At 40.2% G+C, this 72,089-nt stretch overlaps 1 protein-coding gene across 1 annotated transcript; it reads right to left on the bottom strand.

Annotated features, from left to right (window-relative positions):
* Positions 1–39,380: 39,380 nt before the first annotated feature.
* On the bottom strand, positions 39,381–50,818 carry slitrk6 (SLIT and NTRK-like family, member 6). The gene is made up of 2 exons (XM_010886676.3): positions 50,333–50,818; positions 39,381–42,926 (listed from the first exon to the last, which is right to left on the bottom strand). Exon 2 carries the CDS (start codon positions 42,908–42,910, stop codon positions 40,397–40,399), a length of 2,514 nt encoding a protein of 837 aa, XP_010884978.2. The 5' UTR covers positions 42,911–42,926; positions 50,333–50,818; the 3' UTR covers positions 39,381–40,396.
* Between the last annotated feature and the right edge of the window lie 21,271 nt (positions 50,819–72,089).

Here is a 72,089-nt window from a genome sequence, read left to right as displayed (position 1 = left end):
TTTAGAATTTCCACTATAACAAAATTCACTGGAAAAATAAACCCTACGAGCAATGGGGATGACGTGTCTCATCTATTGTACAAGACCGTGGAACACAAACAGGACGTCAGCATGTCTTTTAGAGTACATGCATTTCGTGGGTTGGTGCACACTTTATCCAACACGGACAATGCAAAAAACATGTCAGCCCAGCTAGTTGAGAGACAATGGACTGGCTCATGTGAATTGGAGGCAAAATTATATATTCTCAGTAAATAAATATTTTAACGGTTCCACATTTGGAAATTCAAGTGCCATTTTGTATATACCATATGCAGCTTTTTCATGCATTGTATACCTACATTGTACTCTGGAAATGAATAGCTTACAGATCTTTCCTTTGCAAAGACTGATTATACCTTTATACATTCCCAATTAAATCATACTACGCCATTTACACTGGGCTACGCTCAAAAGTAGTTTATGTTACAGTTACATTTTCGTACAAACAGATGCTTTTTTTGCAAAGATGTTAAATAAACATGTATAATGTTACATGGGACCATGTCACAGCTTTACATTATCCCTTTGTCTCATAGTGTTCGGTGGGCCTTGTTACTGTTGTTTGTACCAGGTCCAAGTCTATTTCAATCATCGGTTTTAAATGGTTACAACAATGGCATTACCTGTGAAGAAGCCCTAGTCTCTCACAGACGCCTGATCCTGCGAGCTTGCATTTATAAGGTACATGGATATCAGTATGGTCGGGGCTGGGATTCAAATCGTTTGGGCATGGGGGCGTTTCCAATGGGCGTAGAGAAGAGTTAAACTCAAATGTGATGGGACCTTCAACTTATCAAACCAACAATGCACATGATCTAGTACCAAGACACAATAACAAACAGCAACAGACCGCGCTCTACATTGAGCAACAGCAATCGAACAAACAGTTCAGTGTAGCTGATCAACATTTCTGAAAACGGTTGCTGCCATCTTTGTCACAAACTTCATCACCCAGACCACACCTATAATTCATGAAAGTGTGCCGATTGGCCCAGTTAAAACGGTAGCCGGCTCCAAACTCAAGCCAACTCTGCCGAAACTGACTGTGGTCCATGCAGGATCAGCTGGCTGATCGAGGCTAGAGTGGCACATCTAGTTTCATAAAAAAAAAAAAAAACTGTGGTTTCAGTTAATAATGTGCTACTTTCAGTTGTGTAAGGAATGATTCTGCAAAAGCCACATTCAGTAAGCCTTAAACGATGACAGCCAGGCCTTCGGCCTCACCCGCCCTCACCCGCCCTCACACCTCTGATGTGTGTGGTTATTCACTGGCAATCAGTCTGGAGTTTTGTTTTTGAAATGACAATTTTAAAGATTGCGTGAAAAATGACCATGACAGCCTCTGTCTGCTTTAGTAAGGCCATGACCGTACCCTATGAATACCCTTTGTTAGCCAGCTGAAGGCAGTGGCTAAGTAGTCAAACATATTTTTAGGAATAAGCCATTCGTTGTTCCATTCCATGCATGAAATATATATATATATATATATATATACAGCTCCGTAAAAAATTAAGAGACCACTGCAACTTTTTCTTTCCTTTCCAAAAAAGTAAAAAAGGAAGATTTTGAGTGAGGAACAGGAGGGTTAAAATGAAGAGACCACTGGCCTTCAGCTGCCGTGTTTCCTGTTTTGGTCAGGCTGCTCAGAGTTGTTGTAATGACACTGTAATGTCACCTTACTACTTCTGAAAGTTTGGATAACAGAGAATTTCTCAAAGCCTTCTAACCCAATTCAAGCCAATCAGATGGCAGATATCTTTGAACCGGTTTTATCCCTTGTAATTACACAGTAATATCTATATGCACATTCCATGTTGTTACTTCATTTATTACTGTGTCAGTTACCATGTCATTAGGGCAGTATTATATAAAATAATCAATCTAACATGACCAAAATGCCCCTAGACAAGTCTTAAATTAGGGTTTAGATGGTAAATAACAGTGTGGGAATACATTATCCTTAAAAGTATATTACAGTGTGTTCTGGCTTAAAATGCTATTAAATATTGATTTTTCAAAATATTCTGCACCTGAAAGACACAGCTAAGTCCAGCGAGATGACAGAATGAGGAAGAAATTAAATCTTAAAAACATTTCTACAAGCATTATATGACTTCAAGCACGCAAAGAAGTTGACAGCTAAAAAGCTTACATAATAATTGACCAAAGAGGGGTAATGTACTATCCATGCAATTGTAAGCAATAACAATGAAAGGATTACATTAATTCATCACTCATACATCATGCTCTACATGTAGGAGACATGCCCTCCTCCAGCTCAACTGTGTACTGTAAAAAATGTAATACCTTTAAAAAAATAGTAATAACCAGAAATACAGTTTTGCTTATCATTAACATATTAGAGTATTTGAGTAAAGACCTCTGTAAATATTTTGGATACTGCATTTTATCAACTAAATCCCCATATACAGTAAGAACTGAGTGTGCACAGGAGGAAAGTATTTCATAAAACCCCTGCATTGGTGTTTCTAGCAGGTTTCAAAGCACCAAACACACTGCTGTGACACAGCTGGATCCATCACCAAAATGCTAAACTTTAGTCACAAAACTAAATTTTCTAAATGAAAAGATACCGCTCCCTGTTTCACACTGGGCACTTGTCTGCGTGGCAATCCTGGAGAAGAATACTGAGAATGCAACAATTAACCTCGTACCGTAGTCAGGCTACCTTTTCATTCTAAACTAAAAATGAACCCTGGTGCAGGGAATCTTCCTTTCAGTCTTGTCAGGACCAATAAGACAAACTAGGAAATCTCTCTGGAGTTTAGTTTCTGCAGATGGACAATCTTGGTTTATTCGAACATCCAACAAAAAATGGCTGCAATGACAACTATATGGAAGCTCTACAAATAGCTCAAGGCAGCTTCGGTTGACTTTTGGAAACGCGACGTTATTAAGATGCTTATTTCCCCTGCTCATCCCTATTTCTGTCTCACAGAAGTGTTCTGAATTCACAGTATGAAGCCTCTCTTAAAATCTCTTGTTTTCGTATTTAGGGCGTGAATTAGGGCGACCTTTAAAACTGTGGGGTCAGCATCTTCATTGATACAGTCATGAATGCATGGGGTACGGATCTGGCAACACTTCAGAAGGAAGTAAAGCCAGAGCCTGTGGCCATGCATGTTACAAGTTGGCATGAATAGCCTAGATTAAATTCAAAGGGCACTCGTCCTATGTCTTCTCATGGCGTCCCAGACCACAAAATAATCATCTTCAAGCAGTTTTCGTAGCTTGATAAATGTAAATCCTGTCCCTTTCGCACTTGATCTGACTGATAAGTGAATGATAAACATCTTATTTTGGGACACTGACTCCACTGATAAGTGAATAATAAGTTATTAGGCGACTGCATGCAAATGATCAGATTCGTGTTCTAACGTGCGACACATTACAACCATGTGAGGTGGCTCTTGTAAGTGCCCGATCGTTTCACAATGCAAGCCGTGTCACAGGTCTGCGTAAACATCACTCAGCTCTGGAATATTCTCTCTGGCAGCCGAGTCACATCGTAATTACGCTACGGGATGACAAACATCAAGTCACCCCCGATCTTGACACTGCCTGACATTTCTGACATTGATATTCATTGAGGGCACAGGTCATTTAGCACCGTCCCAGGGGAATTCTTAAAACAAAACTGTCGATCGACACAGTTGTCATGCTAGTGTCCATAGATTCCCCTGGAGAGCCTCTTCCGGCGGACACTAGTCCGTTGACAGGTGTCAGCTTTAGGAAAATGGCTGCCCTTGTCATCCTGTCACTGTCTAAATATGTTAACAGGTCACCACAGCTGAAAATTAGCCTACATGTCATAAACAGCTGTTACCTTGTATTGGTGAATGACATGATTAAATTAATCGTGATTATCGCCAAAGGCAATTGAATTAGATCACACGAATAAGATCCCGGTTTCTGACAGTTAATATTAATTGTATTACTAATATGAGTGGATTATTTAATTGCTGCAAAATGCGGTACTCTGTTTTATAAATGAAAACACATCAATAGAAAGCTATCCTGAATATGCTCAATGTCATCAAAGTGTTTGCAATTCCGTTTGTATGTACAGGAAACTCCCCTTCTTTTAATGTGGTAGGAATCTGGGGCTTTTTCATGAAGTCATTCAGATCCTTGTTGATTTCAAACACATGGATGAATGGACATCACTGTTCTCGGCAAATGCCAAAGTGATGCTTAAGCCTCTGTTCCAGAATCCACCATAGACAAGAGGACCAGGCCATGGCAAATTGACAGTGACATCCTCAGCTGTTTTTTTTTAGATGACAATTGAACTCAAAATTGAAGACAAATTAAATTACATCCAGGCCAGCATTCTGCAAAAAAAAAAAATATATATTTACATCCAGGCCAACATTCTGCCAACAGTTTGTGTCCCTGCTCCCAAAAATATGTTCTAAACACATCGGACTAGTTTTTCTTTTATACTTTACCCTTCCACAAAGGTTGAAACATTATAATTGTTAGTGAGTGCAGGTCAAATTCATTACACACAAGCATTTCACTGAGTAGGAGTTCACGCTAAAATGCTCCCGTGTTGCCCAATATGATCTGACTAGTGCTTGCTTGGCTCTGTCCACCTTCTTTCCTATGTTCTGCCCATTCAGCTTTACAAGCGTCCAGCTGGAAATGAAAGCTTCTGGGCATCCTTTGTTTAGATTGACAAATCTTTGGTTCTGACCTGGCTTCCTACAATTTTTTTTCAGTGCCATCCAATAATAAGACTGGAACTGTTAGAGCTTCACAGATCAGATCAGGCTGTTACCATATATAATGAGTCTCCACCTCATTCTGTTTCATGTCAACCGTTAGCGGTTCTAAAACGGTCGATGTTTACGCTCTGATGGTGGGCTGCTGTGGTCACATGGAGTGGTGTGGTCTGGTTTCAGTCACAGTCAGGAGACCGATCTGTTTCTGCTTTGCCACCTCAAAAATGAGTTATGGTTTACTCCTGCCCCAGGTTTACATGACCAGGAAGTTCCCATGATGGACTAGGTACCTGGCTTTTATCCAGAGTATGCTCACCAGGCTACACTAGGCTACAAACAGGGATAGTTTGATAGATTACCAGTCGAAAAGTAGAGATGGCTTGTTGTCACAGCGTTTGAAGTAATGGCCGATGCTAAGCAATAGGTGAAATATCAGTTTTTACAATAGTTTATTTTCCGGTGTAATTCTACAAGGAAGTGCTTTGACATTGTTGATGTTATACCAAGAAATGTGATACAATACCAAGAAATGTGTTACAACAAGTCATAACAGATAGGTTGCGATAAAATAACCGAATAGCCTTTTGATTTTCGACAGCCCTACCATCAGTTGATCAAAGATATTATAAATGAACAAATTGCAACATAAAAAAGCCCTAATTTACACTCAAATAGCATATACGGTCTAAAGGGATCAACCAGTGAATAATACAGCCAATCACAGCATTGGAGACGTAATGGAGAACAACACCATTTTTCAACTCACATTGTTGGTATATTTTTTCAAGTGTGATGCAAGAAAACAAGTGTACACCTTTAAATAAACATGATTTGGTGCGACTCATGCATTAGTCATATAGTGGACTGTCACTTGGTGGCATCTCTTCCGATGATCTGGGCCTACATGCAAAATCCTCTCTGAAAAGCCCATAGAATCTATTTATGAAATTACTTTACGCAACTTTGAGGAATGAATAGCCTTCAAGCAGTCCATTGAGACGTTTCTGGTCCTGTATGTGGTTCTTAGTAGGGATTTCAAATAAAGGATGAATATGATCTACTGTAAGGCCCGTACTACATGTTCCACTGCCTAGATTATATAGCCCAGATCATATTACGAGGTCTATTTAAAGGCCTATATTATTTATTATGACCTAGGAAGGTTCTAGAATGGCATGTTAGGAATGGTTTCCATGAGATTTCTAATCACTTCCATGGCATACAGTAGGCCATGTGTCATTCTTTGAAACAGTGTCCTGCACTTGGGATTTACTATAGAAATGCTTTAGGCACTTTGCCCTTGGCCTTTCACATCCCCTACTTCCTGCCACTGTTCGGGGTCGAAGGTCAGTGTGTTGCATGACAGACTGGAGAGCCTCCCTATCAGATTTCAGGAGTTAGACACTTGGGCCATGGCCCAAAAGTCTTAACCAGCTCAGTTTCTTCATCCTCTTTCCTCTTTGGCCATTGCTGTAGGAGGAGTTGATGGGTTTAATGGAATTGGATTGACAGCTTGACAGCTCTATGTATATTTTTGAACAGACAGTCATTAATCACTTTTTAAGCCTTTTTCAAGCACAGTATACACAATAAATCAGACTCATCATATTATGGTATTACACGTATATGACAAACTTTAAATATTCCATAATGAATCAATCTCTCGAATGGTTCAATATATACGCCTCTTATGAACATCAATGAAATGTGTTCACTGTGGTATATTATGCTGGTTGTCTTGTTGCCAGGATGAGAAAGATATTACTCTACATTCTGTTATGTATTATAGATGTGGCTTGCACTCTGAGACACAAGTCAATGTGTTTGAAATGAACGCTGAGGACATATGGCCGAAAAACTTCCTAAAGTATGTGTGTATAAACGTTCCGTTCCATTTTTATTAAAGTCATCAGGAAATGTAGGGTCAATACGCTTGTAGATGAAGACACCAATGTTCCACGCTGAAGTTACGAGCTAATTTATCATTGTGGAAATCACAAACTCTGACTGGTGTTTATCAACTCAGGGGTACTGTGCTCCTCAAATGGAATGTTCCCTGTCCTACAACCATAAACTGTTCAAAGAGTAAACTCGAGTATGAACTACACATTACCTCATACTGGTGATAGCTGGGGACTGACACGATTTCATCCATAAACAACTTGAGTCAATGAAACGTTTCCAAGCTAACATTAACCTAAATACATGCTAGCTCAAGGAGGCTTTTTCTCTGTGATTTTCTTAGATTCTAGTGACTGCTACCTGTGCTATCTGGGCCATGGCAAACTTTCCTGGGATAGGTTCACTCTCGTAGCGCCTACAACCATCACTAGGAGAGGTAACCTCCTGTGACTGAGAAATAATTTCTTCTTCTCTTTGCAAAGGCACAAACAGGACATACTTGCTTCAAGCATCTTTATTTTTAGTCCAAATCCCCCCTACTTAAGCATATTTGTGTAACAGAGACAGAGATTTCCCCTTAAGTATTTTTCCGCTATTTGGTTTGGTGTTCGTCCATGCTCAGATACCAGTGTTTTTGTAACCCTGTCCAAAAAAATCAATGCTGGAGTATACATACATAATGAAATCTGTCAGTGGTTAATCTTACAGAATGTTCTAATGATTGTGACAAAATAGATAATTGTAAATTGTTTTTACTTTGTTTAACTGCATAACGTGAAACCAGCATATCATATATTAAACAAGATTGTTTATGTGAATCATTTGAACTATTTTATGTGATCAGAATGATACAATGTTTTTATAATATTATATAGGGACACAGTAAATATGAACTGATATCCATCGCCATGCAATGCAGCTTAATATGGATACATCAAAATCATCCTGTCGAACATAAACTTAATTTTGATAGCTGAGTAGCTATATTATTCCCATTATTCCCACTAAGTGATAAGGCATGAGCCCACATACTGGAAATGAGAGCAGTACATCTGTGAAAGCTGGGGGGATAGAAGAAAGAGAGAAAAGTAAACCCAGATGAAAGAAGGGAGGCACAGACAGAGGGGGAGGTGGGCTAATACGGGCCGCAGATGTCCAAAGGTAATTGTGCATAGGGATTACACAGAAGACATCTGGAAAGCTGAGTGCTTAATACCCCCTCACATGGATCTGAGGGCACTTCCTTAATCTCCTTGAATGTTTCCCCTCTCATGCGGGTTCAATCATGTTAAGTTTACATTTGTTTATACAATACAACACCCGAGTGCATTCTTCATACGACTAAATAGAAATAATGGGTTTCGGGGTTAATTACAAAATTGCATGCATGCATGGCCCGAGAGACAATAAAAAAAATGGACTCTTATGTAAATGTAAAAAAAAAAAAAGACAAACTTTGGTCTGGGTTATAATGCAGTTATTACTTGATTATGGTCAGGTTGGCATTTCTTTTCTCATAATGCTTACAGATCAAGAGTACCGGCAGCAAATGAGAAACTCACCTCAGGCCTGCTGTATAGGGCAGCTGGTTTCTGAAGCCAAAATGCTGCAGCAGAAATTATACAGGCGCTAGCTAACAACATGCATACTGTCTGGGCCTACATTGATGTAGTGTACTCACAATCACACACTGTGTAATTACCTGATATATTTAGAAATGTAATCTGATGGTTAGGCTGGTTCAGACACAGGAACGGTGGTCAAACCTTTTGAGTGTCTATGGCTGAGTACGATTTAACTCTAGATCTGTGTAAACTGCAGCGAAAATGTTATTTGAATAATGGTGCAATAAGCAAAAACTGTACTTGAGCGTTTCATTACATTAATTCGATCTGGACTAGTTCTCTGGTCCGCTTGGATAAGATGAATGGCAGTGAAGCAGGCTGTGTTTTCAGTTCTAATGCTGATGTTCTATCTGTTGTGGGTCGTTCTCCCATGCTGTTCTTCTGAATACATTGGGGCCAGGTAAGCTTTTGCTCCCAGCAAGCCGTTGTTCATGAAAGCTTAACACAAATTATAGCCCCAATCAGATCTGAGTTGCCCAATTCTTCAAACTAGACCAAAGATTTGACATTTAAACTATAATATATATATATATATATATATATTATGCATTTAGGGGTGTGGTCCTGGTCAATTACAATCTCCTGAACTCCAAACTGAATGTCAGAATGGGAAAGAAAGGTGATTTAAGCAATTTTGAGCGTGGCATGGTTGTTGGTGCCAGACGGGCCGGTCTGAGTATTTCAAAGTCTGCTCAGTTACTGGGATTTTCACGCACAACCATTTCTAGGGTTTACAAAGAATGGTGTGAAAAGGGGAAAACATCCAGTATGCGGCAGTTCTGTGGGCGAAAATGCCTTGTTGATGCTAGAGGTCAGAGGAGAATGGGCCGACTGATTCAAGCTGATAGAAGAGCAACTTTGACTGAAATAACCATTCGTTACAGCCAAGGTATGCAGCAAAGCATTTGTGAAGCCACAACACACACAACCTTGAGGCGGATGTGCTACAACAGCAGAAGACCCCACCGGGTACCACTCATCTCCACTACAAATAGGAAAAAGAGGCTACAATTTGCACAAACTCACCAAAATTGGACAGTTGAAGACTGGAAGAATGTTGCCTGGTCTGATGAGTCTCGATATCTGTTGAGACATTCAGATGGTAGAGTCAGAATCTGGCATAAACAGAATGAGAACATGGATCCATCATGCCTTGTTACCACTGTGCAGGCTGGTGGTGGTGGTGTAATGGTGTGGGGGATGTTTTTTTGGCACACTTTAGGCCCCTTAGTGCCAATTGGGCATCGTTTAAATGCCACGGCCTACCTGAGCATTGTTTCTGACCATCTCCATCCCTTTATGACCACCATGTACTCATCCTCTGATGGCTACTTCCAGCAGGATAATGCACCATGTCACAAAGCTCGAATCATTTCAAATTGGTTTCTTGAACATGACAATGAGTTTACTGTACTGAAATGGCCCCCACAGTCACCAGATCTCAACCCAATAGAGCATATTTGGGATGTGGTGGAACGGGAGCTTCGTGCCCTGGATGTGCATCCCACAAATCTCCATCAACTGCAAGATGCTGTCCTATCAATATGGGCCAACGTTTCTAAAGAATGCTTTCAGCACCTTGTTGAATCAATGCCATGTAGAATTAAGGCAGTTCTGAAGGCGAAAGGGGGTCAAACACAGTATTAGTATGGTATTCCTAATAACCCTTTAGGTGAGTGTGTATATATATATATATATATATATATATATATAGAAATGTTTTTTTTTTATGTGTGAACAAAGTGAGATGTTTAAATCTTCTTAAAACATAGTTCAACATTCTTATTCAGGTTCCATGTGCACATTTGCCTGTTTCACCTTGCTGCAATTCCCGAATTAAAACTGTGCAGTGGACATTTGATGCATGGAATGAGACATTTACAATATTTAGCAGACACCCTCCCCCAGAGCGACTAATATGGCGTGCTAAAGTACTACAGTATTGCGTGCATGCATTTTTATACTGGTCCCCAAGAGAAACAAACCTAAGCTATGGCGATGCTAGTTAGTTCCACCTACTGAGTTACAGAGAAACAAACCTATATGACAAAAAACAGAAATATTCATTACACTCTAAGTTTGTAAGGCCAAGCATTTGTTATGATCAAAAGGTAGAGAGGGATGTGTTTTCTGGTTGTCTAAACTGACATTCTCATTAGGCTATGGGACTATCAATATACAAAAATGATTTGTCTTTTGACATAAGAAATACATTATCGATGTTAATCATTTGCAGTTTGGGAAAGCTTCCAATTCACAGAAAGATTTCTGTACGCATTCATCATCTAGATTTGGCTGTCTCATTACCTGGCTTATCAGTTTCTTAGATTTACCAGAAGTTATGTCTATTTTATCCCATCAGGAAGCAGTTTGTTTTGGATCTTGCTGTGATTTCACTCCTTTAAAGCTTTTCTCAACTCATGGTCTGTGCCAAAAGAGGCAAACATAAACTGCAGAGATTGGCAAACATTACAAAAAGTATGAAAAGAAAATGCAAGTACATTTGGCGCAGTACTGTGTCAACATATTAACCCTCTTAACCTCTAAAACATTTCCAGTAATGCTACGTTTTTGTTATTGACGTTTTTTCCCAATATTACTGATCTGTGTTGTATATCTACATTGGTATTTTTGTGTCAGTAACTAAAATCCACAAGACAACAACTACAAATATAAAAACGTACAGTATTATGTTGGTGTACAGTATAGTATGTCTGTTTGAGAAAGGCATCCAAGCCTAATGGATATGACCATTTGCTTTATGATTAAAGTAGAGATGCACTGCCTGTGAGTTACTCTGTTCACTAAATGATCAACATGTTAAAATAAATAAACATTGTAATTTATAGTAACAACCTGGGGAGCAATTAGATTTAACTGCCTTACAGGGACAGAATGACAGATTGATGCTAGGCTCTAATGCTAAGCTATCTGCCTCCCCACTCGAAATTAATTTTTGTGTAATTATAATTAGCTAAATCTGAAACCAGATTGCATTTCTGTCACGACTGTTAAAAATTATTTTAGAAAATACAATATTCTGTTATCTTGCAAAATACATTGGATTGTAATTCAGGCCAGTGAACTTTATTGTAAGTGAATGAATATTCTACATTTAATATATACAGCTCTGGAAAACATTAAGAGACCACTGCATCTTCTTTCTTTTCCAAAAAAGTCAAAAAGGAATGTTTTGAGTGAGGAACAGAAGGGTTTAAATTAAGAGACCACTGCAAATTGAACGCTTCTTTTCCTCACTCAAAACTTTCCTTTTCAACTTGTTTGGAAAGGAAAGAAAAACGTGCAGTGGTCTCTTAATTTTTTCCGGAGTTGTATATAAAAACTAAATACTTCTACAAATGAACCTTCTGATAACATGAATACAGGCATAAAAATCCCAAGATGATGCTGTTTTAAAATGAATAGCATGCCTGATTAGACCGAATTACGCCTTGTTCCACGTTTTACCATGGCTTACAGAGGAGAGGAAAGATGAATGTAACATAATGTGAAGTGTATACATTTGAATTGGGATGATTTATGACTACCATAAGGACAATTACATCGAATTTGAAACACAGGCTCGGGATTCAACAGTCAACTACATGAAATTGTATATGACCCAGTCTCAGATAATCAGATCGTGGACCTATCCCTCAAGACCTCTAACGAAGTATTGCCGTCATGCCTCAAACTTTAGACGTCAGTGGTTTTGATGACACCTAACACGTCGGTACACGATTTTTCGGGGACCTGTTTTCTCTCAACAGCGTCACCTTTTTGGCAGGTTTTCCCCTCGTTGTATTTGGAAACTTTGCAAGATCTGTTTAATTACAGCAGCCACAACAACAATCGGCAGTTTGGTAGTCACTGAGCGTGCCTCGCCAACTGTTAGGACTAGTTCTACAAGCACTCATGACATCAGAATAAAGCCCTCCACAGTGTATACAAATCAAATTAACTACTGATTCTCTGTCGCCAAATTATGCTCTCTGGTGTTAAAGGCCAGTGAAGGGGCAAAATGATCCATTAGGTGATTGTGGAGAAGACGCGCCATGGACGCACTATGGACTCTCCACTGTTGCATTGACTTGTTTTGGTAGGTTGTAATTCGTTTTATTTTCAGTTATACTATGGTTGCTAAATGAGGAGGCTTCATTCGAGAGTGCTATTTCCCACCTATGTCTGGTGTCGTTAATTACCAGTTGTTGCCAGCCCTGGCAACAAGGTCCCTAGAGATGAGTCCAGATGAGGGTGTTCACAGTATCTCACATTTCCTAGGCTGACCTATTCCCAATTTCACCATGCAAGCCATGTGACAGAACATCTGCAGCATTGACTTTGGAACTCACAAACCTCCACCTATCCTCTAATATGAAGTATTCTACTGACATGCATCAGCTAATGTAAAATAAATATATTAAACAGATCTCCTGAAGACATTGCATAGCCTAAATCTGCCCAGGGCTAAACCCAAAATAGGCAGTCTATCTTCCTCCACTCCTCCACTAGAATAAAACATGGTGTATACTTTTGGGTTCACAATCTCTTTCGTAACGAGCCGTCTTAAACCAAATGCATAACTGTCAAGTTAGTTTTAAGAAAATCATAGGCAACGTCTGAACAAGCTTGTTAATTATCAGAGAAATTGGCCACAGTCTGTGAGTAGCACTGTTTGAAAACCACATGCAGCATAGTTTGTTATTGTTTGCCTCACATTTGTAGATAACAGTTGATGACATAGCCCTATTTCTGAAGGATCTTTTGAAGCTCAAGGTAAGTATTCAAGGTTTCTATGAGAAAATTAGGCACAATTATAGCTTACAGATGTTATTTGCTGGGTCCAGTGGTCATCTGCGTTGAGATCCCAGCCAAGGAGATATACATGTATATTAAAAATGACATTAATGTAACACTAAACATTCCAAACACTGGGTGTTGTTAAGTCTGTACAATTATTTTAGGTATTATGTTTTTACAGGTTGAAACTACGGTTTTATTCTGTAGGGTCCAATACAGTACATGACATGTTATTGTGCTGTACTACACTTCACTATAGATGTCGTCCAGTTAGAATGTCCATTGGCTGTGAAATCAATCAGATCAAATCTGAGTCAGACCTTCAATCCTATGACTCATCTGTGAACGTCTTTGTTTGCGTCCGATTTTTCCAAAACCACTGTCCAGGACATCTGCCAAAAGGTCTGGGCCAATCAACTGAGCCCATTCACCTACTTAGTACTGCTGGTTTGCGCCTCGGGCAGTCAGAGGAGGCAGAAATACTCTTACAATGACATGTATGTGAACATGCCAAAACTTCTTTTTTTCCAGGGACATTTTTAGGCCGAGGAGCTGTAATGGCTTCATTGACAATTTTTTTTTAAATAGAGCACAATTTGCCCCAAAAATAGTATAAATGTTCCTTAATTGTTACTCCTATTTTGTGCTAGTGAGGTTGTCCGATGTTGCAAACCTGGAATGAACATCTGTCTGAAAATATTTTCTATCCTGTTGGAAAACAGTGATGAACCCCACTGACCATTCGTTCAATCAGTGTTTAGAGGAGGTTTCTTGACATCTAACACTTCAAAGAAATCTTAGAGCTTGGAGCCAGTGCTCCAGTTTTGGAATTACAACATTTGCGTGAAAAGATTTGGAAGCATGAACAGATTTGGAGTTTTGGCCTTGTGAGACAACTCTCTTCAGCTTAGACTAGGTAGCAATTATTTGATGGAATGATTTCACTAAAGGCGTTTACCTCTGCGAACGCATTTATCTGCATTCTGTTTCTGTTTGCTGCCATTTGATACTGAAGGGTTTATAAGATTGTATTTTTTTTCATTTTATTCTCTCTGAATAAATAGCCAAGACTAAGACAACCATTTCATTCGATTAAATGCCTTGATTAGCCTTCAGATGTTAAAGTTGGAGGTCAATTGCAAATGTAAATAGCCGAGAATTTGATGTTTTTTTCCCCGCACTAATGCTTGTCACTATGATTTCATTTGTTGAAATTTGTCACATTTGGTTTTACTAATGCAAGGTTCTGGATTATTATAGGCAAATAGTTATTTCCTCTTTCTATATGTCATTATTTATTATCTTTGAACACCAGCATCTATGTAAAAATGCACAGATAAAGTGGGGCAAAAAATAATTTAGTCAGCCACCAATTGTGCAAGTTCTCCCACTTAAAAAGATGAGAGAGGCCTGTAATTTATCATAGGTACACTTCAACTATGAGAGACAAAATGAGAAAAAGAAATCCAGAAAATCACATTGTAGGATTTTTTATTAATTTATTGGTAAATGATGGTGGAAAATAAGTATTTGGTCAATAACAAAAGTTAATCTCAATACTTTGTTATATACCCTTTGTTGGCAATGACCGGGGGACAAACGTTTTCTGTAAGTCTTCACAAGGTTTGCACACACTGTTGCTGGTATTTTGGCCCATTCCTCCCTGCAGATTTCCTCTAGAGCAGTGATGTTTTGGGGCTGTCGCTGGGCAACACAGACTTTCAACTCCCTCCAAAGATTTTCTATGGGGTTGAGATCCGGTGACTGGCTAGGCCACTCCAGGATCTTGAACTGCTTCTTACGAAGCCACTCCTTCGTTGCCTGGGCGGTGTGTTTGGAATCATTGTCATTCTGAAAGACCCAGCCACGTTTCATCTTCAATGCCCTTGCTGATTGTAGGAGGTTTTCACTCAAAATCTCACGATACATGGCCCCAGTCATTCTTTCCTTTACACAGATCAGTCGTCATGGTCCCTTTGCAGAAAAACAGCCCCAAAGCATGATGTTTCCACCCCCATGCTTCACAGTAGGTATGGTGTTCTTTGGATGCAACTCAGCATTCTTTCTCCTCCAAACACGACGAGTTTCATCTGACCATATGACCATATTTCCCAATCCTCTTCTGGATCATCCAAATGCTCTCTAGCAAACCTCAGACGGGCCTAGTGTGTTACTGATGGTAGCCTTTTTTACTTTGGTCCCAGCCCTCTGCAGGTCATTCATTAGGTCCCCCCATGTGGTTCTGGGATTTTGGCTCACCGTTCTTGTGATAATTTTGACCCCACGGGGTGAGATCTTGCGTTGAGCCCTGGATCGAGGGATATTATCAGTAGTCTTGTATGTCTTCCATTTTCTTATAATTGCTCCCACAGTTGATTTCTTCACACCAAACTGCTTACCTATTGCAGATTCAGTCTTCCCAGCCTGGTGCAGGTCTACAATTTTGTTTCTGGTGTCCTTCGACAGCTCTTTGGTCTTGGCCATAGTGGAGTTTGTAGTGTGACTGTTTGAGGTTGTGGACAGGTGTCTTTTACACTGATAACAAGTTCAAACAGGTGCCATTAATACAGGTAACGAGTGGAGGACAGAAGAGCCTCTTAAAGAAGCAGGTCTGTGAGAGCCAGAAATCTTGCTTGTTTGTAGGTGACCAAATACATATTTTACCGAGGAATTTACCAATAAATTCATTAAAAATCATACAACGGGATTTTCTGGATACCTTTTTTCTCATTTTGTCTCTCATAGTTGAAGTGTACCTATGATGAAAATTACAGGCGTCTCTCATCTTTTTAAGTGGGTGAACCTGCACAATTGGTGGCTGACTGAAATTCAACACTACTCCTTGGGGTTTAAGGCCAGGTGTCTCTGTAAAGCACTTTGTGACAACTGCTGTTGTAAAAAGGGTTTTATAAATAAATGTGATTGATTGACTAAATACTTTTTTGCCCCACAGTATTTATTGTTTCCATTTGTGGCTACAACATTCTTTCAAAACAATTCTGTCAGCAAATGCTAATATCAGCAGCACTCACAGATTGTGTCTTCACTGCAAATCATACTGCGAATATTAACTTTATCCACTGAAGAGTGAATCATTTTGTTTACAATCAAAATAGTTTATTAGAGAGAGCTGTCTACTTTTTACTGTTTCTGCTACTAGGAAAACTAAATTCATTAATGATTTAACATTTGTTGTCAGTTGTGGCCTAGTGCACAAGCACCTGACCCTGACAGAGATTTTAGAGTTGGAATTGGTTTTGAATTCAGTGTGACTCACTCACCTCCTATATTTCCTATCTATCTAAAAATATTATATATACATCCATATATATATATATATATATATATATATATATATATATATATATATATATATATATATATATATATATATACATCCATCATCAATATACACTTAAGCATTTTTTCATTGTTCTTACACCAATAAACATAATCATACATTTAAATAACAATAAAAATACAGATTCAACTAACATTGAATATGTTAACACGACAACATATTCATCAACAAAACACAGTGTACCGTATTCTTTCTTTAAAATGTTTGTTGAAGAAACAAGGCATATTATAAAAGTAATTGAAAAGGACAAACACTTTCCACAGTAAACTGTCAATTTCATTGATCATATAGCAAAATGGTTGAATTGTTTTCTTTAATTAACAATAATTTAAAGAAGTTTGAAATACGACGTCATTCTGATGTAGATATTACTGAGTTAGACGACCCATTAAACAATTGCCTTCTAATAAATTTCCTGGACCAGATGGCCTGAATACATTTCATTGACATTGAGTGGACTGAAATTAGAGAGTTATTGCTTCCAGTCTTCAAGGAGTGTATGAACAGTGTTCTTTTTTTTAATTTATTTTGGTCTTTGGGACATGGACAAATAATTCTTTACATAAATCAAAGGACCCCATTTACTTGAATAATTCTAGACCAGTCACAATGTAGGCATCTGACTAAGTAATTAGCCTGTGTTTGTGCTAACAGGGAAACAACCTATTTGTGGTGCTATATCATACTGCATCATTATTAGTCTCATTAATGAAAAACATTTTTGTTTTTCTGATCTTGAAACTCTGAAACTATTCGTACATTGTTCTACTTTTCTTTTTTTTAATGGAAAACCTTAAAGCACATCAATTCTGCACACAGGCCATTTTGAATCTGTATGTATTTAGGTGATAGAAACCTGTGGTTTGATTAGTGTGTAACTTTTGAATGTGATTTGATTAGTTTGTTGAAATGGTTCATGTGGATAAATCAAAAACCATAGGAGAAGAAATGCTTTTTACAAGAGCGGTGTGAAAACTGGGTAGATGTCATATCTAGCAGCAAACCACCCAGACATGGTAGATACATTGGGTCCAGCAACACTAATACCACATTAAATTTTTCAGGAAGTTACACGGAAGGACACCGTCTTAAAATATTAAATTCTGTTCTCTTCAGGAGAGGATGAGCTAGTAGTGTGCCGACCTCCATCCGTTTTGGGCTGTATTCATGAGATGTCATTGCATTGTACTGACACATAGGAAGGAAGCCTTCTGTCAGTGTTTAACCTAAGCAAGTCCAATGCAAAAACATCTATAACTTTAGTGCTAAATAAATAAAGACCGAAGCAAATGCTTCAACCAGATCTTAGATGAGAATCCATCTTCAAACTCTGTCATGTCAACCATGTGCTTAAATTGTAAATCATTTGATTCCGTACATAAACTTTCACAGAGTGGGATCCTGGTAAAAATGAATGCACACCTTAAAATATTCCAGACTAACTACTTCCAAACACCATTCTTTATAATGTCTCTTCAGTGGTTTTTATATGTATATCCAATGTCCCAAAAATCAAGGTTTTTTTGTTGCTAGAAAGATCATAATTCAGACAAGGTATGTGTTTCAAAATGCCTGGATGTGTTATACGTAGTTTAGAAAGTACAGCAGTACAGAAGTACAGAACCCTGTCATTTGTAAAGAGCAATTCCAAACCTAAGAATCCAAAATGCAAGTGCATACTAAGTGTGCTGTAAGTTCTATTTTGTACGTGGGAGGTCTTAGTACATGTTTTCTTTGTTCCCAGTATTCTTATACATTTTGTCAACTGCTTTCTCATCGAATTAGCAGAGTTGGTCAGTTGTTGTCATGGCACAGCACACAAAACACTAGCCAGTCTAAACTAGACATGCATTATTCTGAACTTTAAATGATATCTGTTTATCTAAGTAGTAAATGTTTACTTGTTCAGAAAACACACTAGATTGGTTGAAGTAAACACAAAGAAAAATTAATATGCTATAAGTACCATAAACTGATGAATGAACTTCTGTTTATATTCCTCAGCATTCATAATTCCATCCATTTAGACCAGAACCTAAACTCTCTTGGCTAAAAGGCACCCCCAGACCATTGCTGAGCCATCACTATGCTTCATAGAAAGCTCCAGACAGGCAATGATGTACTAACCACAGCATCAGACAATGTACTTACCACTTTGTTAAATCAAACCTTCCTGTAAGTTTTCTTCTCAAGGTTCCTTTGGTGCCAAAAAAAGCACTGTGAGATGCTGAGCAAGCACTTTACTGCACTTCTTTATGTCAAGTTACCATTATATACTATTCATCAGATGCTGACAGCTTTTTGGATCTTCGACTGAGTTTATGTCTTCAAGTTCCAGTTTCTTTAAATGACTTGATATCATTTAGTCGAGCCATCTCACAAGAAATTAGTACATTTTTTAGACAACCCAATTAATTATTGTAGTAAGACTTGTTTGTATTTATCCTTTGTCCAATTCAGTTTAACTATATGTATGTCAATGTAAAATTATGTATTATGCAAAAAAAAATCTACAAGACAGGTAGTTTGGCAACTGTGACAACCTACTTAAATGTTTACATAGGCTATGCCTTCATGCCATTTAAATAACCAAAGTAGAAAGTCAGAATAAGATGCACAAATTGCCTGAATCTCCAGACAAATGTGTAGATTAAAACTGCATCAGATAACAAGAAACCTGTTCTTAGTAAGACATGTTTGTATTATTCTATTGTGTTTATTTCGCTTGTGGATGCTGAATTCTGTGTATGACAGGTTGGTCAAATGAGAGTCAGGAGTGACTGAATGATGGAGCCGCAGGTGCAGACCAGACCCTCTGCAAAATGGGTGGAAATCGAGGGTAGGGGGGTGCCTTCAGTGTGAGAGGATATTTCGACAGGTACCTTGTCCCACCAGGGGCCCTGGCTGGACCACATTGTTTAACACCTGAGGTCTGATGAACCTTGCTCTTTCTAACCACCTGCCTGTCCCACGTTTTGCTACAAGAACATTTTAGTGGGTGAGTGTTGTTCTGTGTATTTTTCTGAGTGTGTATTTTTGTGTTAATGGTTAAAGTTTTGAGATGAAATGTACTGCAGTTAAATATTTATACGTTTTCACTTGCTGATGGTTCTTTGTGCATGTCTATGCACATGTCAAATGTAACTGAATATTGAGATATCTGCCATTTTGGATTATTCTTTGTGCAGTAGCGTGCATTACTTGACCACCATGAGTTAACCTGTGCATGAATGTGGTAAAAACTCAAAATGAATAAATGAACACTGAAGTAGGTGTACACTTAACTACACTTTCCATACGCTGTACATTTGATTGTATAATTTATCTGCTTATCTACAGCATACTGTATTGCAAGACTAGACCCACATTGCAACAATGTGGGGTCAAGCGACCACAATATAGGAGAACCAGGCTTGCTGACTGACAAAACACAAGTTCTCTTATAAAACAGCAACGAAACACAACCAGGATTTTATGATGGTCTGCATTCCAAGTAACTTTTTTCTTTGACACACTTTCACCGAAATAAATCTCTGTATATATTCCAACCTATGCTGTATACCTCAAAATAAACCTACATTTATACTGCTAACACAGTTTTTGAATGTTCACACTCAGTTGTCTTCAAATAATTTACACAGTCTTTCTCTAAAGTTGAACCCTAAGTTCAGTGGAGAGCACGTCATTTCGGTCCACTTTCCATGTGTGCAGCTAAAGACACGGCGTTATGGTACGCAACAATACAAAAAATTTGGCATAACGGCAGCCATAAAAAACATGTTTAAAGAGCAACAGAGGGCACTGATTTGAACTCCCCTTAAGCCTTGTTTGGTAAAACATGTCCGATGATGACAGATTTCAAAAGGGAGCTGGTGTCCATGTGGGTTGTGGGTGTGTTCTATTCAATCACAACAAATAATGGAAGGGGTGATCAGGTGGCTAAGAGTGCTTTTTGTTACAGACGTTTTGACCTCAGCCTTGCCTAGGCTCCTCCCACTTTGACCTTGCCTAGGCTCCTCCCACTCCCAAGGCAGACAATGTGGTTGGCAGCTTTTGGCCCCTGCAGACAACCCCAACATGGCTGGTGAGTACGGGATGAGCACAGTTGGAAGCACCTGTTTGCTAATAACTGAGCTTGTATAAATCCAGGCCCAGCAGTGTATTGGTAGAGGATGCTGGTAGCATTGACTGAGCCGCTCACCTGCAAGAACACACAGAGATTCAGATTCCCAGGGGTGTGTCATGCCAACCCATATTTGCCTTGCTCTGGTAGACGCTACATATTGTTAGCTTCTGATTGAATATGTTAGGGTTAGTGCTCTGTATGTAATTATTCTCTCTGCAAGCTCCTGTATCTTGCTGTGGTGTAAACCTTTATGCTTTTGGTCTCAGGCATAGCGGTTTAAGCCTCTGGGGTATTTTCCTTAGTCATTGAAATTCTTGTATGGACTTATGTTGGACCATTCTGTTTTGAAAGTTTTGACTTAACTGAGACAAAGAAACCAGAAATGTTTCCTTTACGTAACCTAGTTTATTTCCCACCAGTCACATATAGATTTTTTTTGGGTTGCCCCCTAACTATTCTCACTAAGTTATTTTCACATCATATGCTACAAATGAAATGTACTGACATCCATTCACTCAGCCTCTTGGATGGACTAGTCCCTCACACACCATTAATCACTTTTAACCCACTCGTTCAAGATGAAATTGTAGAAATAGTGAACTAGTCGTAGAACTAGTCTGGTCACCTATCTCCTTCAACCTGATCCCCTCCTCCCTTCTCCAAAGCTTCTCTGGAGACCTTCTCCCATCCTCATTGCCCTCATCAACTCACTCCCGACCATGGGCTTTGGAGAAGCCCTCACTGATGCCATGATAGTGGTTCCCAGCTTCAAGAAACCAATCTCTTGGATGTTAATAACCCCAGACAGGTTTCACTTGATTATTTTCTATCCAAAACACTTGAGTGCATTGTGCCTGATCAGCACTGCAATTTGCTCCTTCGGAACATCCAAGCAGAAATGTGTCTGGCTGACATCTTTGTTTGAAAGTTGGCCCAGCTCTTCAACCTCGACAGGACAGAGCAGCTCTTCTTCCAGGGGTTGGCTTGTCTGCTTCAAGACCACTCCGTCATGGTTGACAACTCCATGATATCCTCTTCCCAGAGTGTGAGGAACTTTTCCACCTCCCTAGACTGTGTCATCCTCCAACAATAGAGTGACATGCTCCTACAGGTCCATTCACTGAAATAATAATTATAGAGTATGACCACACCTCACAAAATAACTAATCCAGGCACTTGTAATTTCACATCTGGATTACTGCCATTCCCTGTTTGTAGGGATCTCTTCTTGTGCAATCAAACTATGGAATTTGTCCAGAATGCCTCATCCTAGGCAAAATCTATCCCAGTAAAAATGAGTATTCAAAGTTTAATCATTTTGTGTAATATTGCCGTGGAAACAGCCCCAACTGAAAGTTCTTCAGTTAGTTCAGGGATATACACAATTGCAAAATGTTGTGTCAGTCTGAGTTTCTATTAAACTAATTTGAGGAAGGTTCCTTCCTGTTCTGTAGCCTGAGTAGTAGTCTCTTTAACTTAAATTCCACTCCCTGTAATCCAAGTCATATGATGAATAATACAATGACAAGGAAGGCAAAGATTGGAATGTTAACTGAAGAGCCTCGTACTCAGACTACCTGTTTTATTACGTTCGATAAAATGCTTCACAGTTTTGTTTAATGGAATGAATACACCCCCCTTTCTTGACAGAACACAAGAGGTGTTATAGTCCTATTCACAGGAGTTGGCTGGACCACACACTGACCTGCACAGCTCTCTGGCTGAGGTGGACATTAAGTCTCCAACAGGTGAGAACAGTCAGGTTGAATCTATATTTCATGAGACCTTCTCTAGATCAGCAGTTTTCACAAAGTACTTAGTACCAACACCAAGCCTAGTCCCCACAAATGAAGTAACACGAAACTGTAACACAGGGCTAGAAAAAGTATGCTTGGAAACTAGAAAGAAACCGAGAGAGGAGACAGGTTTGGAGGGCTGTCCAGTCCTCTTCTGTCTGTGGCATGTGTATGGCATGTGTGTATGACAACAGAGAAAAAACTATATAAAAGAGTGGAGGAACATAAAAACAGATGCATCCATACAGGTGATTTTCTAATTGCATGATTCAATTACAGAATTAACACCATATCGGGTGCTCAGCAGCATGAATAAAAATGCTGAGCAGGCTCGGTTGACCTCGATTTTGGATCAAGATGCCAAGAATATAGGATCTAAGGGACTTTGAAAGTTCATTACTGAGACACAGCGTTGTGTTTTCCTTTAACTTTTTCCTGTCACCCGTCTGTGTGTACGCCTTTCTAAAAGACAGGTGAGCGGGGCCAGAGTTCACAAAGCCTCTGAGAGTAGAAGTCTTTAAGATCATGATGAATAACATTACTTAGAGCTTGTCAGGTTCCACAGCTGCCGGCGGAACAACAGAAACCGGATCAGCAGCGCAACCAAGTGTAATCCATATCATGGCAAACTGCTCTGTTTGCATGGTGAACAATGGTGCGTTTCTATGCTGCGGTGACAATAAATCCACATGGTGGCTGGGCAGGGGGACCTCAGTGTGTCGACTCTGGAATTATGCGCAAGTGGAATTTGGCAAGAATAATTGCGTGAATTGTTTACACGATTGTATTCCAAACCCAACCTTTGTTTTCCGCTGTTACACACTCAGATCCAAACTGGTATGACTATAAATCTGAGATGAAAATGATCCTACTGACTCTTGGTTGTTGATTTTGAATTCCTTCTACTGGCTTATAAAGCCCTCCAAATCCTCCCTACTCTTCTGACCTTCTTTCCTTACAACCCACCCTCCCATTCCCTTCCACAACAGCTTGCCAGCCTACCATCTCCGGGTCTTACCTCCAGAGCTTTGGCGACAGGGGTTTCTTCAGGGTGATCCCCAGGCTCTTGGATGCCCTGCCTCCATCCATCCATGACTTTGAGTGAATCAACATCTTCAAGGACCACCTTAAGTCCCATCTCTTCAAAAAGACTTAGTAGTAACCCACTTCCCTTTTTTCTCTTCCTGTTTCATGGTTGCTCGCAAATTAACATTTTGACATTTAGCTTTAATTTCCCTAAAACACTATCTCTTGAACCGTTCAAGCAATCTAAAATGCATTTAACTTGTTTTGGCTATTCCAACTGAAAATGCTCAACCGTATTGATTATGGCAATATTGTTTGGCCTAATTTGTGTAATTAGTGTTTATTAGTCCTAACACAGGATCTGAAGCTGGGAAAACCAAACCAACTTTGCTTAACATATTTAGGCAATAAGATGTGTCAACATTTATCAACCATGACCTTACTTACAGTGTTTGCATAATTTGCCTTAATGAAACCTCCAATGGTATCGTAAAATTACCCAGGCAGGGAGACCAAACCAACTTTGTTTCACATGATTTGGCTGCTTCAAGGTCTTAAAGCATTTAATCGTAAACAACCTGGCAAGCACGCCTTATTTACTTCTCTAAATAGATTTTGTTGTTGTTGTTATTATTTTTTAAGCAGATAAAAATAAGCAGAGTTACATGTTAAGCTCTATGGCTAAAATGCACTGGCCTTGCAAATCATTACCAGGTTAAATATATGTCCCGATTCTACAGTCTCTACCCTCTAAACTGAGTTACAAAGCAGTCTGACTGAGAACTTATATAAACATCCGACTGTTACCATGGCTACGCTATGTATAATCAGTGCGATTAAAATGATATTCAAACACGCTTCACCAGTTGTCCGACCTGCTCAAAATCACAGACAGTACTTTCACCTAGCACATTAACACATACTCGGATATACTTGGTTAAGTGGCACTGCCAGTTTTAGGCAACATTTCAGCGACAGAACACACTGAATCTACACTTCTTGCCACAGTTCTCTTTCCTGCATGATCCCCTGCCTCGGAGTCATAGAGGCTGGCATGTGATGGCCACAGACTCTTTAGACCATGCATGGCTTTGCAGTGTACCTATACCCTGGGCTGACACAGACTGCGTATTGCTTCTGCTATTGATTAAAAACGATAAGGACTAATTTGATGATTCTTTTGTGTGTGTGTGTGTGTGTGTGTTCTTTGTTGCTGTTGTTGCGGTAGCTGTAGCAATTATTCTGCTGGTGTGCCTTCTGAACGTTGTGACGTTGGCCTCCCATCTGAGGTTGCGGAGAAATTATGGTCACTAGGATTTTAAAAGACTTAACCGAACTAACACCTGAGCCCTCAATCGCAAGGTCGATAGGCCGGTGGCTTCTTTTGAAACACCACCTCCACGGATTTGTCCGTGTTAAGTTCCAGGTTATTTTGACTGCTCCCGGGCACCAGGCAATTGGCACCTCTGCTGTTTGTCTTTTGGCTGGCAGGAAGTAGCTTACTCAGAGAGAAACCCATACGCAGTCAAATAAAAGTGTCTCATATCAATGTAAGTTCTTTTAAACAGAGCTTCAAGGTGTTAACAACCCTTTATACATGTTCTTGCAGACAATTTCCTGCTAATGCCACAAATCCCAATTAGCCCTCTGCTAAACCGTGACACAACGATATCACCAGGTCTTTAAAAGTGTGTAGAGGAGGACGTAAGATTAGGCTGAAGGGTTTAGTGACAGGGTGTCAGAAGACTGGACAGTGTTATTCGGCCACCGGCCAGTCAATCCTTGAGGGATGGAGCCAAGGAGCTGTCACAATGCTGTGTCCTTTTTAGTGTCAGCAAGAGTCAGATGTGTTCTTGAGGGCCATTAGAGAGATAGACAGTGACAGCCCCAGATCACACAAGGTCATTATCTAACAAAGGCTAATGATAGTGGACTTTAATATGGGTGACAACGAAAATGTTGGTCTCATTACAGTGCATTTCAACACTTTAGAAAATGCAGTTATTATTGATATTTCTTCGGGAGGAGAAACAGAGAAATCTTGCTCTCCAGTGAGAATGAATTTATGGACAAAAAGAGAATATTAAAATTCATGTATTTTTTTTTTTCAAGCTTTTATTGCGTCAAATCAAAGATCAGCTTCCGTGAACTAGGCAGAGGAGACACCATTGGACAATATGGCCACGTCCAGATAGCACGGGGCAGCGCCGAATTTGAATGTCTGTTCCCAGAACCGCTGCAGCATTTTTCAAATCAAATGTAACACAGCTGCTCCTGCTTTACACACATGTCAAGTCCTTCCATTTCATCCTTCTGAAGAAGACGCTGTGTGTGTCGTCGCTGACCTTCCCGAGCGTCTGCAAAAGCATCCAGATGCAGGTTTGAAATTTACGCTACAGCTAAGCGATCTCCAATGATGCCAGGTAGCACGTTGTCAATTTTCACTGGTCATATTCGCAGAATGCAATACAATAAGCAAACCGCACAGCAGCATTTTCAATTGCAGGTTCCCGCTTGCCAACAAAAAAAAATTGCATGGACATGAAAAATAGAAAAACACTGATCATAATACTTACAACAATGCATAACATAGTATTGATGCCATCAACATTGAGTGTTTCCATAGATATTTACACAGTGTGGGTGTGTGCACACTGTGTTTCTGTTTATATATGAGTGACTGTTAGCCCAGTTTAGCAGTCAGCGTTGGTGGTCATTAGAGGTCAAGCGCAAGACATAAGTTAGAAGGATTCTAGATAGAAACTGTCTCCGAGCTTTTGAGTAGGATTCTTGAAAAAGAAATAGGAGGAGTCGGCGGATTGAATGTTGAGGTGATGTTATTAAAGCCTATAAGCATTGATACATACAGGAGTTTGAGATTGGGCAGTGATTTTACACACACATAGACATCTGAGTGTTGGTGATATTCTGTCCTTTCACAGCATTTCAGCTGAGTGACTCTGCAAATTTTACTTTTCCAATTGACTAATCTTTGAACACTCAGGAGTTAGTAAAAAAAAAAAAATGGTGGAAAGAGGAACGCCTCTCAGCAATAATCTCAGTAGAGCTTGTTGCTCGACATACACTCTTCACACTGTCACAAACACTTGGCTGAAAGTAGTCCATCACAAAATTAGCGTGCACAAATATAAAGGAACGTTTGCTTCATCATTCAAAGGTCACTTAAATCCTGACACGGCCAAACAAATGATCTTAAGTAAGTATTTAGGCTATGCTAACGCAGGCAGCCTAATTTAAATATATTTTCACCCAATTGGTATTTTAAATAAAAAAAGATTTGAAGAAAAAAAAATTGCTGCTTCTGTAAACTCAGCCGTAATAACACTGTTAATAAGGCTCCATTTAATTATCTGAAAATGGCGGTTAAAAGACCAGTTAGTGGGAAAATATATCGTAATTGGGCTACTTGTGTCAAAGCAGTCTCAAGAGTTCCTACATTTACCATCATATGTTTTTCATAATCGATGTGTTATTTTCTTCACCACTTACCAGAATGACACAGAATGAATGGGAAGTACAGAAAACATCTGCTAGTTTTGCCTCTTGGCTGGTATTTATTTCCTTTATTTGCTGATGCTTGCGTCAGTAAATTCCCTAAGGATCCCACCGCGGCACAGTTCTTCATGGTGTCTTGAAATAAAGGGAGTACAACACCTATGTTTTTCTACCTTTGGGCCTGTGATTTTTTGGACAAGGTCTCCCTGAGGGCACTGGACTTTGTACTCCTCTAAAAGGGCAGCTGTCATTAGCTGTATTTGAGGCCCACCTGCAAATCATTAGCCACACAGCTGACGGCAAGACACGGCCATGCCTGGTCTGAACATCTCTGATGTGTCGTGTTTCAGAGGAATGAGTAGGGTTGGTGCGCTGGGTACTGAGACATGAGCGCGCACAAAGAGGACAATCCCAGTTGTGGTCAGATTTAGTGGTCTTTGTTCACAGTTGGCCATGTTCACACGGGCAGCAATTCTTTACCACTGGTCTTTTGATTGGTGTTTTTCAGGTCGATCTTGTTGGTAAAATAAGAAAGAAAGAAAATTATGCTCCTAAATTGGGCCACCCATGTAAGAAAGTCTTCATATTCAGCTTATATATGGAGAAATGTGTATAGTCGAATCTCGTGTATACTTACATTTGTCATTTGCTCTGCAGTGCCTTCGTTTAGTGGTGCAGACTTTGGCATCCAATAACTTTACACCAACTTTAAACCTTTCTTCAATGTGCTCCACTTCAGATGGTTTCTGTGAGAGCAAAGCACGTCCAAAAATACATGTGGCTCTAAGCCAGTGACAAAAGAAAAAATCATGTTGAGATTAAAACAAAGGTCTAGCTTGCGTTCTCGGCCACTAACACACTCTAAACACATGTTAAAAGGCAATATTTCCTCAACATAATCATTCAAAAGAAGGCGTACATTTCTGTAGAACGAAAAATATAACGGACAAATGAAAAGGCCTCAGTGGAATGTGACCGCGGTGTCAAAATGTCTAACAAGCTTGTAGTAACACTTTTAAATTATTAACATGCCTAAGTAATTTCGAACAAGTGAGGTACAACACACAAACAGTTGCTAAACAGGTTTAAACGTTTTAAAGGAATTTGGGGTTGACAACCTTTGTATTTCAAAAAAAGCTAACCGCTAACCAATCTAGCTCTACAAGGGACATTGAAATTGCATAATCACATGGAATTTAAGTTTAGAAGGTTTCAGTTCATTTCTAAGGTGCAGCGAGGCAGTTCAAAATAGCCTAGGGGGGGTGACATGGCAGACAGCCTGCACGGAGCGTCCTCATACTGGGAAGGGGATGTGGGGGGCGGGGTGGAGAAGGTGGGGGGCTAACTCCGGTTCTCCCTGCAGTCATCACCGACCTGACAGGCCAGTCTCCTGCAGAGAAGGGGGGGGGGGGGGGGGGGGGGTGTTTGCAGCAGAGATGAGTGGGTTGCTGGGTTCGTAGGGAGGGGAGCAGTAGAACACAGCAGATATGGATGTCAGCAGACTGTCAACAGTGTTAGCCGTGTCCTCTTCACCCCGGCACACCACGCCACATTCAAATCAAGCTGCCTCGGAGAAAGGCCCCGGCGCGCATCGCAAAAACCAGGAAATGACCCGACACCTCAAGTCGGTCGTTGCTTTCGAAAACGAAGGCTTGAGATAAGCCTGAGTGCGGAGTAAAGTGCATCGCACACAAGCTGTGCACGTCCAAAGGGTGCTTGTGAGCCCGAATTAAGGGTCCAATCGACAAACTGAGGCGTGAAAGTTACACTGTACTTCGGAAAACACAGAGAACCCTGGTGCACGCTACGCCGGCAATGGTCAAATGCGTGTCAGATGTGGCCGGCGAGCTAATACAAATGGCAAAGTTCTTCATCAGTCTCGACAATATACCTTTTCTCCCAGCCTACCCCTCACTGTGAACACAAGATTCTCCGGCTGTATGAAGAACACATGTTTTGGCTTCTGTCATGGTGGAATGTCGAAGTTAGAGGCCCACCACAGGGCCTGTCTGTGCAGCCGTGTGGCCAGGGTCACGTACTGTAGAGGCCCGACGATTCATCTCCTAACAAGTCGAAGCTCACAGCGATGATGACGTGAACAGCGTGCTCAGTGCTCACTGTCCCCTGGAACACAAATCAACCAATCAGCACAACGGGGGCGGTAACAAGACAAGTGTCAGATAATGTATACCGCAACTTCAGTCTCATTTAAAAAAAAAAGGGGATCTGGAATCTATTAACAACGTATGGGTGAGGGCTGACTTAATTGTTTACTTTGCGATGTCAGAAGTACAGCGTATCGGGAACGCCTGATTCTTCTGCTAAAGAGACATGCACTTAAAACTTGATAGACAAACAATTATAGAACAATTAGTAGAAAATTAGGATTCCTAATTTCTCGCAAGCATTCACACTGATCTAAACAACTTTTTAAGGTGTTTCCAATTGGATGGGTGGCTGTTGGAAAATCATTTGATGTGGCAAATACTGTACATAGTGAAAGATCACATTTAACAAACATTTGTACAGAATGGATAAGATGTCATGAAGTGTATTGTTGTGGTCCTGAGGGAAGCATATACAGTACAACTACTGTGTACATTACTGTGGGCATATCAACCAAACTGAATAATGTGCATTTGCACATTTGGAATTCTGCAACAGTAATCTATTTGGGCGATTGGCATAATCAGAAACATCAAACATACTTTCGTGACTAATAACAAATTAAAAGTATTATAGATAAGGTAGCTGTTGTTTCAGATTGAGATTGCATTTTATACACTCATTATCAAACGGTACACTCAGTACTGTTGATGAAAAATACAGGTATTTCCTGAAACAAGCCCGGTTAATTATGTGTTTTGCACTGTGATTCTATGCATAGTAGCCATGAAGGACAATCCAAGTATTTGTACTTGTTTTATACATACATACGACGTAGGTTGGCAAACTCCAATCATTAATGGTCCGTTGTGTTTCAATCTGAAATGATCTTGCAACCTTGAAGAATGGCAAAGCCTTCCGTTTTATGTTTTAAGAGCAAAGGTGGGAGAAAAAAGAAAAAAGCAACATGCAAAGTTACACCATGATGTAGAAATGGAGAAACAATTTCATGGAAACCTTTAGCAACATGGATAATGACTGCCAACAGTCAGCGAATATTACAGACCTATACACATCAGAAATATATCAGAAAATATTGAAATATTGTGAAGTGACAGAATGCTACATTATGGTTGGTGATAACCTGGCAGACATTAGCCAGTCAACTTGACTGTGGGTGGTGAAGATTGTGATAGGATTTATGATCATATTGTTCATTAATACATTTAAATGTGACCAGTGGGTCAGTAAAAAAACTGTTGGGCCAGGTTGGCTGTGTCCAGAGTTTTAGGGGAGAATCTAAACCAAAGATTAGATTCTTTGGTTTAGACAGCTAAGAGTCATCAGGCCAGGTCGTCCTGAGGCATGGCCGTAGGGCTCAGGTTGTCCTAAGATCCTACAGGACACCTGAGAAATTAGAGGCAGCATTCCTTAGATTCAACATGATACAAGATAAGACAGGACTGGAAACACTAACCTAAGACCCATGGAAACATGAAACTGAGACGGGGGTCTAGGGACAGTGTTGACCTATTCCAAGATAACCCAAGACTGGGCCGATAAGGCAGGAAACAGCAAGAACCGGACCACCCAAGGGCAACAACCGACCACCAACCACCCTGAGACAAGGCAGAGCATGGCCCTATAAAATGATCTTCTTTAACACCCACCCTTGAGGGCAAAAAGCCAAACTGAAAGATCTTGTCAGTGACTCAACCCATTCACATCAAGAGTCTGAAATGACATAATGCAGCCTCTTAGGGACAACAAGTGGGAACACAAGTATGCTAGTGACTCATCCCCTCTAATAGCACTGGAAAGAGGGTATCTCAGTGGAGAGAGGGGAGCCTGCCAGGCAGAGACAGAGAGGGTGGTTTGTCAATCCAGTGCATTTCCGGTCACCTTCACACCCCTGGGCCAGACTACACTTAATCATAGGCCCCGCTGAGAGATGAGCCTCCACTACAGGCTTAAAATTTTCATCTGTGCCATGTTTCTTCACATGGATTGATAGGTCATTCCACAAAAAGTTGGCTTCATGGGAAAGAGCCATGGATTCGGCTGTTTACTGAGAAATTCTAGGAATGGTAGAGGCCTGTGTCGTAGTAGCATGTGCATAGGTCTGTAAGACCCATTCAGAAAAATAAGTACAAGCAAGAACAGTCTTTGATGTTCACAAGCATGGATACTACAAATGATCTTTTAAGGCCACACAACACAGGACCAGCTCAGAGGCATACATTGGCTTACATTGAAGACATCCACATGTACGTTACCACATCTTTACAAAAAAGCAATGCTCAGTGCTAAAAAAACTATTAAAATAAATGTGTTCCACCATTGATAAACATTTAACATGGTTAACTGTTTAAAAAAAGAAAGCATACACAATATGTACAATTGAGTCTGAGTTTGCTTCAGACCTACATCATGTGATATAGCCTTTGGAAAGTATCTGAAAAACGGATTATTCTAAAGTGATGAAACACAGTCAAGATCTAAGGCATGTTTACCAGAACATTTCTGCAGAGCTATGAGCAGCCCCTATACAGAAAGCCTCAAGATCCACGCCCTACAGAACAGAAAGTATAAAGCCTGATTAAGCAGATGGATTGGGTGAAGAAGAAAGACAGAGGGGAAGAGAGAGATGCTCTGGCCATTTCTTTGTGCAGTGCGTGACTCTGGCTTGTCAATGAGATAGCTGGGGGCAAATCACAGATAGTATAATGTTGGCAAACCATTAAACATTTAATTGCATCATCGGCTGGCTATAAGAAAGGGTGCTTTACATTCCAGTATCGGGTCATGAAAGAGCATCAGTGATGTAGTGAAAGATCCAAATACAGAATTCATCTAAATGGGTGATTAGCATTGTAATGTTATTGGAAACACTGTGGGCAATCTCATATTTTTACTGTGTGATCATCCTACGATAAAAATGCAGTTAGCAATTACTGGCCATGGGTGCGACATCACCAGGGCGTCTTTTGTCTAAACGTGAACATGCAAATGAAAGTGCACCAAGTTGAACAAAAACAATCTACATGTATCTACTCTTAACGTTGATATGTTCATACTAGCCTAATGTAATGCTTCCATTCATATGTGTATGTTTAAAATATACACATGCACAGTTTGCATAAGTTAACCTGGGTTTAAAGGAGAGGCATGGGGATACAGGGGTTTCTATTCAAAACTGTCATACTTCTTGGTCAGTCAAGATATTATACCAACATTAAGGCTTTAAGACCATTCTGATTTTAAGTTTATTGGAGGACACGGGAGAAGGGAAAGAATTACACCGTAAATGAACTTGAAAACAGAACATGTACACAGAACAATGTACAAAGGAACAGAATCCAAACAATGTCCGACAAACAACATGAGGAATGAAGAAGAACTTAAATAGGGAAGGTGAAGGCAATAACAACAATGACCAGGTGTCCGTGGTCCGTGCTCCCTGGCTCTTTCTGGAAAAGCCCCTAGACTTATAATCAAAAAAATTAGGAAGATATCTTGTCAATTAATACCAAAACTTCATTTTGTTAATGATTCAAGCTAGAAAGACAAGACCAGATTTTATTCATATGGTTAGGTGATCCCAATTAAATATTCCTAAACATGTTTCTATTATGACTATATTGAGTAATTAACTGTAAAAAAAACTTGATCTGATCATGATCATGCTAGAAAGATTAAACCAGCTTTGTTACACATGTTAATCCAAACGTATTGTGAAATTCTAAAATGTTCATATACGATCTGTTGAACCATTCAAGAGACCAAACCAATATTGAGTCACATGTTTAGGCGATCCCAATTAAACATTGTTAAACATTTATCAATTTTGACTACATTAATGAAGGTAACTTGCATAAATACCTTTAATTATTCTTAAAAGAGAATGTCTTGAACCATTTAAGCTAGAGGGACCAAACAAACGTTGTTTCACATGGTTTGTCTATCCCAATTCCTATGTCTTAAACATTTTTAATGACACTGCATTTACTTATGTCAATTTATTTTCTAATGGATAATTTCATTTCACAGTTGAGATGCTATCTACTTAAATATTGTTGATGATAGGATCCTACAAGAAGCTTGTAAATACAGCTTCTTGTATTTCCAGGTCGAAAAGGAAGGTTTTGAGTGAGGAACAGAAGGGTTAAAATTACTAATTGAATGCAAATTGAACAGAGACCATAGCAACGCTTCTGTTCCTCACTCAAAACTTTCCTTTTCAAATTTTGGAAAGGAAAGAAAAAGGTGCAGTGGTCACTTAATTTGTTCCGGAGCTGCATGCCTCACAGGACTACTTAAAATTAAGTGAATAGATGGTAAAGCAACAAAAATAGGCCACACAAAGTACTGACCTGTTTTAAAACAACACATTTTTGTTATGTTTCATTTGTATTCATGTTTGTCTGTCTTTACAACAATGTTTTATAATGATTTTTGAACAAATAAACACATGAATATACATAGCTTTAAAGGTGAAATTGGTCAGTTCCTCCCTCTAGCGCAAGGGTGCTAAACTTTTACCCTATGAGGTCTGGAGCCTGCTGGTTCTGTTCTACCTCATCATTAATTGCAATGAGGAAATGTAGTGGAACTGGCTTTGAGGCCCAGAGTTGAATTTGAGGGCTCTAGAAATAATGTATTTTAAACTTTAGATAGCCTTAACAGCTAACTAGATAGCAACAATCTAGCTAAAACATTTGGTTTGGAATTACAGTTTTATAGCTTATCTTGCATGTGATGACCTATTGAGCAAACAAAGCTAATTACCATGTTTAGCCTATATGAGCTAACTACAGTAGATAACATATAGCTAGCTTAGTGTTTTAGCTAACGATATGTGTGGTTCAGAAATAAAATGTTCATGGCCTATCTTGCCCATGACAGAGATGCATGAATACCTTTCTACTAGGTAATTAGCTTGCTACATAGATGGAGAGCTTACCTGTAGAAAAAAAAAAAAAAAAAAAGATTTTCAGACCTATTTCATTCTGCATTCTTGAAAGCAATACCAGTATTTGTTTATTTTGTATTCATAGCCAGACCCTCATCCTAAACAAGAGAAAATTATCTGTAATACATTCAATCAGAGTGTATATATCCAGACAATAACAAACAAGTTCCCCATAATGCTATAATTAGCATTTTTCTGTTGCATTTTTTTGGTGGAAATCTTACAAATGGGTCCTTTAAACAGTTTTCTTAGGTGTCCAAATACTTGCACAGTGTAATATCTGGTGCCAGTGCTTTTTTCATGTTTGGTTAAATTCCTCCCACAGAACTTTGCGCCCTGTGGGATAGTATTTATAGTTTAATCACAACTGTAATGTGTGCGTTGTTGGTCAAATTAAATTAAAACAATACTGGTTGATGTGCCATGCTTTTTTATGTCTAGGTTGTGACGTATTTCAAAGACTCAGCCTGATCCTTTGGCACGTCAATAAGTGAATGTGACCTTTCAAAGGCTTGTCAATAACAGGTATTACGTTGGAACTATTATATGAATACAACTGTGACATTTAATGTGCTGCATGGTCCTCCTATAGCAAATATTAGCTTAGTTTTCTTCTCCAAAACACATTGTGTGGTTTTGTATTAATATATGTGGACATTTGGCCTGGAAGACTTTCTACACGCTAGTTACCAATCACTAAAGGCAACATATGGAAACAGTGTTTAATTTTTAACCAATTGCCCTTGTACTTAGTTATCCATTATAAGAATTGCACTTGATTATATATTTCATACTTTGGACTAAAGTCAGTCAGACACGTTTTAAATCATACATATTTTATTGCATCCCATGTTGACATAAAATCTTTAGAGGTCTGTATTTTCAGCTGTTTCGACTTTGACTTCCATTGCTGAAATATTAAGATCCACAACGGTTTCACGGCACAAAAAACGAAAACAGATACTTCCGAAGTGAACATTGTTTTGCACTTTGCTAAACGTCACATTGAACAGCCTACTGGAGCACATTTCCTTTAATTCTCAAAGGAGAAAATTGTAAGCTTTACCGTTGGGGATGGTGGTGGTGGTGGTGGTGGGGGGGGGGTTCTATCAATTCTGATGGATAATGGAAGGACCGGAACAGCCTACTCAAGCACCAGCTAGGATGAAAATGGAAGTCATGTTGAGCAGTGAGGAGGGAATTCTCTTGTGTAGTAATTAAGCACCGCAGATAAGCAATCTCAGAAGGGGGTCCGATAATGCAAGAGGAAAATGACAGACTTGTCTTTGCCTGGCAGAGAAGTGGAGAGACTTGGCATGGCATTTTGGGTGATGTGGAGTGACTAGGGAACCCAAGCTTGAGAATGGATTAGACACAAAAGAAATGTTTCTGTGTGTGTGTGTGTGTTTGTGTGTGTCTGGTTGTGGATGCACCCTACAGAATATAGCAATTAATCTAAATTCTACTTACCGAAAATTGACGAGGCAAGTTGAATTTATGATGTATTCCAATATCTCCCAGCCAGGATGTCTTACTTAAATTTTATACTGTGCAGTTGTGCTCAAAAGTTTACATACCCTTGGACAACTGGTAATTTATGTACTATTTGTAAAGAAAACATGAGTGAGCAGGCAAAGTATGAGATTCACATTCAATTGTAACTAAAAGTCTGCATACCCTTAGTTCTTAATACTGTGTATTGCCCCACTTAGCATCAATGACAGCGTGCAGTGCTTTGTAATAGTTGCCTATAAGGCCCTGGATTCTTGCAGGTGGTATAGCTTCCCATTCGTCTTGGCAAAATGCCTCCAGGTCATGCAAAGTCTTTGGCCGTCTTGCATGAACCGCACGTTTGAGATCTCCCCAGGGTGGCTTGTTGATATTAAGGTCAGGAGACTGATGGACACTCCTTTTTCTGCTGATACCACTGGAGGGTAAACTTGACCTTGTGCTTAGGGTCATTGTGGAGCTGGACAGTCCAAGAACGTCCCATGCACAGCTTGCGTGTATAAGAATGCAAATTGTCTGCCAGTATTTTCTGATAAAATGCTGCATTCATCTTGCCATACATTTTCCCCATGCCTTTAGAGCTCACACACCCGCAAAACATCAGTGAATCACCAACATGCTTCACAGTGGGGATGGTATTTTGTTCACTATAGGCCTTAGTAACCCCACTCCAAGCATAGCGCTTATGGTTGTGACCATAAAGCTCTATTTTGGTCTCATCACTCCAAATTTGAGGTTGTGAGGCGTGTCAAGCTGTTTTCGGCATATAAATGGGCTATTTTGTGGCATTGGCGCAGTAAAGGCTTCTTTCTGGCAACTCGACCATGCAGCTAATTTTTGTTCAAGTATCGTTGTAATGTGCTCCTTGAAACAACTGCTACTTCTTTTTCCAGAACAGCCTGTATTCCCCCTGAGGTTACCTGTGGGTTTTTCTTTTCCCGAACAATTGTTCTGGCTGTTTTGGCTGAAATCTTTCTTGGGCTACCTGACCTTGGCTTGGTTTCAAGAGATCCCTGAATTTTCCACTTCTTAATAAGTGATTGAACATTACTGACTGGCATTTGCAAAGCTTTTGATATCTTTTTATATCCTTATCCATCTTTATAAAGTTCCATTACCTTGTTACACAGGTCTTTTGACAGTTATTTTCTGCTCCCCATGGAAATTCACCTTTAATTGCACCTTTAATTTTCACCTGTGTGTGTCTCACCTTGTGTTGTGTATTACAAAAGGAAGGTTTTGAGTGAGGAACAGAAGGGTTAAAATTAAGAGACCACTGCAAATTGAACGCTTCTGTTCCTCACTCAAAACTTTCCTTTTCAACTTTTTTTGGAAAGGAAAGAAAAAGGTGCAGTGGTCTCTTAATTTGTTCCAGAGCTGTATTTTCAAAATCAATGCCAATATTTTACCATTTCTGCCTGGGTATGCAAACTTATGAGCACAACTGTATATATGTGCATACAATACCTCTGTGTATATTTTATACAGTATTCAGACCACTTGACTGTCTCCACATTTTTTTATGTTATATATTATTTATTTTTTGTTGTTGCCAAAAATCAATGCAGAATATCTCATGAAGACAAAGCAAATGTGTTTAGAAATGTGACAATTTATTTAAAATGAATAACTGAAATATCTCATGTACATTATTCAGACACTTTGTCATAACACTTGGAAGCTCATATGCATCCTGTGTCATTTGAACATTAATATCTCTTTAGAACTTGACTGGAGTCCACCTGTGGCACATTTAATTGGACATGATTTAGAAAGGCACAAATGTGTCTATACAAGGTCCCACATCTCACTGTCTCAAAGCATAGATCTGGGGACAGTTGTAAAAAAAAAATGGCAAAGCATTCACAGTTTCCAGGTTTCAGAGTGGGCTCCATCATTGTGAAATGGAAGAAGTTAGGAACCACCAGGACTCTTCCTAGAGCTGGTCGTCCAGCCAAACGAAGGAACCAGGCAAGAAGGGCCTTGATCAGGGAGGTGATCAAGAGCTCTATGCAGAGACGGGAGTACCTGCCAGAAGGACAACTTCCTCAGCAGCACTCCATCAATCAGGCTTTCATCTTAGAGTGGCTGGACGGCAGCTTCTCATGAGGAAAGGATGTACATGACACCTGAGTTTGCCAAACGCCACTTAAAGGACTCTAAGAATTTCAGGAAAAATATTAAAATTATTAGGCCTGAATGCCAAGCACTAAAACTAGCAGAAAAAAGATACCGTTCATCACCTGGCTAATACCCTCCCTATGATGAAGCTGTGGAGATGATTTCAGCAGCAGGGAAAGGAGAACTGGTTGAAATTGAGGGCAGGATGAACATAGTGAAGTACAGAGAGGTCCTTGAAGTAAAACTGATCCAGGGCACAAAGGACCTCAGACTGGGGTGCAAATTCTAGAATGGCTTTGGGACAATGTCTGAATGTCCTTCGGTGGCCTAGGAAAGACAGGAGTTTAAACCTCATGGAAAATACGTGGGGACACCTGAAGATGGCAGTACACCGACACTCCCCATCCAATCTGACAGAGCTTGAGAGGAACGAGGAGGAAGAATTTAAGAAACTGCCCAAATTCAGGTGAACAAAACTTGTAGAGGCATACCCAAGAAGGAATGAAACTGTGATCAATGCCAAAAGCGCTTCTACATCATGGTGAATGAAGGGTCTGAATACTTGGGTACATGAGATATTTAATTTTTTTTACTCTCAATAAATTGGCACAGATTTCTTAAAAACTTGTTTTTGCTCTTGTTTTTGTCAATATAGTGGTATTGTGTGTAGATTGATAAGAAAAAAAATCTACGTAATCAATTATAAATGATTACATAACAACAAAATGGGAAGAGTTCCTGAAATCATTGTGGACATGTATGTACAGGAATGTAACAAACTAATGTCATTAGTGCCTGCAGTGCTCTCAGTAAAGAACAGAACGAGGGTTTCAAACACGTCTTTGTGGATTTTCTAATGTGCTATGAAATCATTTTTTACTTTAAAGTTTAGATCCTTATTTCTAGCAATGACAAAACAGTCAATTGTTTTGACTGTTACTTTCTGGTTTCAAACTGAGGTCTGGAGAAATGTAACTAATCTCAATGAAACCAAGGCTTGACCATCCATCCATTGTGAATGATATCTTTAACCGTGTCTTGAACCTTGTTTTCAACCAAGTTGTGACGCTGCATAAAATGTAAATAAAAACAGCAATGCAATGATGTGCACATCATTTAAACCCTATATTCAATAGAAAATAATACAAAGACAACATATCAAATGTTGAAACTGAGACATTTGATAAGTTTCTTGAAAAATATTTGATGCAAAATTCAAAGTGGTTTTATTTAATGTTTTTGGACACTAGATTATATAATATACAGTGTTGTTTTTTTTTTTTACATTTACATCTTAAACCTTTTTAAAGGCCCCGGAATATTATGAGCACATGGGCAGGAAAATACATTGTTTTCATATTCTTGCGCGATTTGTGAGATGGCCAATGACTAACATTGTTATTCCTGATGTGTAAGGTAACTTGGTTCATCGATGGACATAGTAATATCAATAATAAATACAGTGAAACGCAAAGTTGGGCCTGGCGTGCAAGTCAGAAATAAGACCGTGACTGCCGGTACAGTGTGATGTATATGGAGTATACAGTAATTTGGGGTGGATTAGAAAGACATGAGGACTGATCCAGATTTGACCGATGATGATGACCGAGTGTATTTTCCGTATGTACTGTATATTAAAACCAATTTTGTATTTGGTTACAAAATAAATTAGCAGACAAAGACATCCCCCCTTGGGTTTTGAAGTTCCCAGTTTGAAGACCTCTCACCTATTGTATTGAATCTAACACTTTATTTATAGTTAATCCATTGTCACCTGTACAACACTGAAGGCACAAAATAACATAGAATGTGATATACTGTGTATATATACAACATGTACAGAATAAATAATTGAATCTATCTTGGTATGAAATAAAGCTATATAGTGTGCTTACATAAAACATGTTTTAAACTGAACAGGATTGCTTTTACTCACTCAGAATAACAGTAAAATGCATGTCCTGAAAAAGTGTTCATGCTGAGAAGAACCGGTCAGATGAGATTTGTAACAATGACACACATAGTTTCTTATGAACATCAGAAAATCTGTCCCCTCAGTAGCAGGAAAGGGACAATGATAAACAGTGTCATTCAGCAGTACATTGATTGTCATGCACCATCTTTTGAATGGCATTTCATTAGTGCAACACATTATTTTTTTCTATCTAGATACAAGATGCAATTTATATATGTACTGGGACTTTAAGTGCTTTGTTTAAGGAGAATCCATTCGTATGAACACGTTCCCACTAGTTGCAATACAAGATGTGCTAGTCAGGTAATGCAAAGGATACATCGAATGAACGACAGCACTAATGGGCACTTCATCAATGCAACTCAGACTATGTGTTTCGGGAATAGGCATTGTCATGTCATTGTCTATGGCACATTGAGCATGCTGTTGATGGCACACGATTGAAATAGCCTGGCAGAGTTGGTGGGACAAAATGGAGGACTGCCAAAGATATAAGGTGAATTGGTTTTACCCCTGCAGTATGTGTAAATTTGCCTTCCTACAAGAACATAATCTATGGACAACATATCTGTTTCATCAGCAACTTAAAGTGCTGTCTAAAGGAACAAAATAACAAGAAAATAGATTATTATATATTACATTCTGTGCTACAAATGCCTTGAATTCCCAAGACCACCGTACGATATGCAAGTCTTGCAATGAAAATGACAAAGACAGTTTTGGACAAGGCACTTCTCGAGTTAAATATAAAACAGCGAATTGTGTTTTACATCAGTTAAACGCAGTTTGATGCTCCAGAACCTCCAAATAATCTGGCTCCGTGTGTAGGTTAGCTTTGAGTTCAAAGTACTCATTTTTTGTTTGCTCCACCATGACCTTGCGAGGCCTTGACAACATAAGAGTCTCCATTAATTTCAGTTCCTCATGGTGTCCCGGGGCCTGCATGTCTACTGTTGGTTGTAGCTGGGGCATGTTTTTCCTGAGGTATTCAGTAATCCCAAGCTGTTGCAGTTCCCTAACCCGTTCCCTCTCCAGGATGTTTTTATAAAGAGAGCTTGCATCTCCGAGTGTTACGAACTCAGTCGGGCTGTCTGACGTCACAGCTCTGTACTTGAGATTCAAGCCTGTCAGTGGGGAAGTGTTCTCTGTCTCCATGATTCCACGACAAACACGCTTTGGTTCGTCCAGTTCGTCAAGATCTGTGTCATATTCTTTGTGCTGAGCACAGTAGGTGGGGTTACGGCAGATCTGCACGACGGGGCTATGTGGGCGCTCGTCGTACATCGGGCTTCCTGTCCTCTGCGCCAGCGTGTGATGTGTGGTTTTCTGGCCGTACATGCTGTAGTGAAGGTGGATTGGACTGCTGCTCTCGCGTGGCTGCTCCTCCGTCGTCTTTTTCACGGCCTTCCTTCGCCGTTTGTGCACGAGGAACACCACGATCCCCGCGGAACAGAAGACGACCATGAGGAAGATGACAAGCAAACTGAGAATCAGAACAGAGAGAGGAATGGAGTCTGTGATGGAGCTAAAGAAGCTGTTTCTAGCACCGTCCGGCGACAGCGTGGTCATCACACCCTTGTCCTCATCCATGGGCGGCGAGTAGAACGTCACGAGGCCAGGGCACAGCAGCTCGTGTCTAACAGCCCTGAGGTCGGCTTTCATCAGTTTTCCCGGTGTGTGACACAAAATGTAACCCATGACTGTGTCACTCCTCAGCTTTTCCACCCACTGCTTGAGACTGACTAAGTCACAGCTGCAGTCCCAGGGATTGTCTTCTAAATAAATCTGCTCCAAAGAATGAAGCTGGTCCAGCACATTGCTAACTGGCAGATGCATGAGCAAGTTTCTCCTAAGATTTAGTTTGGTAAGGGGCACATTGCGAAATATCTGCAGTGGTAGACTAGTCAGCAGATTATTGTTCAAAGACAAGAGTTTAAGATGTGGCAAGGGATTAAAGGCTCCCGGGACAATTTCTTTGATAATGTTATATTCCAAATACAGGTATTCAAGGTTGTGGAGGCCGATGAACATGGTGGCAAAAAGCTTTTCAATTCGGTTGCCATTAAGGTAAAGTTTTTTCAAATTGCTTAAGCTGAGAAATGTTTCATTGTCAATATAATCAATTTGATTGTTGGCTAAATTCAATAACTCCAAACCGTCATATGTGACAAAGTCGTACTTCAGCAGCCTCTGAATCATATTCCCTGTGAGCACTAGCTTGGTGGGGCTCTGCTCAAGTATTCCAATGTCCGAAATCTTCTGAATCCCCCGGTCCTGACAGTGCATTAAAAGCCCAGCCACGGGGTGATTGTGACAAGAACAGTGCTCCACACAAGGACTTCCTGGAACAGGAGCAGGCGTCGGAATCTTCACGTCGTCCTTGGAACCCTCCTTTGGAATCTCCACCACTTTGGACGACGGAGTGACCACCATGTCCAAAGACTTATAGGGCTCCTCTAAGTTGATGTCAGCGTGGGAGGGACAGAGAATGTCTCGTTTTATTTTGGCCAGGATGGTGCCCCTCAGGTGGTGCGGGCTGCTACAGACTACCTCCCCAATGGCTGACTGGGCACGCATGTTCTCCATCCAGATCTTCAGGTGAAGGATTTCACAATTACACACCCACTTGTTGTCCTCTAGAAGAAGCTCCATGATGCGTCCAATGTGCTCCAGGAAGCCAACGTAAGGCAGCGTCTGTAACTGGTTCCCCCGCAGGTCCAAGTGGGTTAGCGGTACAAATCTAAAAATGTTGCTGGGAAGAAACTCAATGGCATTGTCGTTGAGGATCAGAACTTTGAGGCGGATGAGTTTGCTGAATGCCCCTGGCTCCACCACACTGATGAAGTTTGTGTCTGCCTGGAGAAATTCCAAATTTACCAGGCCATGAAATGTATCTTCCTTCAACATAACCAGGAAATTGCTGTTTATATGCAGCTTCTTCAGCGAGCCCAAAACACTGAAGACCCCAGGCTCAAGCTCTTGTATGCTATTAGCCCCAAGATGAAGCGAAACGGCGTTCTTCAAACCTTCCAAGTCCTCCGCACGCAACTCCACTATGTCATTTTTGTACAGATTGAGGTGGAAAGGTACAGCTGATGGCACTTTGATTTGGGAGATCTTGGTGATGTTTCTCTGCTCACAGTTGAGATACAATATGCCATCTTTTTCTTCACATATACACAACGAGTCACAGGATTCACTCAAAGATGCCTTGGAGGGTTGGACGTCTTGAAAACTGGCAGCAGCAAAAAATGAGCAAAGGAGAAAAACCATGCAGGGCAGCATTTTCTGTCTGGTGTATCTGCAAAACAGAAAGAGGTTGGGATGGAGGTAGGGAAGGAGGGGTGAGGAAAGTGGAAGAAAAAGGGGGTTGGGTGGATGTCATCATTTAATTGACTTGGAAATATTGCATACAAATTACATTTCTCTCTCTCTCACTATATATATATATATATATATATATATAGTATGTGAATCTATATGTGACTGTGTGTTTGCTTTACAGCTGTCATATATTAATTGGATCATTCCGTTGTGGCAGACACACTGCAGAAAGTATTCTAAACGTTGTATTCTATATTAATCCACATAATAATTCACATTTCCAGTTGCTGCAGGATTATTTTCCTGATGCATGAAACTGGCTAAAATGAATACATGGTATTGTGTCAACATATTGTATATATGTGTTTACAAAAGACGGGCAATGAAGCAGGTTGTCCTAGAAAACACCTACATCTCTTGACTCATTCGTTCAGAACCATGCATATCCTTCTGATCCTGAATCATCTAAGTATCCAAGCACGCATGCCTGATATTTGATATATGTTATTATTTGTATTCATTTTATTTACTTCAACCCTATTCACTTGTAGTTGATAAAACAATTTTATCTTGCTTCTTTCTGCTGTGTATATTAATTAGGTGTAAATCTTAATTAAATCTCAGGTAAATCTTAACTTGAACAGATAATTTTCAAGCCATCAACAATTGCTGCGGGCAAAGACTAAAGAATTACATCCCAGTTTAAGCACCGAACATATTATGAATATCAGCTAAGAAACAGCTAAGAAAGGATACTGCCAATGAAAGATATAAGCCAATTATAGATAATGCAAAGCTTTTATGAAAGCTGGTAATACAGAGAAAGTTTCAAGACGATCCAATGTAAAGTGGAAGAAATAATCATAATAATAAATAAATAAATAACTTTTCTAAATAACGTAACCACTGCGATTGGAAAAAAACAAGCTCTGAGTTAAACCAAGAAAAGAATTGACTGAAACACCTCATTTGATCCTTGGCCACAAACAATGGCTGGAAATTCATGCAATTTCCTATATACACTTATCATATACAGCCCTGTACTCCAGGACACACAGTAGACTTTAGGGATGGTAAGGCATAGTTCTCTTTGGTAGAATTCATTTTAATTATGGATGTTCAGGTTGTCCTTCGGCAGAATCGCCCAAGCGCCTCACTCCTATTTTCAGAATTAAGTGTGTACAGTACACTGCAGCTCATGGCAAAGTGACTACGCCGACCCATTAGAGGTCAGTGAAGCCTTATAAAGTCTCCTCATGCATGTCAGCAGGGCCAACTCATCAGCAAGCAGCTACTGTGCTAACTGTGCTTCTATCTATTGCTCTCAAGTGCAAACGCTGCTGGACAGGCTGCCTGTGTAAGAATAGGGGTTCCGGTCGCGCCCCTTGTCTTGCATCACTGACGTTGTGGCAACATGTCACCGTGGTGACGATTATTCACAAAGTCATGTATCAACCTTGTAAAAACCAAGTCGTGTGATTCAGCAAACAACAGATGAAACACCTATTGGGTTTCTTTCTGCTTGAGAACATTGTTGGTCCATTTAGGTTAATTTGCAGGGACTGATGCTCCTAACACTACTCCTCTTCCCAGAGAACACAGCGGTTAAGATGGCACTGACATTGCTTTTTTTGTACTCTCCCTTGGTAATGGGGAACGACATGCATGCCAAACCCCTTGATCACCATCTCATGTAGCTGCCCTTTTTCTGCCTCTGAGCACTGCAGACGCAGGACATCACAGCCAGTGCTTCCCCCATCGACACTAACGCCCCAACTATTACTATCACGGGTGGTGGTGATGAAAGAATCTTATTTTCTGTTCTCTTCTGTCTTCGGATTTTATTACCTTTTCTGAAAACATTTCTAAAAAGCGTCATCCATTATGCCGAACACTGATGCCCCACCACAGTATTGATATCTGACACAGCGATAGCAGGCGTCGACGATATTGCATCGCGCCTGCCGTAAACCCAGCTCCACTCAGACAGGCAATCTCACAACATACACGCACGCGAGCGCGCGCATGCAAACAGCTGATCCCCTGACGAGATAGCTGTAATTGGTGCCTGATAGACGAAACACCTTGGTGTACACGCCTCGCCACGATAGACACTGCAACATATCTTTACAGTGTGCTCCACCTCGTTGATAGCAAGCATATGCATGATAGGCTAATAATAGCAGCACGACGGGAGAATGGAATCCCCTGGTGAAAACGATTTAGCTCGGCGCGTGTTTCAGTTGGCCTGTTCAACGAATAGGGTGCAGGTATATTTTGCCAGGATTAGCATACAGATGTACCAAGTGACATTAAATATGCTTTGTAACGTAGACATCTGTAGATAGCAGATGCCACATACCTTCCTGTGTGAGATATTGTCACATTACGGGCACACTGCCTTGTTTTGTGCACTTTTTGATTGTGATGTACTACGTCTAATTTAATTAACACCGTGATTAATTATTCTCTTCTGATTTAAACTAAACTTGAGAATGTCACAAACGGCGATTAGGCAGTCAGTATATAATGAAGGCCGCATTAGTTGTCTTTGAGACGATCGTTATGGTGCAAGGAAATGTATAGTATCTTCTTTAATGAATGACCGAAACCACATAAACACGTGAGTGCTCTGAAATGCCTAATATTCTGTCAGTGTTCTTTTTGGTTTTCCTATGGGTTCAAATTAAGCATTAATGCAACTATCCAATCTGTATTTTTAATTATGTATCTATTATACATATTTAATAAAACATATTTGAAACACAAACATAAACACCTCATGTAATTTTCCTCTGCACACAAAGTAGCAAAAGGAATTTCTTTCCAAAGAAGTATCACCCCGAATGACATGTGATGCTGAAATAACCAACATTGGAATCCCTTGAATCTGTTTAGAACCATAACAAAAACTATGATTAAACCGTGTCATCCCAAAACAATGTGCCTCAATGTCAGTGTAATCGCTGTATACAACAAAGACATTACATTTTTCAAGTCATATGCACTTTAATTTGCCAGTCTCAAACATAAAACATGATTCAGTAGTTACGTGTTCCTATGTCAGTATGTGACTAAGGACTTCTGCATGGTGTATACAGTCAGGGAATTTGAAAATGATGTGTTCACCGTAACTATTGACAACTAACTACATATTCAGCTCCATTGTCAAGACATAGTTGTTGAAAGCTAAGGACCACGCTGTCTCCGTAAAGTGTCCATGCTGAAGATGTATAGTTAGTTGTCCAGAAGAAGACTGGAAACTGGAACTGTGGGTTGTTAGTGCTGCGCTTCTGAAGGAAGGCAGGGCAGAGATATAACCAGAGAGCCATGATTGGAAAAGACAAACCTCTGCACCACTGTGTGGTGCATTAATATAAACCTGGTGGAGGACACCCAAGAACCCACTCCACCCCCCAACCGCCCCCCCCACCCCACCCCCCCACCCCCATGGAGTGTTCCCAGGCTAATTACTGAGAGGACAGTTCCATATACCAGGATATTGGAAGTGATGTTCTTGCCCTACAGGAAAACCAAAACACCCACATATACCCATTGGGATTGTCAGTGTGGTCCTCGGCCCTAAACGTCCACGGGTGATAATTGCATTTGCCCACTCAAGAAAGACAAAAGGTCTTTCTTGAGTGTTCCTTTATGACACTTTTGTAAACTTTGTGAGTGTGTGTGTGTGTTTCTGTCCAAAGAGCTACCTTTGAAAATACATCTGAGTTCTGGGACTTGAAAATAAATGAACTTGCTCGTAAATATTAAGGATCCGGGACATGTTCTGCACATGGGTAGCATGCTGTGTTATTTTACACACACATTCAAGTTACCTCTGTTTTTACCTCCCCCTTCTCTGAAGACTCGACCAATCACATCAATGTGAATATTTACACTCTCTGCCTCCTATGTCGATAACACCGCAGGTGGAAGAAACATTCCCCAATTTTTTAAGCAGTCCGTTTTATGCAGGCTACCTGTCCGTTTAATGCAGGCTACCTGTCCGTTTAATGCAGGCTACCTGTCCGTTTAATGCAGGCTACCTGTCCGTTTAATGCAGGCTACCTGTCCGTTTTATGTAGGCTACCTGTCCGTTTTATGCAGGCTACCTGTCCGTCTTATGCAGGCTACCTGTCCGTCTTATGCAGGCTACCTGTCCGTCTTATGCAGGCTACCTGTCCGTTTTATGTAGGCTACCTGTCCGTTTTATGCATGCTACCTGTCCATTTTATGTAGGCTACCTGTCCGTTTTATGTAGGCTACCTGTCCGTTTTATGTAGGCTACCTGTCCGTTTTATGTAGGCTACCTGTCTGTTTTATGTAGGCTACCTGTCCGTTTTATGTAGGCTACCTGTCTGTTTTATGTAGGCTACAGAACCTGTCTGTCGTGACACGGAGGGAGCAGTAAACTGTTGCTTGCTCCTTGGGGTTTCAGGCTGGGTGTTTTGTAAAAGCACTCGTTGACAACTGCTGATGTTAAAAAAATATATATAATATTGATTTGTCACACTAGACCCAGTCTGCAGAAAACCATGGGTGGTTTGTGATGATGATGATGGTCTACTCTTTTCAGTTATGCTGCCATGTAACCTGAATGGCTAAGAACAATTTAATAAATCTGCCTCCTTATTGTCGATGATTGCACAATACATTGTTATATAGTGCCTGTCAATGTCTTGCCTGTTTGATATGTTTCGTCCTTGCATGTAGACAAACTCCCTTTTGGAAAATTAACAAAATAATTTAGACGGCCTGTTGTATGTGTGAAAAAAGATTAATGTTACAACAACGAAGAAACTATGTTTGTTTTAACAGTCTTTTCATGAGACTCATGGAAGCAGTGGTCAGAGGCGGGAACAGTTCATTCTGAAATACCGGATTTGCAGCAACTCTGAACGATCGATGATCTTCCTAAACAACAATACAGTGGAATTGTTTCACTCTACAACCATGAAACATGGGATACATTAACAAACTGACATAATGGTCAGTCTTTAAAACACTTAGATTAGGCATTCAGATGTACCAAATTAGAGTTTTAAACACAGACCTTTAAAATGGAAGATTGAATGCAATATTGAGCTTTTTCTCAGTCAGTATAAGGAGAACAATTACAGTATACGTCCGATTTCATATTGAACACTAGTTTAGGTTCCCTTTGCCCCTTTTAGAGTGTGTTTAACTCTCTGAGAGATGAAAATACATGGGAGCAGCCTCTTGACCTTAATGTCATCATGCTTTTTGAAAGGCTGCTTTTTCTAACAGTTGTCTGCAATATGTGTGTGCTCGTTCGTAATGACAGATGCATTTATTTCATATGAATGATTAACTTATGCCAGACAATACTGAAATGCTTCCAGTAGAGATGGTTTACAGTTCCATTTACTCACCCTGAACCACGACAGTCACTCTTAATCAAGATAGTTGGCATTCCAATTGTTGGACATGCTCCATCTTGTTAGAGCTTGAAAGCAATTACTATTCACTTCCCAAACCAGATAACTGTGACTTGTATATCTAATGTCTGTGTGTGTGCGCTATTTTGGAACCACTCACTATTGTGGACATTGGGAACCAAACTGAACCTTTGAAATCGCAATTAATTTGGCTTCATTATTTGAATTGTCCACTTGTTTTTTTTTTCTGAAAACATTAAATATATGCTCTCTGCAGAAACAAGATATTGTGTAGATAATAATTCCAGTCCATACAAAATCACCCAATGATATCAAGTAAAGAAAAAAAGGTTGTCTTCATAGCAAGCAATCATGTAACCAGGCTACACAAAATATAACGTTTTTGAATAATGTTAGCCTACTTCTGGGGTTTTACACAGAGTATTTTCAATTTCGTCAGGCTTCTTGGTACAGCACAGAATTTCAAACATGAGCTGTTTGAGAGCTAAATGAACTGCCTCTTTTCAGTGAACAGAGCAATATGGCCTTGCTAAAAAGATGAACCGTAACACCAATCACTAAGGTAATCATAATGTTTTTGTTATAGTGACACATTGATTTGTGTCACTATAAATTATGTGATGGAATGCAACCACCAGGTCACTGTCACTAACAAGCAGAGTCATGAGTGGGTTTCTCTCACAAAGGCATGCAGGGATTATGCTAATATGGCTTCAGACCCCAGATTTCTAAAACCGCACCCCAAGTGTTTAGAACCAAAACGCATGATGTCCTGTATTTGCGTTTAAAAAGCATTACAGCAAAATGAACATGTTATTTTGTGTAAAATCGAGTGATATGTTTTCAATATCATTTCAAAACGCCTCGATGTGTTTAAAAAATAAAAGTGTTCAGTTACGTGATCAGGTCTTGAACACTGGATTTTTACAGTTAAACAAATAAATGTTATCTAGATTAGAACAACAACCTCATGATGACCACGTTCTTGTTAGATTTTAAAGCACAGTACATCAATGCCCACGTTTAATGGCAAGGCATGCATTCTAGCAAGGTCAAATGGCATGTATTTAAATTGAATCCACGGTCATATTGTGTAAATTGTACTTTACACGTTTTATTGTGCTACATTTAGGTATATAATTAATTTTATTTTGTTGTATATATTTAATAGGTGATCATATGATCAGTTATAATGCACACCTGAGAAAATCCAATTTTGTTTAGACGTCATTTATGATAGCGTCTAAAATTCAACAATTACCCCAAATGTAGAGGGTTTACGTAGGCTACGCGTAATGTTTGAGAATGGAACATGCATATGTTTTGAATCAGCTGTTTTAAACTAATGGAAATAGTTTGGGTGAGAATTACGACAGTTCAAACTCACTTTAATTATTCCCAGAGACCACAGACAGAGTCAAGGCGTTCGCGAGACCACCCTTAAGGTCTCCCACGAGATTTACGCACGGTTGAAAGTCATTTTTGGCAGCTCTCCAGGTGAGCGCAAGATACCTGAACATGCCGGTCGACCCAAGTGCCCTTTATGTAGCCGTTTTATTTCTACTGCTTTTACAAACTGATGACATATCGAATCCTAACGAGAATCCAGCTTTTAAATGTGAGACAAGAAGTTATCCTATGTATTTCCAGTGCCCATCTTTCAAAAGAAACATGCCTTTGGCTTGAAGTCCCCAGAATGTTTAGACATAGAACAGAGGTATTGTTAGCACTTACAGGCAATATAATAACAATCGATACGTCTGGAGGTTATTCGGAGAAAAGCAAACTCCAGTCCGAACATGTCGAACGGAGGATAAATACCGCACGAGACGCAGGAGGATCAAGTGACTATAACCCATATTCGAGCAGTAAATATTTAAGTTATTATGCTATCTGAAAAAGTAACAAATTAACAGACAAGAAATAGTGAAATGCATCACAGGTTATGGTACAGGCTTCTTACCCGTTGTACGGAGCGAGAGACTGTGTTCAATCCAAAGGATGCTTGGGTTAGAGAGGTTGATCCATCTGGATACTAGAAGATCCAAACAATGTACCCAAAATTAGTTTACTTCGGTTTTGTAGGGGTCTTCATTACAGAACATTGGTGTGAAGTTCAGTAGTGTCCCCTTTTGTTTTTCTAGAAGACTGTCAGCGTTTACCAGTCCGATATCTCCATGATATTACAAAGTGTTCACTTCAACAGCATCATAGACCGAGACAAATTATGTGGATGTGCCAGCCCCACCACTTTTATCTGTGATTAATTCGTGTCCTTAGCTGATCTGGTCATACAACATATTGACCTTAAAATCGTCCTGTCCCTGTGCTATGGGGTGAGTGTTACTGCAAGCCTTCTCGGTTTAATGATCCTTTGTGTAGTTCCTTAAAATGTGCACGCTTTCGAGACACGAAAAGCTCCGGAGTTTGTCAGGGCTCCTCCCCCCCGAGATTCAGTCACTGGTGTTGATTGTATGCTATACATGATTTTGAGGGTCAGGTCGTCCATAAGCCCGATACTATTAATGTAATAAACGTCATTTTACACGAATTTAATTAATAATTAAGCAACGTCACGTTCTAATTTTCTAAATATCATTTTCCTGGATATGCAATGGACGTCGGTGTATTCACTTATTTGCTCAATTTGTGTTTGGTAGGTTTAGGGCTACAGTTATTGGAGAAAAACATATTAACCTGAACTCTAGACTGTCACAATATGAGTGACACTTTCGGGTGTCGCCTAAATCATATTCTGTGGGCCAGTCACCTCTCACAGTGACGTTTGTTTACCTCTCCCTTTTGTCAACCTGTCATATCACCACGCATTCCAGAGCCGTCATCACAGAAGGAATCTAGTGTTGGTCACGCAACTGACAGGAATTGCAGCATCGGAAATAAAATAGTTAAATCGTTATGATTAGCATGCATGCAACATTGTTGCCATTTAATTGAATCTCTGAAACATTAAGATAAATTAATAGCCCCTTTTCTGTATTTACAAACATTGTTTCAAACGGGCATGGGCACTCGTAATGGGCAGTCAAGGGTGCGTGTTTGTGCTGCATTTGAACTAATAGAAGCTAGTGAGGAAGACAGTGGGATAATGTTTTATTTTTTTCACAATATTTTTGGAACTCAAAAACGTTTGTTATCGGTGCAAGATCGGAAGTGCTACTTCAGTTAAATAAAATTATGTAATGGCATCAGCTTGTCTGACCTGCACATGCGATGGGGTTGTCCCATCTGAACTGTGTGATGCCATTTGGGTATATGCGTGTTAGTAAATACAGTTTGACTTCATGCAACATGCGACGGTTTTTAAGGAGAATTCCAACAAATATGTATAATTTGTCTAAGTTCATGAATCTCTTTTAGTACGTTTTGGAATGTCTCTCTGTCCGAGCAACACTAATTCAGGGAGAGCAGGATAGAAGACAAGATAAGAAAACATAAAAATCGGGCTATATCTATTACCTGGCTATTAGCTACACTGAAAAAAATATATGAATCTGTTAACTTTGGGTCTCCTGTTTCACGAGCATTAAAAACAATCCAAGAATTGTCCCCTATGCGTTTATCTATTATTCCTGTTATGTTAAATCCATTAAGTCCTAATACATTTTCAATTGACTGATTTCCATATAGAAACTATCGATCAGTAAAATCTTTGAAACTGTTGCATGTTTTTTTACATGTTTTTGTTACGTGTGTTTAACTGGAACTAGCTATCATGATGGCTGACAACCAGTATGTTGAATAGTATTGCTAGAGAACTATCACAGTGGATTTTTAAAGCTGACAGAATATGTCATTAATGTCCTTGGCGGAGTAGAGTAACTCCTCCATCACAGATGTTGTTGACCTTGTGTTTACCCTTGATTATATGGAGCTTTATGTTGTTGTTGATTTTCATCACATTAAAAATGTTTGTTTGGCAGAGAAACAGTTGTAAAAAAAAAAAAAAAGTCCAAATGTATTTAAAAATGGTTGACCACTGACCTTAGCAGGTTCACTTAAACACATATGATTCATTGCAAATGATTGCCTTTGTTTTAGTAACATGCATTTTCGCAATGTTTTCATGGCACCGGTTCTGGAGAGACATCACGTGATAAAAATGCACGTTGTCATTCAGTGTCCCCCTTGAAAAAAAAACGGCTAGCTATTTGAATAGGCTCAAAACATTGTCTTTGATCATAATTTCATTAGGATAGACCAAAAATTTTACAGGTGATAAAACAACCTTTAGGTGTCCCGGTATTTAAAACCAGCTGCTCTCACTTCACACCATTAGTGGAGACTCTTTGTGGATGGTTAGAGAGGAAGTCTCTGATCCAGAAAACGAGTCCACCATTCACCCCTGAGTCAATGAGCCTTTGTAAGAGAATGTGTGTTTTCATGGTGTTAAAAGAAAAGCTAAAATCTATGAATAAAACATTAGCATGAGGCATAAGCTGCATTTAATTGGTGGATATGTTTGGCTCGAGTATAGTGATAGACTTGTGTTCTATGTACATTTGTGATGATTGAAAGTGAACTAGATGGGGTCTAGAGAGTCGGCCATATGCACTCAGCTGATTGGTTAGGACCCTCTCCCTGCGTTTGCTAAGGTTGGAGTTGAGTCCCACTAGTCTGAAATCCTTTAAGCGAGTACCTCGAGTGTGCAGTTCTTAAGGTATACCACCCCGTTCACAAACATCTATTGCTTCTACAGGCAGCTACCGTCCAAACTGGCAAGCAAACAGCTTGCTGATGGTTGAGCCCCAGAGGAGATTGGCAAGAGTCTTGCAAGTTAACAGTGGGCTATTAATGGTGGGCTATAATGGAACAGGCTGTGTGCATCATGAATGCTCAGCCGTCATATCGAGATTCACTGTGCACGGCCGTATTGTTAGCGTGAACCAACATCCCCTTTGACATTTTCTGACACCTTGTAGAATAAATGCCCTGGAGAATTCAGTCTGACCTGGGGTCAAGAGGGGTATGACTCTTTCTTGGTTGTGTACCAAATTAATAAAAGATGACTGAATACATAAGATATGGAATGGAATGCTGTGAAGACATTGGAAAGTTCATGATGTTTCTCCAAAATGGATGGAAGGGCAATGTTTCATTGACGATGAAAAAAGGTCTGACATGATTTGTCTTCTTAACAATCTTCACCTCAACAAAAGAAAAATTCTATAAGGGAGTGTATGACCGTGTTCATCTGTCATATGTACAAAACTGTGAACTTGGCTTACGTTGGTTCGTGTACTGATCCTATAAGCTGCCTACAGTACCACCACCACCAATATCACATCAGGTGATATTTTGCGTGCGTGTAAATTTGCTTGGAAAAGTAATTATGTTTCCAATTCAGATGATATACTGATCAGCTGATATAAAAACAAATGCCCTTAAATAAGTTCTAACAACAACCTACTGTGTGTCAGAGCCTGCAGCTGACCTGCATTATCACATGCCGTCATGGGCTTGTGTGGTCATGTTTTCCCTTTTTGATGCAGGAGTTATATCCAACTTTCTTCTACCACATCTCATGCATTAAATCACTATGCACTCACCGTATTCCCCCAAACGCTGCCATCGGTTGGTAAGTTTTTGCCCCTCCGACGATTGCCGTGCTGCCCCTTTTGTGTTTCACGAGTGCAATTTGTGTTCTGCAATGTGTGTGTGTATGATTCGGGCCAATGCCCCAGGGAAAACCACCTGGCCACTGGGGGCTGCAAAAAAAAGAAACGGAGCCCTTGAATGCAGCCCAGTCGCTGACTCTTAACGCAGCTCTGCCTTCACCCCCCCTTGAACAGGCACACCAGCCCCCAAATCAGGCCGCGTCAGTAGGTGCTTAAAGGGCCCCCAGTGAAGCAGCTCTGGGCAGCAGAAAGTGGAAGCAGGATACGAGTTCTGGCACCTGTGTTTTTTTTGTTGTTTTCCCGGTTTTCTTTGAATTCTTTCACGTTTGATGAATGTCCTCCAAGGCACAGAATGCTGGCATTGTGTCCGTTCAGTGTGTCTCGCCCTGTTACAATATGCTATTAGCAAAATGTCCCATTAGCTTTTTGTATGGGGTGTTGATTTATTTTAGGTGGATTTTTTTCCTCAAATAAACCGTTTGTTTTTTGCTTTGTGTATTACATTATTTTGTGTTTTGCTACCTTTGCTACCTCAGGGGACATCGTTTCTGCTTAGTAAATTAAAGCAGTGCTAACTTGGTTGCGTGCTGTGACGCTTATGGAACCACATTTATTTTTCCTCAGGTCTCACCTACCCTCCCTGAGCTTTTCTGGACACAAAGCTTGTTTTGTTTTTCCACATAAGTTCCCTTTATCTCCATCCACTGTTTACAGATAACAAATCATTTGCATTAGCTCTGAACGGACTTCACATGTATTTATGCTAATAGACCAGCCACACATTTACATGTTTCGTGCAGCACAGTGATATAAACAAAATGTTTTCACAGTTGGTTTTCAAAGAACAATGTGTATTTCCATACAATACTTAAAACAAAGCCATGTTACACTGCTATAATGTATCCACTCTGTCCTCCATCAGTAACATCCATGGTATTGAATTATGTGTATGTTTGTGAAAGGGGGATATATTCAAGAATTAACTGACGCAATTAATCGATGATAGCATTAATGCTGTACAATGATTTGCACAGCGAAATGTATTGAAGAAACATCTAATCTTTTTCAACATCTGTACCTATTTACAATTTTCTATGTGATGATAATACACAGTGCATGAAATAAGGTGTGACTAAACATAACAATAATGATCATAATGAAATGCAAAAGGGAAACCCTTAGAGATGCAATATAATATTGGAAAATATACCCAACTCACAATGCCAAACCTTACTTCTTCATATTTCCTCCTGATTGGTAGCCTTTGAGGTAATTTTAACTTTGACACAAGTAACATCAAAAAGATACAGCGTGCTACAGCCTAGTGTTTTGTCAAGACATCACAACATAATTCAAGGCTTGTTATTTGGAAAACAATCAGAAAGTAAAGTTAAGCACTGAAGTACTGTTTGAAATATTACGTCGCGAGCAACTTTTTTAGATTTCATCGAAGATCATAGAACAATCTGCTGTGGCTCATTTACCAGAGTTAATACAAACTTGTTTAACTTCAAATGGCTCTCAACTAATGTTTCGCAACAACAATCAACCATATCAGTGACAAGGCAGCAGTAGGTCTGAGATGTTTATTCACTAGGAAATAGGAACCAGTCGGAAGCAGGCAGAATCAAGAAAGGATCTTTCTGAACCTGCCCCAAAAGAAAGACTTGTTATCCGGTTCTGTTGCAAACTTTGTATAATAGTGCCAAATGGTGTGTTGCACTTCCTCCAATTAATTCAACTCTGAGTCTCTCATACCATAAAATGTCACAATCCCACGACACATCTCACTCTGCCATTGTATTACACACATCCAGTTGCACAGTCACATCCCAAATAAGAGTCTGGACATACCTATACCTTTCATTGTAAGCTGACAACCTAAAAAGCACTGAGTGTCCGTAGTGCGTTGGGACATGTCTTCCTGCATTCCTGCACACAGAATGGCCTCCAGTAATTTGGATGACTTTAGCAGGTTTTGTTTTGGGGTCTTCGTACAAGGTTTAAATAGCTGGATTGACTATGTTATTTGTCATGGGGCAGATTGATCCACTGTCAGAGACTTAACTCACTTTGCCCTTCCTTTTCTTCATTTCCATATCCGGTTACTAATATGCTAAGAAACTAGGCTTGCCACCTCTGAGTACACTGAGATACATTGATGCATTACATACACAAGGGTGAAGCGAACATCTGTGAACTTTGCAGTTTCAACCACCCCGAAATAGGAGGTTAAGTGGGTTATTTGCAAATATCACAGACTGCCTTTTGTGAGATATTTGTACTTTAATATTAGACTTTTAATATATATACATATATATACACACTCACCTAAAGGATTATTAGGAACACCATACTAATACTGTGTTTGACCCCCTTTCGCCTTCAGAACTGTCTTAATTCTATGTGGCATTGATTCAACAAGGTGCTGAAAGCATTCTTTAGAAATGTTGTCCCATATTGATAGGATAGCATCTTGCAGTTGATGGAGATATGTGGGATGCACATCCAGGGCACGAAGCTCCCGTTCCACCACATCCCAAAGATGCTCTATTGGGTTGAGATCTGGTGACTGTGGGAGCTATTTCAGTACAGTGATTGTCATGTTCAAGAAACCAATTTGAAATGATTCGAGCTTTGTGACATGGTGCATTATCCTGCTGGAAGTAGCCATCAGAGGATGGGTACATGGTGGTCATAAAGGGATGGACATGGTCAAAAACAATGCTCAGGTAGGCCGTGGCATTTAAACGATGCCCAATTGGCACTAAGGGGCCTAAAGTGTGTTGTAACGAGTGGTTATTTCAGTCAAAGTTGCTCTTCTATCAGCTTGAATCAGTCGGCCCATTCTCCTCTGACCTCTAGCATCAACAAGGCATTTTCTCCCACAGGACTGCCGCATACTGTTTTTCCCTTTTCACACCATTCTTTGTAAACCCTAGAAATGGTTGTGTGTGAAAATCCCAGTAACTGAGCAGATTGTGAAATACACAGAACGACCCGTCTGGCACCAACAACCATGCCACGCTCAAAATTGCTTAAATCACCTTTCTTTCCCATTCTGACATTCAGTTTGGAGTTCAGGAGATTGTCTTGATCCGGACCACACCCCTAAATGCATTGAAGCAACTGCCATGTGATTGATTGATTAGATAATTGCATTAATGAGAAATTGAACAGGTGTTCCTAATAATTCTTTAGGTGAGTGTATATATATATAGTTCAAATATACATATATATATAGTTTTTTTACATTTTGTTTAGTTGTCTTTACCTATTTAGATGTTTTCAGGTATAGGAATGTGTTCTTCCATCAATACACATTCACTGTACACCAAGCAACAACATTTGCGATACCAAAATCATCCATCATACTTCTGTAAAGACACGCAGAATTCCTCTGCCATATTATGTACAGTAGCTTCCTTGTCGTTCTACAATCTAAATATGATTTTATTGTTTATGTGATAACGTTAGCAAACACCCACATACATCCAGCTTCCAGGTCATCAGAAACACCCATTCAGCACTGGGTTGGATCCATTTTGCCTTCATTCTGGTGTAGTTTCTCAACATTAGACAGCCGTGCATTCATTCTGAGTGGAGCCCTTTTCCATCTCATCCCATGGCACTCAGGTGAACTGAACTGCAATTCGTTAGATGAAGTGAGATTTATCACTTGGCCAGTGTTGGTCAAGTGATGAATTGATAAGTGATAAGTTGGACATGTGGAGCCTGGTGTGGTCGTATACAACGATGGCTGGCCTGTGAGGAGGAACGGGAAGTTGTACTGCGTCGTCATTTGCCTGTATGCGAACAGCTTGTTACCTTGTGCGATTCTTTCTGTGCTCCTTCAACCTCTGTCATCAACGAGCTTCCTTTCGCCACACTGAATGGTTGCTGGCTGGATGCTAACTGTTTGTCACATCATTCTCTGTAAAGCCTATAGACACTATTGGAGGAACTGAACAAGTCAGTTCTGTGTTTATTTACTAACCATTTTACGAGTTTTCAGTTTGTAGTATATACATTCAGAAGTATATTTCCTATGAAGTAATCTATGTGCCTTATATCTTGTTATTTTAATACTATATGTTGCTACTGCCATAATTGTTTATGTTTGGTTACTGCTTTAAACAGATTCTACCCAGGAAGGCATAGACTGGAATGTGTCCACTGATAACATAGTGGGCTAAGCGGTCATAAAATATCCTCTAAACCTACCTGTTGGGTTATAACAGATAGATACAGAGTTTCTTCTTGTTCTTGCCAACCACTCTACATGCATCTCCATAGATCGGATGTCTTTGATACTTGAATTGGAATCGTAAACTCTCTTTACCTATTCAATTCACCTGTCACATTAATTTGTTGACTCTTTGGAGATATTTATGAAATGGTTCAAAATCCAGGTTACATAAGTAATGCAGGAAAAACCCAGAAAAATATTCTGAGATTTCTGTGACACCAGGACATGTGTGTCTGGAGCAGGCAATCCTACTGTTTTCCTTAAATGTCATTTTTTAGTTTTTATTTAGACCATTTCAATGTTTAATGAAAAAGTAGCCAAATGCATAATTTCCTGTCTGCCTACTTTATATTGCAAGGCGCAGTAACATAACTCACTTTCAATAACAAGCTGAGTGAAATAACAATGACGATATCACATACAATAACTTAATGACACCCCCAAACCAAACAAAAATAGCAACAATATCATATTGAAGTAGGTTACTTGTCACAGAGTGTTAACAATTCAATTATTTGTTTTAACATCCCTTTTAAGTATGTATGAGTTCAACACTGACCTGTCTGTTTTATTTCCTGTACTATATTAACCACTGGTGTGTTGCTGATCTACTGAGCTGTTGTCCATGTCATAGTGAAAGATGGGGTGGAGGGGGGGGGGGGGGGGGGTAATAGACATAAAGAGGACAGGGAAGCTCAAAATAAAAATGTGTCAGCCAGACTCGGTGGTGGATGAATATAACCGACTTTCCACATAAGTGAAGTGAGAGTAGCTGCTGAGGTGTGTTGCAGGTAATGAAGCTTGAGGCAGCACACTTGGCATCACCAGTCTGAATACATACTAATATGTGTAAATCATGACAGGATCATAGTACCATTATAATTTTCACTTCCTACATGGTGATGTAAATACTTATTACTACCAGATCAAATGCTACCACACCTCTTGCACCACTGACAAGCAAAGGTATGTTTATTTGCTTATACCATCTCTCTACTACTAAGGCCAACATACCTCGGCCTCTAATCAGGTGAAGCATAAATGGATTGCGAAACTCTGCCAGGACAGGTTGTGCTGCTACTCAGAAACTGACATGTTGAGACTGGGCTCTCATTTGCCTTTTATCGTGGTAAACAATGCGCTCGACTGACACACCTCAATCACCTTTGGGTCATGGTGAACCTTTGTAACTAATCCATGGGCCGGCTCTCGTTTGTCACCCGCACATTCCCAAAATTAAAAAGAGAAAAAAACAGATCCATAAATGTGTCAGAAGTGTCTGTCGTCTGATCTTTTTTATGTGCACAGTCTGTGCGGTTAAAGCAGATACCATCAATCACCTGCTTATGGACTCACACAGCCAACACTGTACCTGTCCCATATATGTGCTAATTATGTGTTAATTATGTCCACAAGTGTAATTTACTTTCTGTGTGAGTTTGGTGAGCACCTCTACGAGACTGCCATGAAACCGTCATTGAGGACCTATCGGTTGGCTTTTACTTAACATGACCTGGTTATGATCTTTTTTTACTGGGATCGGGGGGGGGGGTATGAAGGAATATACAGACACGAATGTTGTCTCATTAAATTAAATTCCTACTTAGTTTCAGCATTTCCTGGTTTGTCGTTTGTTCATGGAAACGGTAGGACATAGTGACATGCCTGAGAGGAAAATAAAGAGGAACAGTGTGAATCCGTACAGTTGAGGGTGAGTGTGACAGCGTGTGGGGAGAGTCGACATAAACAATGAGGCACGTTGTGCCTTCCGGTCCAAACAAAGAGACTCAACAAAACTAAAAAAAACTTCTTTGCTTTGTTTGCACAAATGTACAATTTTTGCAACACTATGAGAAAAATACTGGAGACAGCTGGGCTCTAAACGTCATGTGGTATCTGAATTGATGTTCTGAGAAATATGTACCTGAAAGGCTGAAATTCAATATGCTAGATAGTGACTAAAAGCAGAATTCTAGTAAATTATATATTAGCAGGTTTTCACTGTAGTTAAAATGACAAGCCCAATGGATTCAATGACAATGTTTTGTCATCCAGTCCGAATAACAGTAGAGTATCTTTGCATTTTCATTTTTTTTTGTAACCCCACCAGAGGAATCCTACACACAACCCTGGTATTTTAAAACCATGCCTTAACCAAGCGAGCTACAGAGGACCTCTGTTCAATCTCCCCAGGATTCTCGACTTTGAAAAAAGATCCTCATTAGTACATTAGTGGTTAGTGAGGACAACTGATTAAAATTAAATACATTAAAAACAAAACTCTCAAGAAAAAAAGTAATGAAGCCATTGCAGAAAAAGGGACCAAAAAGGGGACACAATCTAACCCATGACCATGTTCTCACAGTTGACTTCAGGTCTGTGCTGGACTCTCAGCCTTCCTTCCCTCCATTTATAGTGGGGAATTTGTTCAGTGGGGTTCACTGTATTTTCTCTCTGGCTATGGTTTGTGTGACCACACAGGTCTTGGTCGTGGACAACCATGGGTTGTCTGAAAGCTATCCAGTCAACTGATTTGTGCTGTGGTATAAGGTACTGAACTGAATTGGAGCTGGTCTCAGTGTGGTATGAAAGAAGGTACGGTGGGCCTCGTTGCCTACCAGCCTAAGGGCAAATAAAGAACAGCGCTTTAGGCAGGCTGATCTGCAGACAATTATTTTAACAGATCGTTTTTAAACCAAGACCTTGTCGCACAAATTCCTTTCCCCTTAGTGTATTATATAAACATTTGTTATATTTTGAAGCGCTTGGGTGTGGTTTCTTTTGTTCATTTTGTTAACGATTGAACCTGGATCTTTCCAGCTGATGTAATAGCCTTTAGTCTAATTCCTCTTAGGGGTGTTATAACTGATCTAGTTGGCAAGACGTTGATTTCCCAAACCAAAATTGTGAAGGGAAATGATGGCTTACCTGCAAATCCGTAAAGATCTTCATACCACAGAAAGAGTAGAGCATAATTATTTCACAGTTAAATGGCAGGGATTCCATCTGTTTTTTGGGGAAATTTGTAATTTCCCAAATACTTGGTTTTAGAGCAAATTTCACTTTCAGTTGTTTATTGGAAAAGCCCATAGAGCGATATTTGTTTTGCCAATAGCAAAGGTGATCCCAGTCGACTTGATCGTTACAGAACTTGAAAACCTTGCCTTAATCAAGTTCTTCAGGGCCAGAGAAACCTTAAAATGCAAGAATCAGGCAGAATCCGAGATAAAGATTTGATACTGAGACTAATCTATATACTGAATTATCCAAACAGAATACAATTCTGCTTGATGATTTACCTGAGTAAAAACAGAAATGTTGCTGCATGAGCAAGCTTTGAAAGCCTCACTCAGGTTCAAGAAATTAATTACAAGCTATAATTAACAATACAGATGTATGTGAATGTACAGAGTTATTCAGAGTTTAAGTGAAATCTTGGACGAGCTTATTCAGGCAGCCCAGATAGAATCAATGAGCTAACCACTTCACCACAGACATAACAAATTACTCACCTCCCTCGTCATCCGCCACTCAATAAGATGACCACGGTAGGTTAATACGTAAAACAATTCCAAACTTGGACAAACATGCCGTATATTGTAGAGCAGCTGAATATTGGCTCCATTGTTTCAAGACAATCGTGTCAGGCCAGTAGTTAGTCCAAGACTTGATTGATGACTCAAGGATGACATGGCAACTGAGCATACTGGATGGATTCCAGTGGTAAAAATGCATTTAAAGAGGGTGCAGATTTGAACCCTGGTTTACATTGGGCATTGGGTCAGAATTCAGATATTTTTCTGATGGGTACTTAACGACCAGGGAACCTTCCTGGAAGACACCTCTGATGGGTTTTTCAGGGTATTGTTTGCATCTCTAGTCGATTTCCCTTTCTAAAGATTCCCGGTCAAATTAAAATCCCGGCATTGGAGCGGAGCAGCACCGAGAATGAGTGGCTCATTGTCCAAGTTGTGTACACGGTTTAGAAGAGGGAAGGCTACCCATTCAAGTAAGGCACATGGGATCTATCTGTTCATGTTCACAAAATCTTGCACAGGCCTTTGTGTACCAGCCTGTAGATGTTATAAAGGAGAATACTGTGAATGCGTTCAGGATGTGACGGACAGACTGTGCCAGTCAGCTTAACACAGGTAGAACAACCAGAGACCAGCCAATTAGTTGACCTAGATGCTGTAGACATTTCTTCTGAACAAGGATAGACACAAAAAAAGCCCAAGGCTATATTTGCTGTACATGAGAATTATGCAAATCGGACAAAACCACGGGAAATAACATGTGCGGTCAGAGATCGCTAAAAATCAAGCAAGAACTAGGATACCCATTGCTTTGGGTTTCTGCTAAAGGGGCATTGCCAGAAACGGACAAGGTGATGTGTGTGCGGGTGTGATATACCTCCCCAAGGCTCACTTGGATTCTGTCTTTCTAAAGGTCTGAGCCACGACTGCCAGTTCGCTACATTGATACTGTACAGGGCTGGCCACACAGCATTAGGCACCTTCCCTTCCTATATTTTAATCTGAATTAAGACACACTGTCTGATATAATGGGGCTCTTTCAAGGGTGGCTGATTGGTGACCCAACTTTGGATGCATTACATAGCATTGCACAGTACACAAACAGATATTAACTTGATGTGAGAATTCACTCACTACTGTACTACTCCCGAGAACAAGAAACCGTCTCTCTTTTACGTATGTTGGAGTATACACAGGGTTGGATGTGTTTGTAGGATCACAATGAGCTGTCAACAGACCACAGTAATTGAGCCAAGGTGGATGGCCAGGGTGAGTAAATGTTGGAACTTATCAGCTCAGTTGTTCAGCTGGTCAGAATGCCTGTGGTTCACGAGGAGCAGGGTTACCAACCTTCTTGTTAGATGGGATGGGTCTCAAGTATTTGATTGTCGTTTTCCCAGGCTTTGTTTTTGGATGGAGTCTATAGAACTGTAAATACTGTAGCCAAATATGATTACATTTAAAATGGTGCTATTCCTTCAGGGTTTTTTTCCAGATTGCAAACTGATATACAGTTCTGCTCAAAAGTTTGCATACCCTTGGAGAATTGGTAATATATGTGCCATGTGTAAAGAAAACATGAGTGAGCAGGCAAAACACGTCTTTTATTTCTTATTGGATTCACTTTCAACTGCATGTCATAATTGAATGGCACAATCATAAAACAAAACATGGCATCAACATTTTTTTTTTTTTTTTTTACTGACCCTTGTTCAAAAGTCTGCATACCCTTAGTTCTTAATACAGTGTATTGCCCCCTTTAGCATTAATGACAGCATGCAGTCCTTTGTAATAGTTATCTATGAGGCCTCGACTTCATGCAGGTGATATAGCTGCCCATTCATCTTGGCAAAATGCCTTCAGGTCATGCGAAGTCTATGATTGTCTTGCATGAACCGCACGTTTGAGATGTCCCCAGAGTGGCTGGATGATATTGCGGTCAGGAGAATGCGATGGCCACTCGAGAACCTTCACCTTTTTCTGCCGTAATTACTGGAGGGTCAACTTGGCCTTGTGCTTAGGGTCATGGTTGTGCTGGAATGTCCAAGAGCGTCCCATGCACAGCATTCATGCAGAAGAATGCACATTTTTTGCCAGTATTTTCTAATAACATGCTGCATTCATCTTGTAGTAAATTTTCACAAGATTCCCTGTGCCTTTAGAGCTCACACACCCATAAAACATCAGTGAGCCACTGTTGGTATTCTGTTCACTAAAGGACTTGTTGACCCCTCTCAAACATAGTGCTTATGGTTGTGAACATAAAACTTTATTTTGGTCTCGTCACTCCAAATTACAGTGTGCCAGAAGCTTTGAGACATGTCAAGGTGTTGTCAGTTGTATTGTAACCAGGCTTTTTTTGTGGCATTGGTGCAGTAAAGGCTTCTTTCTGGCAACTCGACCATGCAGCTCATTTTTGTTTAAGTATCATTGTATGGTGCTCCTTGAAACAATCACATTGCATGTCTCCTGAGGTTCCCTTTGGGTTTTTCTTCGTATCCTGAACAATTCCTCTGGCAGTTTTGGTTGAAATCTTTATTGGTCAACCTGACCTTGGGTTGGTATCAAGAGATCCCAGATTTTTCCACTTCTTAAAAAGTGTTTGAATTGACTGACTGACATTTGCAAGGCTTTGGATATCTTTTTATATCTTTTTCCATCTTTCTAAAGTTCCATTACCCCATGGTTCAGTATTTAGCCTGGTCAGTGCATTCACGTGAGAGCTAACAGACTAATTTACTATTTATACACAGACACTAATTGCAATTTAAATAGCCACAGGTGTGGGATATTCACCTTGCCATTGCCATTTCACCTGTGTGTGTCACCTTGTGTGTCTGCAACAAGGCCAAACATTCAAGGGTATTTAAACGTTTGATCAGGGCAATTTGGGTAATTTATGCTATCATAATGATTTAAAAAGGAGCCAAACAACTATTTGATAATAAATGGCTTCATATGATCACTATCCTCAAATAAAATAGATATTTGCATGATCAGTCATATTTTCTAAATCAATGCCAAAATTTCACAATTTCTGCCAGGGTATGCAAACTTATGAGCACAACTGTATTTGGCATTATTCATGCACACTCTTAACCTCGGGACTAGGGTTCTGTCTGAAACAGTCCTGAATTTCAGAACAGTTTTATGATGCCTTCTTTTGTCATGAATCAATAAGTCATAGGACTGAAAAAAAAAGTCACCATATCTAATGTAATCATTTATAATGCCATATCTGTTAGTTTTTCAAACCCCATCATTCTGTGATTTATTTCAGTCCGGAGCTTGTTGTGTCATGTCAAGTCAGTTAGTGAAAGAGGGTGAAACTCTCTCTGATCTCATTAGACTCTACATCAGAGTCAGAGGTTACCTGCAGTTACTGCTGCTTCCTATGCAATGTTCTGGTTTCATTCCTGTGTCCCTTGTGAAATACAATCAGTGTTGGCCACTGTGTATCTGTTCAGAAGGACCCTGCAAAGACTGATAAATTATTAACACAAAATAAACATATGCAGTTGGTATGTGTTTATATCATTTCTTTGATTTCTGTGGAGTGTTAACAGTGAATTACAGGCTCGCAGTGTATTTGCGGGCAAAAAAACAGGAATACACTATACGGACACATTCTGGTGATTGCGACGAAATCCTGTAAACTGGGACAAGGATAACAAGATGGTGAAACAGCCTAGAAATGTAGAGGAACGGTAAACAAGGACTCACATCCTGGGATTTTGAATAGATCTACTGAAAGATTTAGGAGATCTGTAAATGTGAGGACGTCCAAGGAAATCTGTAAATGTCCCAAGTTGTTAAAACTTTACTTAAGTCCTTAAGTGTCTACACAGCTTTTTGATGACTTGTCAATTACCTAAAACAAACGAACAATTAAAAAAAAAAACCTTGAAGGGGCTCTCATCCATCCTCTCAGGTGCCTCCACAGGTTGGTACTATCTGTTAGCTCATTCATCCAGTGACGGGTTGCCAACAGACATCCTATTCTGGAACTGGGAGGCATAACTCCTCTATCAGAAGGTGCATTCAGCCCAAAATAACAAATGCTTGAGGATGCTTGGTTAGCAGAAGGTTGCTGGCTCAAGACCCACCAAATATTACATACACTTTCTTCCGCAATTATAACCACTGACCATAACGCATTTTTTCCGTTCCACTGTGTAAGGAACAATACACATTATTCCACATTTGAAAGTAATCTTGTAATTGCAATGTTTAACTTTACTGAGCTAGGTCAAGTTAAACACTGCCTTTACCCATAGCCACTTACAATAGGCAGTGCATATACTTAAATCCTGCCTCCCATGTGCTAATTGAACCCACCACTCTAGCGTGCAAGTGCCATGCACTACCAACTACAGCTACACAGGACCGAAATGAGTACCATCTGCTCCACAGGTAATACCAGCGTTGGAACCGTCTCGATCTAATGATTTAAGGAGGCTAGTCAAATTGCAATGACACTTCGCTCACTTCTCAACATCTGCTTCTCAAATAATAACCTGCACTCCATAAGACGTACAGCTCAGGTTACTGCTAAAGCCTGTTCTTCGTTTGGTTGATACTCATTCCAGTTTGCTGCAGCCGAATACCGGAATGACTTGCAAAAGACTCTTAGGCGTTGACACACTCGTTTCACTTTACTCCTTTAAAAATAGAATAAACAATTTTATGTCTGATAACCTCACCTGCAGAACCCTCTATTCCAATATGTACATACAGAATCTCACAAAAGTGAGTACACCCCTCACATTTTTGCTAATATTTGATTATATATTTGTGACAACACTGATGAAATGACACTTGCTACAATGTAAAGTAGTGAGTGTCCAGCTTGTGTAACAGTGTACATTTGCTGTCCCCTCAAAATAACTCAACACACAGCCATTAATGTCTAAACCGCTGGCAACAAAAGTGAGTACACCCCCAAGTGAAAATGTCCAAATTGGGCCCAATTAGCCATTTTCCCTCCCCGGTGTCATGTGACTTGTTTGTGTTACAAGGTCTCAGGTATGAATGGGGAGGAGGTGTGTTAAATTTGGTGTTATCACTCTCACACTCCCTCATACTGGTCACAGGAAATTCAACATGGCACCTCATGGCAAATAACTCTCTGAGTATCTGAAAAAAAGAATTGAAGGACATGGATTACTGGAAGATTAACTAATTTGGTTCAGATGGTGTCAAGCGTGTGTGGCGGCAACCAGGTGAGGAGTACAAAGACAAGTGTGTCTTGCCTACAGTCAAGCATGGTGGTGGGAGTGTCATGGTCTGGGGCTGCATGAGCGCTGCCGGCACTGGGGAGCTACAGTTCATTGAGGGAACCATGAATGCCAACATGTACTGTGACATACTGAAGCAGAGCATGATCCCCTCCCTTCGGAGACTGGGCCGCAGCGCTGTATTACAACATTATAATGAACCCAAACACACCTCCAAGACGACCACTGTCTTACTAAAGAAGCTGAGGGTAAAGGTGATGGACTGGCCGAGCATGTCTCTAGACCTACACCCTATTGAGCATCTGTGGGGCATCCTCAAATGAAAGGTGGAGGTGCGCAAGGTCTCTAACATCCACCAGCTCCTTGATGTCGTCATGGAGGAGGACTCCAGTGGCAACCTATGAGGCTCTGGTTAACTCCATGCCCAAGAGGGATAAGGCAGTGCTGGAAAAGAATGGTGGCCACACAAAATATTGACACTCTGGGCCCAATTTGGACATTTTCACTTAGGGTTGTACTCACTTTTGTTGCCAGCGGTTTAGACATTAATGGCTGTATGTTGAGTCATTTTGAGGGGACAGCAAATTGACACTGTTATACAAGCTGCACACTCACTACTTTAAATTGTAGCAAAGTGTCATTTCTTCAGTGCTGTCACATGAAAAGATATAATCAAATATTTGCAAAAAAGTTTTTATTTATTTTGTATTTATTTCAAACCTTTTGCCATATCTTTTCATTTTCTCTTTGAAGAACAGGGAATAACATCCAATATGAGGAGAGAGAACATGAGTTGAGGAGAGAGGACATGAGTAATCATTAGAAAATACATTTGAAGTGCACCCTATATCGCGGAAACCTCTTAAACTTTACCTCCCTGCAGCTGACAGATATCCACTTTGTGATCTGTGTCACCTACACCAATATGACTGACCACAAATCAAACCTGAGTCACGTACACCCATATGACTGACCACGAATCAAACCTGAGTCACCTACACCCATATGACTGACCACGAATCAAACCTGAGTCACCTACACCAATATGACTGACCACGAATCAAACCTGAGTCACCTACACCAATATGACTGACCACGAATCAAACCTGAGTCACCTACACCAATATGACTGACCACGAATCAAACCTGAGTCACCTACACCAATATGACTGACCACGAATCAAACCTGAGTCACCTACACCAATATGACTGACCACGAATCAAACCTGAGTCACCAACACCCATATGACTGACCACGAATCAAACCTGAGTCACCCAGGCGACGTAATATTCACATACCATATCAGTCATATGTCTTGATTATACAAACAACAAGAGCTGCATGCAGAGTAAGATGCATTGATGTTATTTTTTAGGTCATTTTTCAAAGGTTGGACAATAAGACATCTGTCTATATCATTACACCAGAGCTGTTCATTTGATATGCCGCTCGCTAATGGTTATGTGACACACTTCACCTCCCCCTTTCCACAGAACAGAACAAAAGATTGAGTACCTGGCAATATCTCCCCTTCCACCGAATGGCACAAAGGGCTTTACAAGTTCATTGTTTCCGCTGCAACTCGTCTAATTAAAAGTGAACACCTTTCCACGGTCCATGGCCACCAATACAACCGAGGCCCCCATTGTAGGCTGCTGAAAGACCTTTGTGTCCTCTTTGGCTTTGTTTACCCACTTTTGCCCGCCCTTAGCACTCTCTTCCTGTTTCTATCCGTGACGTGGGTGACCTATTGTGGACAGATTGGTGAGAGCGGGCAGCTTGTGGTTGCCGCGTAGAAGGGCTGGGTGACCTCAGGGTAAGCCTGAACAAGACACGTTACCGTCTGTCGGTCCTGCCCCAACTTGTCCTCCTCTCTAGTTGTAGACTTATCTGTGGCACGATTTGTCTGTCAATTACAGGGTCTTGGGTTACGGCTGAATCGCATGCCCTGTGCAGACACATATTATGCTTTTATTTTTTCTCAAAAGGTACGTCTGGGTTTTTGGGAGTGACGCCACAGAAATTAACATCCTCATAAACGTTGTTATATCATCACACGCTAGCTTGCACAATTGATGCACATCGCCAATAGTATGGCAGTTTTGTTGTCGGTAATACACAAGGTTGATTAATCGTTCCTTTTACCATGCATAATCTCTCTATGTCAGTTCACTGGAACAACTGTATTTAAACTGGTTTGCAGTGCCCCCTTCTGGTGATTTGCCATATAAACTGAAATAGACTCGTTTGAAGAGGAGGAATCCAAAGCCACGGTTGATGCTAATTGAACGGTGTACATAACAAAGCAAGGAAGAGAATGGTCAGTCCTGGATAGCATATGAGCTTTTGAAAAGGTTTATTTTTCTTAACTATGCACTCATTGACACATGACAAAAATGTGGGACTGCCATTTGATTGTGATTCTGTCTGTTCGCTGAACAAGTGCAATGGTTTCCTCATGAGGATGTCTGCCGGCTACGCTAAGTGATACAGATGTAGCTGGTCAAATAAAGACATGGAAGTGAGGCTTTGTAAAGGCTTGTAAAGGACAATATGAAATTCTGCATGGATACAACATGTTTTGTTAGAGTCTTGAAATCCTTACTATTTATTTTCCAGTGCATTTTCCTTAGAAAAGCGACTCATAGTGAAAGGAAATAATCACTTTTGACAGGTTTGTCTATTGCACAGCTTCATTAAAATCATTTCTTGATGCATTTGGCCTTTTTCTGAAATACAAACAGGATACGTGCATGGTAGAGGTCTAGGACTACTTTGCTTGTTAAAGCTTGTGAATGTTTTTTTTCTTCACAAATTAACCAGCATGTTCAAATGCGCAGTGATGCCTCACTTTTTTATGTACACACACACTGCATCTAGATGTGTTCTGTGTGTGCAAGCTGGTGCTTCATCTTGGATCCGGGACTTGCCCACTGAGTCCCAGCTTTTCTGCCTGTCCTCCAACCATCAAAACCTCCATCCACACATCCAGAGACTCTGCCTCAAGTACACCTCCCATTAGCAATTACCTTCACCTGCCGACTGTGACCAGGAAGTCATCCCCGGGGACCCTGACTGGCACCCAGTTGAATGCTAATACCCAACTCAGGCGTCTCTGACTTGAGAGGTTCTGGACCACGACATCACTTCCCTTTATTTCCTCTGAGCCCCGGTCACACGTTAAATCCACCTAACTGCACCTGAACGGCTTGGTACCTCCCGGTCCATGCATGAGGCCAGAGCTGTGGCCTTGCTCTTTAAAACCGACCAGTGAGTGAGCACAGAGGGAGCCCCGGGAGAAGATCAGTCCACGAGATAAGGCCTGGCATAATTTGTGAGGCTCTTTTGCCGCTAATGGGACGCATCTGAGGACGATTAATGACGGATGAAGCAAACAAAGAGATCCAGTCATCGGGGAGAGGAGATTAAGCCAGAGGTTTGATTTGGAGGTGTGTTCGGTAGGGTTTTAAAAGCATTTACCGGTGAGCGGTTTGAGCTGCCATTAACAGTCATGAAACAGATTGACTACTTATCAGAGAGACTCAGAGAGCTCAGCAGGGTCCAACGTTCTAGAACGATTCCTGTTGTAAAAAGCCCAGTTGTCACTAGAGTCCAGTAGGGTTCAGCCCCTCAGCCGCCACCCCACCAAACTCACCCACTTACGTGTCAACTGAAGTAGCACCCCCCGGTGTTCGGAACAGCAGCCCCTGCTTCAGTGACGGCGACAAAGTCCTCCAAACGATAATGAAATCGTCTCATTAGGATAATGAGCGGCATTGGTAATGAAGGTGATTTGCCGAGGCTTTCCTCAAACTCCAGAGATCTGTCACCTAATTACAGGCAAACACGAGCAAAACATAATGTAAAACTTGTATTTTGATGACTGCCTAGTGACCTCCACTTGGGCCAGGACCAAGATAAGGCTGAACTCAGACTCTTATCTGTTTGTCTACAAAAGAGCTCATACCTTTTTTTTTTTTTTTTACACTGTATTCAAAATGGATCCTTGCTAGTTTACAGTGACCTCATTTAGTAGGTCATTGTACTTAATACTGGTAAATTTGCTGCCCTCCTCCGCTTGCCTTCATTGCCATTTGTACTGCATTTGCCTTCATTGCGCATCTATACATTGCAAATCTGTAACATTAATTATACTTAATACTTGTACATTTCTGCCCTCTTCTATTTGCACTTCTGGGTAGATGCTAAGTGCATTTCATTGTAGTACACCTGTACTTGTTCAATGACATAAAAGGTTAAGTCCTTTGTCTTGACATCCAGGAATGTGATGATATTCATCTATACTTTATAGTACGCTATCTTAAAAGCACAAATTAACAATTGAGAACATGAAATGTATAAATCACCATCAACCAAGAACACAAAGACATAATACCTGAGTTTAATCGTTATTAAATAGAGCACAATCAATTTTGAATCCAATCAAGCCTCTGCATTTAATACGTGGCTCAACAGAAAAAACTGAAATTCACTAAGCCACCATCTAGTGTAAATGTAGACAACAGAGCTTCGGATCCATTCTTTCAGGTCAATCCGTAACACAAGGCCCACTTGTTCAATCGTCAGTGCACATTCCCGAGACAGGAGGATTTACAGCCACGCATTCATGTAGAGTGTTTGTATTCATCTCACTTGAGCAAAAATCCAGAGCAGTTTGTGTTGTGGGATTTCCTGTGCTCTTCTGTGTCGAAGATTCTGTTAGCGTCCAGAAGAGGGCACTGTTGAATCTCAGAAAGACTAAAGTCATGGAGGACAAAATCTCTCTAAACGTGACTTATCATGCGCCCGCGTTACCGACAGGCGGCAGACACAGAGGCAGGGCAAACGGTGGAGGGGGGGGGGCGGGTCGAATGATGAAAGGGGCGGATGGACAGACACTGTCAGGCACACATTCGAACGCACACATGACCCTGTTCCCAACCGCATCAACTCTCCTCAACATTACTAGATTACAACGTGAAACGTGCTAATCCCCACACACCCCACATTTACCGAAGACAATCTGACGTTGCCACCTAATCCCCGGCGACACGGAGGCTT

This window comes from Esox lucius, chromosome 22 (assembly GCF_011004845.1).
Source record: "Esox lucius isolate fEsoLuc1 chromosome 22, fEsoLuc1.pri, whole genome shotgun sequence".
Classification (NCBI taxonomy): domain Eukaryota; kingdom Metazoa; phylum Chordata; class Actinopteri; order Esociformes; family Esocidae; genus Esox; species Esox lucius.
The sequence above is the reverse complement of the archived record's forward strand: the minus strand, read 5'-3'. Positions and strand labels throughout refer to the sequence as shown.

What these genes read in the sequence shown, in the direction of transcription:
- slitrk6 (XM_010886676.3), bottom strand. Translation starts at nt 42,910, where the DNA reads ATGCTGCCCTGCATGGTTTTTCTCCTTTGCTCATTTTTTGCTGCTGCC.